Genomic DNA, 71339 nt, shown 5'->3' with positions numbered 1-71339 from the left:
TAATACATGTAGTGTATTTAAGAAAAAATATTAAATTATAAAATAGACATAGCTTTGTGATTCTGTTTAGGCCAGCAGAGAAGGCCTTGCAGGCCCTGACGGCCCACCACTGGTGTAAACAGAGGGTAAAGCTCTTAAAAAATTATTTTTTGAATTAATTTCAAATAGATGGACAAATTAAGGATCTCTGGCTTTTCAGGTGTAAATTAAGTGGTGGTGTTTCCAGGTATTCTTATTTCATTGAGTGGATAGACAGACATACTACAGAGAGTCAGAGAAACAGATAGATAGATGGATTGATTGATCGATAGATGTATGTATAGATAGATAGATGTATAGATAGATAGATGGATAGATAGATAGATAGATGTATATACAGATCGATAGATAGATGTATTGTATATACATCTATCTATTGATCGATAGATGTATAGATCGATAGATAGATAGATAGATATACAGATGTATAGATAGATGGATAGATAGATAGATGTATATACAGATAGATAGATAGTTAGATAGACCCATCTCTGTCACACATTTCACCTCATACACACATGCACCACACTGACACACACTCATGGACACAAATGTAATTTCATGCTGCTCAGGGTTTTGCATTTGTTACTTGGGCAGAAATGGAAACATCATCACTCATATCAATCAACACCTGTCACTCTCTGATTTGCCTATAGAACACACAGGCCAATTTACAGGCAGACATAGCCAAACCACTTATTTACATGACAATAATAAAAGGAATCTTTATTTATATAGAGGCAAGGATCAAAGCATAATTTAGAAATATAGAAAGTAAAGCATATCATTTTTTCACAGCAACAAGGTTTAAACCCGATTAGGGTCACATGTCTTACCATTTGGAATATGCATACTCTGTTTATGTTTTTGTGGGGTTTCTCCAGTTCTCCCATAACAAAAAAATGAATGTTGGACTGCAAGACGAAGTCAGGGGAGGTGAATGGAATTTCATTTGTGCGGCTCAATTCACTGAAAAACTTGCCCAGCAATTAATGTCCACAATGAGCTCTGGCAGACTTTACTGCAAGTTTTCACTGCAACTGCATTTTACTGAAGAAATAACAAAACTTATGTGAAAACATATGTTGATTGTCAACAGTGTTTCGCAAATTGTTTCTGATGAACCGAATCTCATCAGCTCAAACAAATTCCATTCATCACCATTTCTGCATACAAACCCAAACTATCTGCCTGCCTATACCACTAGTGGTAAGTAATCACTCCACTGATTCTACTCATGCATTTCAGTGTACTTGTCATCAGGAGTGCCACACAGCCTGTAAGGAAAACTGCTATCTAATAGTGTGTAGGGATGACATTTTTTTGTAGGCCAACCTAGAAGTTAGCATCCCATTGGTTCCCTTGTCTAAAAGCCAATGAGATTTTTCCATTGGATTTTAGATTAAAGTAGGAAATAAGCTTTGTGACAAGCAAATGTGTATGATACTTACACATTTGGTTCAGCAAGATAATCCTCACAAATGAACACCTCTATCATTATCAATTTTGAAGCGTGAAAACAATCGGCAGAAGTAAAAAGCTAACGCTAGGCTAACCTTGTGTTAACCACAGACATTATTCAGGCATCTAACCAAAAAAACATTGTTGACAACTTTTCTTCTTTGCTCTTTTTTGTCCCAGTGATATTTGAGACTTCACTTGCAAAAAATTGTGTTTCTGAATGATGCACAAGCGAATGAACATAAACAAGAGCAAGAGTTTCCATACCAGCATCCAAAGCCATGCACTGGATCATCTTGGTGTGTTCCAACCTTCTTCTCACTGCCCAGAAATATACATTACTCCTCTCTCTTCTTAAGTGTCGCTCTATCTCCTTACATCTGTCCGACCCGTCTTCCCTCGACTGTCCTCCTGCGCTTCACCATTCCGCTTCTGAATCAGCAGTCTGGTGTAACTGGAGACTCTGAAGCGGTGACTTGTAATTCCTACCATCCTGTAAAAGAGGGCTAACCCTGGATGCTGCCTGACCGACTGTCTGAAAGCAAATATTACAAACAGCTAAATAAAGTTCACAATGATAGGAATTTAAATGGAGTATGGTCAATGTGTTGTACATGTTGTGCTGTAATACAAAAGCTAATCCACATGACACAGCTTTACCGTGTTTGTTCTTTATACTGCAACGCAACATATTAGATTTGAAATGCTGTTAATGTAGATGCTTTTCATTTGTCAGTGAACTATTTCTTTAGGTATGCATTTCTGACAGTTTAGAGGGGTAATACAAATTCCTTACACTGCTTCAGTGTGTATGTGTGATACAGGGAGAAGGGGGTAATGTTGTTTGTGAAATGCCAGAGAGGGTGGAGGCAAAAAGAGAGGGAGCAAGGTCACTTCAAACGTGTCCTGGGCTGGCTGCACATGGAGCAGTGTTCAGCCACAAGAAGTGAAAGTTGAGTTTCTTTGTTGGGACTCTAGATGGTGGAAGCAGGCCTTTGAATGTGTCACATTTTGGATTTCTCCTGTCTTTTGCTCTTCAGTCTTTAATTTCAATTGAAAATCATTGGATCTTTGAGGGTGGTGATCCAGGTTCCCAGTGTGGTCTGGAGATGCAGAAGATCAGCAAGAAGAAGCGAGCTCAGTGGACCAACACTAACCTCACAAAAGCACCTCATCAGTGAGTAACAGGGTTAGGTGAGAGGGTCAAAGGTCAGTGACAGAAGATCCACTTCAGTTGAAAAGAAGCATTTATTTTATGTTGTGTCATTCATCAGCTTATTCTATAGATCAGTGTACAAATGTAATGATCAGTGATACCAATGCTCATCATATTCACCCTCTAATCCACTACCACTTTTGCATGTAGTTCTTTATGCATTTCTTATCGAACCCATTCCATGTTTTTTTGACTAATGAGGGAAGTTTTGAGAATCACAATTTAAAAACTTCAAGTTGCATTGATGAATATGATAGAAACTGATATGAACAGATCAAGTCCCCTTAATAAAAAGTGTGAAATCATAGAGTCAAAATGTTTCCAACTAAACTCAATACAACTAATGATACAATTGAGCCTTTAAAGTCACTGTATATCAGTGGTGGGCCGTGCATTTTATACCTGGGCCTTCACTGCTGTCCTGCAGCTGAAACACAACTACGGTTATTATTTGTTTCGTGTAAAAATGAAGCCAACACCTATAAATACACTAACTGCAGAGAATACGCCGAGTGTGTCTCCTCTCTGCTCTGACTGCTGCGCGAGGCTGCTGTGAGAGTACCCGCCTGTGAGTGCTTTGGGGCGGTGGAGAGGCTCGCAACAGCACCCGCTGCTCGTTCACGACAGTGCAGAACGGTACGTGCTTTCACGTCAGAGTCAAAACACCAGAAAATGTCGCTAGATTTGTCGCTAGTAGCTTTTGACAAAAAAAGTCGCCATGGGGGTTCGGGAAGTCGCCAGATTTAGCGAAAAAGTCACCAAGTTGGCAACACTGGCACCGGCTAAATATGTCCCCAGAGCAACATTGGACGTAACAATGGTTCCTATCACATATAAAACCAAACAAAAATCCATCTTCATAAAAACAAGTTGTACAAATAATAATATATAAACAAGCATATTAAAGCTACTGCAGATGTACAAACAAACGCATTTAACTTACCAGAGCTACTGTTCACTATTTAAAGACAAAGTGCATCCTTCTTTCTTTGTTAACAAAGAGTTTAATCTCACGGTTGTTCAGTACATCCGTGCATTTTAGTTCCAGTAAGAAGTACTTCTGGATTCATGGACGCCAGTGAAGACAGTCGAGCCTACCCAGTTGTATTTCTTGAAAACATTTTAATGCGTTTGAGGGCTGAAAATGTCTGCTCGGCAGAGGCAGCAAATATTGGGATTGTCACTGCCCAACATGTCAGGCTAGTCCACTGACCAATCACGTATGGCTAGGCCAGCTAGCAGGCTCTGACATGTCAAAGAATACGCCCAACATGTCAAACTAAAGATCTGATTGGTTGAAGACTATGACAATCAACAATATCATCTCCATTCACTTAAACTGCAAAGGGATTCACTTGAGAGTCTGCAGGCCTCGGGCCTCTCTTCTTACCTAGAGACACAGAGGTGAAATCTGATTGGATAAAAGCTCTACTTAAAACAAGCTGCACTGGAAGCAGAGCAACTGAGGAAGACAGTACCTGTGCAATGAGAGCATAAGTTATAAAATAAATAAATTATAATACATGTAGTGTATTTATGAAAAATTATTAAATTATAAAATAGCTATAACTTTGTGATTCTGTCTAGGCCAGCAGAGAAGGCCTTGCTAGCCCTGACACCCACCACTGCTGTATATAAATCAACACAATTTGGTACAGAATGTTGAATCAATAGCCTTGCCTAGTATTTCAGCTATTGTCAGTTTGTGTTTTTTATGCAGCTTCTGTAAGTGTAATTGGATGTGAATAGAAAAACTAGAAATAACTTGACAGTGACAGTTATTTTACATGTTGCAAACAAAAGATTGTGCTCCACTGTGTCGTTTCCATGTTCTTTCAGAGAGGAATTATTTTTCGTCTGGTGTGTAGACAGCTTTCATGTTTTACGCTTATCCCATGGGCCTCTGCTTGTCATCATGTTTTTACGTTCTCTCTCTCACGTACACACACACACACACACACACAAACACACACTTGCACCCCCACCATCCCCACCCCACACACGCACACACACACTGTTTGTCTGCAGCAGTTAAAAAGATGTATCACTTAAAGATGCTATGATGCTAATGTCACCTCTAATTTCGACCCAGTGTCAGATAATGCTTATTGTTGGGTGAATTTAACACAAGCTGTAAAATCGTTCCTGTACTTTAGTAACTCTCAAACCTTGAGTGTATCATAGTAATGGTCTGTACACAGAACTCGGGAGATTTGTCTGGTTACCTTGTTAATTAAAATTGCAGTCAAAATAGTACTACATACTACACAGATGTAAATGCAACAGCCTAACAATGTTTTTCTATTGGTCATCTTAGTCTGATTCAGCCAAGTGTAGTGATGATTTCCACTACAGCCTCACAGCAAGGGACAATTACATCTCATAGCTTTTACCTGAATTATTACCCCAATTTACACCAGATATTAACATTTGATCTGGTGTAATTGGCCAAAAAGTTGGCCAATTACACCAAAATTGGCCAAAAAGTGCTTCGGAGAAAAAGTGAGGCGGAGTCCTGTTCATTCCTATGAAATATGCTCGTATGCTCAGTGGTGAAGCAAAAGAAGTCTGACTTCCAAATACTCCGAAACTAACCTGAAGAATTAAGGACTGGAAAAAGTCAAGGCCTTAGAACTGTCTCACTGTGATGACAGATGAGAATACTAACAGGACCTAAGAAGACCTTGTGCATGTCCTTGGTCAGAGAAGTGCCAGCAGTCAAACCGTCTATAAATCTTGAAGACACAACTTGACAACTCATGCAGGGTCTTTGACAAAATTTGACCTTCTGAGGTGAACGAATCTAAAGTTGTCATTGTTTTGGCAACTGGTGCTCACGTGTTTCATACATTTGTTCCAGTCGTGATACTCTTTAAATAGTTATTCTAGACTGGCACAGCTCACCACCTGTCCCTATAAAAAAAAAAGCCAGCATTGCTGCTGCAGAGTGAGTGACGTCAACAATTCAAAGGAAATGAAATGGTTGATAAGTACATGGTTTGGCAGGTACACTGGCAAGAGTGTTTAGATCAATTGAGTTGTGATGAAAAAATCATGAATTTAAATATTTTCGCTGCCATATCGAATACTTCATTTATATCCCTTGTTTGAAAATGTACAATTTCAATTAACAAGTCACAGCCCTAATCTGAATGGACAGGGTGCTGAGCCAAACTATAGAGTGCTGCAGGAATGAGTCCCAAAACCTGGAAATGAGTCAGCATTTCTGCACCTCTGGTCCGCTAGTCTCAAAGTCAATGTGTTTTTTAAATGTGTTTCTGGTTAGATGCCTGAAATAAGGTCTGTGGTTAACAAAAGCTTAAGAGATTTTTATGTTTTGTTCGACGATATAAAAACCTTCCATAAATATCCCACTCTGAGACACCTAAACGTCCTCACTAGAACACTAGTCCTCCTTTAGCTTAGTGGTGAAGACATGAAGTCATGTTACCGTGGTGGAGTTAATTTACAGCTTAACGTTAGCTTTTTACTCCTGCTGATTGTATTCATGCTTCAAAAATCATAAAGGTGGTGTTCATTTGTGAAAATTATCTTGCTGAACAAAACATACAAGTATCATAAACCAATACGATGCTAACATTTTGATTGACTAGAAATGTCTGGTTCAAATGGTTGTAAATAGCTCCACCCTGTCGTGTCACGATAACAAATCAAGATGACTTAGTCCACAAACCAATAGGTGACATCATGGTGGCTACGTCCACTTCCTATACACAATCTATGGTCATACCACATGGCTCTCATGGAGCGACACCTTGTCCCGGCCTTCATTTGCTAGCCTTGGCAGTATGCTGATCCACTATCCACTAAGGCAACACATGATCTAGATGATCTAATTAAGTCATTCATATGACTCAACAGGAATGCTGCCAGGGTGTAAAAACAAGTATCAAGTGGGAACATGAGGACTAAACCACAGCGTGTGGTCCATCATGAACATGACTAGATATGTCCAATCAATGTCAATGGTTTAAGGCTAAAAATTTGACCAAAATGCTCCTAAATACTTCTAAATAAAGTATGTTTTAGTAATTGGACTCGAGGAAGTAAAAAGACAAAAAAGCTCTACTACGTTTTTAGGTTAAGATAGAAATGAAATCAAACACAGAAATTGCATCTGTCATCACCGTGTGTCCCTGGTGTGTGTGTGTCCATTATTGTTTGTGTGTCCATGTGTGAGAGACGTGGTCAGACAGAAACTCAAGCTGGGTCCCAGCTGACATGAAGTTATTTGTATGTCAGCATATGAATAATAACTCTGTCTATCTCTCCTTCACAAACACACAAACATATACACACATACACATGACTTTTGGAGACATTACATTGACTTACATTAATTTGCTGGAGACTTAGCCTTACCATAACTTAAAACAAGTCTTCACCTTAAAATGTAATGATTTATGTTATGTGGATTTAAGGATAAGGTGAGTCCCCACAATATGACTGTGTAAAAAGATGTATGTCCCCACAAGACAGGTAAAACACACACACACACACACACACACAGGGCAGTGGCTAGTTGCTAATAAAATTCAACCCCTGACATTCAGTTTAAGAGAGGCCAGCAGTGCGACCTCATTGCAGAAACAGATGACCACATTACAACCATTTAATTACATTCTGTCCTTGCATGCACATTATATAAATACACATTGGTACACTACAACGGTATGAACCCAAAATAAACATATTCTGCCATGATTTCATTGCAATAAACGGACAAAAAGGGATGCCGAAATAACTACATAATGATGCCGGTTTGTAAAAAGTCTGAATTCATGTTTTGTTAGTTCTCGCCGCAAGATGACAAGTAAATAACTTTTAAAATGCTTGTTTTCTCAATGGAGCTCGGATCGATTGGTGCTTTTATTGTTTGTACCACATGGTTTATACACATACATTTACACACTAGTTTCGTCCAGTCTCTACTAATATGAGGTATCGTAGAGCTCTGGGTGCCCATCTACGGCTACAATATTTTTTTCCTGATTCAACAACGGCAGGACGTCAGTGATGACAGGAGGAGAATCTCAATGCTGATAGGCTTTCGCATTTTCGCGTCGCGCCATTCGCGCCACCCGGCACAAATTCGTGTTTATTCGTCTATTCGCGTCTAGGCATTAGTCGGTCAATTTGTCATTCGAGATGAACTGCGCCTCGCCTGGAAATTAGATGAGGGCAGGCGGTAGCAGCAGGGGGCATTGACAAAAAACTGCGGCCAATTCGGATAGTTTTCAGTTACCTTCAAAGAATCAACAGGAAGTCACAGAAACAGTTACTTCCTGTTAGATCCGATCTGTAGGCTACGTGTAGTTTACAGACCTGGTTCGGATTTATTCATGTATTTGTAAACATATATTTACGTGGAAATGTGCGTGTATCTGCATTGTATGCTATCCTTTGTTCTTTTATGTCTGCCTGTGAAACTTTGATGCTCGTTGTAATATGTGTTTTATAAATAAGCTTTATTATTATCAATCACACAAGATATGTTTTTAGATTAAACCTTCGTTGTTCAACATGACACTAATAGCCAACAATCGAGCGTTAAGTATGACAATTACACAGACAATTTCGATTTTCTACGAAACGTGGTGTGTGTTCTAAGAGCCAATCAGCTCTTTGATTTGGCGACAACCAGGTGTTTCCCATCATGCATTGGGTCATGCAGTCTGGTGGAGAGCAACTGCGGCGCCTGGCTCTAAAAACTGCGGCTGCCTCGCTCTCTTGAGGTTATCGTTGACCACGTGTTCATGACGTCAGAGCAAGTCAGGATCAAGTCGGACACAAATCTAACCGGCATGCATTGTGAGGCGATCGCCGGTGATCGATTCTTCACAGGACTGACTCATCTAAAACAATTGACTTCTCAAATAGAAAGCTCAAATTTTGCGTTGATGTGGACATAGACACATAAAAACACAAACATTTACAAATTGGCCTTTATATTATACATAATATTACTATACATTTTGGTGTTTTAATGCATGTATGTCCACATCAAGGCAAAATTGAAGCTTTCATGTTGTACAAGATTTAGAAACGACCCTGTAATCCTGGTAACGCTCAATAACCGTGAACCCTAGCCAAATAGTTATCTCTGACTTGTATTTAATTAAAGAAAATATAATCACATCAGGTATTGTCAGTAAATTCAGGGGACCATGCAAGGTGCCAGGTGCTCGTCGGGATCTAGACTAATTCACATTCACACACCGATGGCACAGCCTTCTGGTGCAATTTAGTGTTCAGTGTCTCGCCCAAGGACACTTCGACATGCAGCTCATTCTGAATGGATTCTGCATGATATGGTTGTCATTCAAATGCATCATCTTCAATGGCAGTAACCCAGCAGCTGCTTTCTCAATCTGAACCAATTGGACCATACAAGATATTACTTACCATCGTGCATGTATCATCGTTGTCACATACCCCGACTGTTCGTCACATGCTCTGTCTCCCTCAGTCCATTCTCCGTTCCATTCACTCAGCAAGTTTTCTCTGTTTATTCCGGGCCAGCCCATCACGCGGAAGCAATGGAATATATTGCTTTGGACGGGGAGTTGAAGGAGTTCAATTTATGATTGACAAATGTTTCTCTCACCTCCTCCATCACATAACTCGTTGAAAGAGGAGAATGCTTTAACAGTGTTCGAGTGTGTGTGCGCGCAAGCATTACTGACAATACAATATCGCATTAGTGATATACTGGGCTTCAGTTCAACGCTCAATATTTTTTGCTGCACAAAAAAGACATTAAGTTTTAGGTCCGATATGCTTGTCTTCAGGTTCATACTTTTATTTTGGGTTATTTTTATGCTTTAATGTTACAAAACACAATATTTGTCTCATACCATTGCCTGTATTCACCTCCTGTCTGAAACGCTCCGTTTTAGCTCCTGTCTTTTCAAGGCCACTCAAAGTTTCCAGTCTTCTGCATCTGCTCCGCCGGAATCGTGTGAAGATCTCGTGAGATGGTTAAGGTTAGATATTGAACTTGAATAGTTAAAGTCCAGGTAAAGCAATATTAAATATGTGGTCTAAGTTTGCAACACCCCAGAAAAATATGTTATTGACTAGCCAGCCAAACTTGAATTTTTAAGAAAATCGTCAAGTATATAAATTTAGATTAAAAAATTGTAAAAAAAAAAAGCAGTATAAGTAGCTCTAAAATGCTGGGGGCCGTGTCCGCTGAATCGCGGATGAGGGGTGATTACATATTTGCAGTTAGAGTATATACCATGTGTTGTCCATCTCACTGCTGTACGCTACTCTGATGGATGGAGTAGGCTACAGTGTGCTCTCATGTGCACCCCGAAATGAAGGCAAACGGAGAGGGCCAGTAAGGAGACAGACTGTGTCGGAAAAACTTTATGGATTTTTTGACAATCCACTGGTCCACATGTATTCGGTGTTTAGAATCAAGATATTACTTAACCTGGACTTTAAAGTTAGTGTAGCGAGTTTTAGCATTTTTTGCAAATTGTGGGTTATCACAGAGACCTCTCTCCACCCATGGGCCTCTGCCGCCATCATTGCAGCCAGGGAACCACTGTAACCATGTTTAGCTGCACTTGTGGGACCACAATAACTGCTGCCAAACAAATATTTCACAATGAACATGTTCCAGTGAGTATTTAGTGCAATTCAGGGAGAAATGAACAACATCTGCTATATTCAACTAACCCCCATGTCACATGGAGATGCAAATTGAACCCGCTTTTTGGAAACACATATTTCCTGGATATATAGTATAAAATATAACAACATGCATTTTTCTCCTGCTCCATCCATCAGGAAATATATATTTTGAAGTATAATGTGTGTTGTTTTTGTTGAATAGTTGTTTGTCAGACGTGTTGAGGATTATGTTTTATTCTGAAAAACTGAGGGCGGAAGTGTATATCGTTGTCCACAATGTTGGAACACAGCCTGATTCTAAAGACAGCGGGCTGAAAAGGAATCAAGACTTTCCGGTAACAACAAAGACTCACGTCGACCATTGGTGAAAGGTATCCACTGAATGTGTTATGCACTCGGAAATGGCACGAGTGTTCATTAAATGTAACGGAACTATTGCTAGCTTTCCTCTTGGTAGCTAACGTTAGCCAGCTACGTCGTGAAAACACCCAAAATGGCCGGTATGTCTGGGTCTACGTACGATGGCCCTGTATTTACCGATTTAAATGATTTGTTATCTGATCAAATAAGGCATCGATTCTATCATAATATGATCAGTTGCATATATATGTATGCGAGTTATGGATTCGTTAGACTGTAGGTCTTCATGTGGCCGGTTTGAACGAGTTTTAATCCAAATGTTGCACTGAGGTTAGTGGTTCAGAAACAAGAACACGAAGACCCAACATGTAGGGGCTCTGGTGCAGCTGTGGACGCAGTAACGTTGCTTGAGTTATATTTCTCACCTTAAATGTGCAGCCAGTGACACAAAAGTGTGCAAATAATGCTCTGAATATACCTGTCTGCTTAGCCAGACCATTAATGCACGTCTGTTTGTTTAGTAGGTGCAGATGGGTGCTATAGTAGCATTAACACATGAGAAGTCGGTAACATTATTATTTTGTAGCAAGAATAACTGTAGATACTTGGATTGTGTTGCTGCAGCTGCTTTTTTTTCTGTTGAAATATACAATTGAGTGGAACTTTTCTGTTGTGGTCATTTTTAGAGACGCACCCATATTGATATTGGATGATGATCCGACAGGACTCAAATAGCTGTACCGTGTATCGGTGACAATAGGTCGATCTGGTATCAGATAGTGTTATTCTAAGAAAGGACTATCTATGTATTTATTTGGTACATTTCGTTTTATGACGTTAGGAAAACAATGTTTAAGTCAAGCTTGATGTTGCCTCACATACGAGATGGATCCCAGTCACTTCCACACAGTGAGGCATACAGCTCATTCATTTAACACTGGTATCACATACACACTTGGTATATCGGCAGACACACACAGCCCAACTCGGTGCATCACTAGTCGTTTCTCCAGGCCGCTGATGTTACTCTACTAAGATGTATGAGAATTAGCTGTGAAAGGCATTATAACCAGACTGCTATGACTATGGAGATCTGGTCAGGCATAACAATATGCCAGACATGTTTTTATATGTCAGACCTTTTTATAAACATGTGACTTTAAGGTCAGATCACAGAGGAAATGCTTGCATCATGTTATCAAATGGAAATATGTGAGCCTGCATGGGACATTTTAAGATAAATGCTGCTTTGCTTAACCTTGACTTAGCCTGTTAACCTTCTTAACCAATATCTGGCAACAAAATCACCCCTTTGTCTCTGATATAGTTTCCCTTTTTCTTAAAAGCTGATGTTTGGTCAAAGCTTGCTCGGCTTGGTCTCTTAAAAGCAAACCTGTCCTCAAAGACTTACCAAATTGATTGTGCACACACTTGTATATTTATGACATGACGGAACAAAATTACATGGTAGACTAATATATCACTGTTTGACATGAGTCAGACTATTGCTAAAACCAAATAAATGATTTAAAGGCAGTTTGGTCAGCCTTGTTAAAGGAAAACAAGTTGGGCTCAGGTACAATATATTGAAAATAAGAGAGGATGGATACCGATGCCAAAGATAAGCTTTATGTTTAGATCACATGGGCTGTCATGTCTGATGATAGGCTGTTACCTAAACGTTGTGCGAACACATACACCGATGATACAGCCCACAAGCCTCCTGTCATTTTGAAAAAGTAATGCCCGGGTAAAGCAAGTTAAGTATCCCTGACATACAGGTTAAGCCTATCTTCAGGAGACTTCTCTTTTAGGTCTTGTGAAACATATTTAGTATGTCAAACAGGCCTACATGTTGTTCAAAGTGTTTAGTTAGCGCTCACCATTTTATTATTTGAGTTTTACTGGCATTGTGCAAAGTTTTCTGCAGTTCACTGTGTGTTTATTTTGAATTCGTTCCAGGACACGGTAAGTGTGCTTTAGAATTTGTAGACATTGCAGTGATCTATGTAGCCTGCAGCAAATATTCAGAAAATAATTTGTTCTGCTGTGAACATTTTGGCAAAGAGGCCCAAGCCATGTTTGGACAAAGTCCACTGTGTCCTAATGTTGAACATGCATAGTAGGCTAGCAAGTGTTTCTCTGGAAGCAGGCTCATAGGTGTTATTCCTACAAGGCCCAGAGCTTTGGGCTTTGTGGTAGTGTCCCTGAAGGTTAAATCAATATTTTCTGTGTTTCATAATGTTGCTTTGCTTTCCCGTCCTAAAAGAAAAGCACTGTGACTACAAGAAAGAAATCTTGAGGTGATTTCTTAGTGCTTTCACAAATTTTAAAGGAAAGAAACCACAAACAAGATGACTGAGCCAACTTGTTATTAAAAAAGTGCGTGGTGAAAAGAACTTCATCTGAAAGCTACTTTTGAAATGAAAAACAAAAGCTTGTTCATCTGTAATAGTCTATTTCTGCTTTCCACCTCGCAGCCTCGCTGTGCACACCGACAGTAATTTGCACCTTGCGCCTACCCTTCGCTTGGAGCCCAGTGCAACATTCTCCAACAACACCAGAGGGACCCATTTCATATTTGGACCTGTGGCTGCAGTGACAGCTCTCCGGTTGGCTCAGATTGAGACTCGGGCGCAGATTGCTCTCCAGCAGCTTGCTACACTAGCGACCATAATTATTGGCAGCCAGTGTCACGACAACAACGGATTTCCAGTGGCATTACCGCCTCACCTGGCCCTCCTGAGTCTTCTTAATAGACAGCAGGTTTCATCTGTTGGGTTTAACGTGGACACAAACAGAAAGACTTACAGAAACACAAGTCTCTCTGCTGCCATGTACCACCACCACTCCCAGCAACAAGGGCCGCCGCCTTTCTCTAATGGGCCTAGGCCTCCTCATCATCAGCAACCTCCAAATCAGCATCAGAATCATCCTCCCTCTAATATGCTGTCGCAGGGGATGGGTTTCCAGTTTCCTCGTCCTACACAGCTTCCTGATGAGCTAGAGTCTGCCCTGGCTATCCGGGGTGCTAGAGACATGGATCACCGCCTCGTTGACCACATGAACCGACCGAACCAACTCCAGAACCAAGGCTCTGGTTCTGGGTTCAGTCAACATGGAAGCTACGGCTCTAACCCAATAACACTCACCTCCGATAATCAGCCTGGCCGCCAGCAAGGAGTAGACTGGTCAAGCTACCAACCTCCAACTAAATTGTTTGCCAGTCCTCCACCTAGTGCTAGCCAGCAGTCCCAACGACAACAGGGGCCCCAACAGCAGCCACAGAGCAGCCATGCTGGAACAAGCATCCCAAGCTGGACAGCCCCTGTAAATGACTCACCATCACCCCAAACACGGCACCCCCATGCTGGTGGAAGTGGTGGCAGCGGGGAAAGTCAGGCTTTGTACACACCAGAGAGTGCAGGAAGCATCTTGGCTAGCTTTGGACTTTCAAATGAGGATTTGGAAGTGCTGAGTCACTACCCTGATGATCAGCTAACCCCAGATACTTTACCATTCATACTCCGTGACATTCAGATCAACAAGTCGGGCAACCCGAAAACTGTGGCCTCCACTTCCTCATCCTCACTCTCACGCAGCATCCATGATATGCCGCTGCCTCCTTCCCAATCTTCACCATTGACACGTTCACACTCACCAGAAGTGCCCAGCCTTCTTACTGTTACACAGACCGCAGGTAAAGTCATTGACTATGGTCATGCCAGTCGGGCAAAAGACGAGACTAGTAACAGAGAGACTTTCAAAAGAGAGCGGCTCTCCAATGAAAGGACAGTTAAAATGTTCCCATCTTCATCGTCCTCATCAGCTCCAAAGTTAGAGAAAGCGGAAAGGCGGCAAGTCCGTTTGGAACACAGTGATTCAAGCAAGCACGGAGACCGGGACTATCGCAGGACGAGTAGCGACCATCGCAAGAGCAGTCGGTCACCTGGGAGAGAATTTCCACCACCATCCAAATCTCGTAATCTGGACCGGGACTACAGGCGTGACGGACCCAAACCTAGGCCCCCATCTGAAGCCAAGAGCGAAGCTTCCTCGAGACGGTCTCTCTCCTCTTCGTCTGGCTCAAGACCACACAGCAGCAGCAAGAAGTTACCGACCCCCACCATGATAAGTGATTTCTCAGCTGTGTCTCCAAAGGTGTATCCCCATACCTGCTCCCTGTGCCACACACTGTGTGATCAGGAAAAGGTGAGTGCCAACATGCCCTCGTACCAATGTCTGAAAGGAATACCTTCACATGTTAAATTCTAGTCTAGACCTTTCTTCACCAGGCAGTTGTTGAGATGAGAGTGCATTCTGATGTCATTCAAGTAGTGTTTTGCATGGTTAGTAATTTCTATTCAAACAAGTAGGCTTAGGTACAGTTGCTCTAAATCAGAGGTATTCAGAGTGGGAGGCGGGCCTCCCCAGGGGGGCTACAAACAATGTCAGGGGGTTCAAAAAATATCACATGTTTTTAAAGGAAATCCCTTTGAATCACCTTAATATGTATGTTTCGGTTAAGAGTTACAGTAGTTTTAAAGAAATTTACTGTTCCCAATTTACTAGTCAGGAACTAATAAATGTCCTAGGTAGCTTTCTTGCGAACTTACAGTAAGCAAGTAAGCACCTTCTACCACGCTTTGTCTGAGTCTCAGACTGTGACCCTGCTCTAAATGATCCAGCTCGCTTGTTGCCATCAAAACCCATTGTTTTGAGTATTAAATCCTAACTATGCCACCTTTCTCTAGTTTCCTGTGAAAGCATTATTTGTGTCCACCATGATGGCTGAAAGCTTTAGTCAGTGATGAAGTGACTTCCGATGCGACACTGCTAATTGCTGAGATGGCATATATTAATCACTTCATTTCACTTCTTCTCATGTCCTTAGTTGAACAATGGTTGCATTAAGAACATGTCTGATGTGTGCCGTGGTTTATTTGGTGGCCATGTGCTCATCCTACCACAGCTCCACTCAGGCATTGTCCTTTTTGCCCAGATTAGGATGTTCTGACTTCAGTAACTGTGGGTGATGTCACGGACACTACAGCCATGTTTTTCAAAAGACAACTGTCTGGTGAAGTAAAGTAAGACTTTAAAGTACAATGGCCTGAAGAGCCCCTCCTCCTTAGAACTTCCAAACACGTTTTGTAGCACTACGCTACCTTGACTGGTGAAGCCCAGGTGTTAAAAGATATTCATTTGGAACTTCCTTTTCAAATATTAGTTTCTCAACTAGAGGTTTCATGTGCAAGTCTATTGAACTTTTTCATAAAACCACAATAGAGGTATGTGCTAAGAAAAAAGTGCTACGGCTGTTTTGCTCATTCATTTATTGAGATTAAGCAAACCTAAATGATTCCAGCATTAATATGTTGTCATATTCATGCTGAACCAGACATGTCTACAGTTCCCAGGATATTTACAATGAAGAAAACATTGGATTTAATGTAAAAAAGTTTAAGGTAAAAAATTCCAACCACATCACAAATCTTTAAACAGTGCTGGTCCTTTACCCAGTTCATTGGATGTTTTCCTGTTCTGTTGGTTTCCTGCATTATAACCACCCCTTCAATTTATAGTTCAATCATGAAATACATCCAGTTGGCAGTGAGACGGTGTTTCACATTGAATGTTAAATGTGTAACGTTTAAGAATCCAGGTAATCTGTTATAAGTTCAAATGTTACTGTAAATATGAAGCTTTACACTCAAGCTGCATGTTTACATATCTATTAGTGGACAGGGAGAATGTCGACAAGATACAACTATCAATCAATTTTGTTTTAACAGCAAATTAAAAAAGTTGGTATAAACTGATCAAAGCATAATAGCAATGTTTGCTTTGCTCAACAGTAATAACTGTTGAGCAAACTCCTTGGTTCTCTGGGAAATCCAGAGCTCTGGTCTGTGGCTGTGGAGTGGAGTTTCTCATGTTCTCAGGTGGTGGTGGTGTTGACTATAAGGTTTTAAAGTGGCTTGTACTCATTGAGTGTGACTGTCTTCATTTTTCTTGGAAGTGTGGGATTTTTGAAGATCTGGTATATTTGGACAAAAGCAATTCAATTTCATTTCTTTTGGCTTACATCTTCTCAGGAAAAGATTCCTTTTGTCTCAATAAAGGTTGCCCCACATCTAAAAAAATGTCATTAATGGCAAAATAAGGGTTGTAGACTAATGACTATATAGTCAATAATCATCAATCAATTGCATGTAATGATAGCAGAATGTGAAGTGCTCTTTGTCAAAATGACTGCAAGCTTCTATAATGTTTTTAAGTTTCCAACTCTAAAGCTCTTGGTCTCTTTTAGTTAATGCAAACACGTTGAACATAGGGAATTTATTTAATTTAATCTTGAATGAAATTGTCATATGTCACAGGTTTTGTCAGGCATTGCATAGAGCACAGACAACAGATTGGCGGATGAGTAGATAGTGGTGTCATAAATGATTTGTCCTCTTCGAGCCTGGGGGCATTACTTATGTTAATTTGATAGTATTTGCAACAAGAAGACTTGTTTCTTTTGCCAATGGTACGTAGTGTGTTAATTAAGATGAAGATTGATAATCACAATGAAGATAATGAAAGGTAAAGTGGATACAGAATGTGAGCACCCAGCACACAAATGATCTGAAAGTCCAGATTAAACGTTTAGTATTTCTGCTAGTACTTGTAACATGATATGAATTGGGATCAAAGAACTGGGCCTCAACTGTTAGCTCAGGGTTTTCTCCATGTGACAAAATACGACCAGCAAACACAGATTCACATGAGCTTCTGTCTCAGGACTTGAGTTGTTCACTGTAGTTGTCTGATTGTGATTCTCCCGTTTGTCATTTTTCTTCAGGAGTGGGTTGACCATATTAACACCGTCAACCACACTGCTGCCTGCAGAGACCTGCGCAACAAGTGAGTTCTAGGGATGTTAGCCGTTAATCTGTTGACCACTGGGGACATTTTGGCCAGTGGTCTATATATGGTTCATTCAACATGTTACCGATTGAGCTGTTCAGACGGGACGCAGCGAGCTCTGCGGTGACGGGTACGTTGCCAGTGTGAAACAGCTGTTTTGCTCTCAGAGCAGATTAAAGGGCAGAACATGTGACCAGATTATAATGCAGCAATAAACTTCTGCAAAGCATTTATTAATTTATACATTAAAATTGCCTGCATGTAGCGCATCAATGCGACACCAATGGATTGCTGGAAAAAAGGGAAAGCGTTGTTTTCTTTCTTAAAAATGAACCAATTAGTTACGAGTTAACAGGTGTCAAGCATCCCTACTGAGGACATTTTAATTACCTGCTGAAGCCTTGCATCTCCAGTATATCTTCAGTATTATATCATAGTTACTTAGATAATATTCTGCATTTAGTTTTGATGAACAGTCAGAAAGTGGCAAACATGAGAACCAAATTTAAAGATGCATAAAGCAATTTTAGTGAAACTAACACAGCCCAGAGATTATTTTGGCCTCTGTGCTTATAGCTTATGTGTTGGCAAACAGTCACATACATCCCATAGACACAGACAAGCAGGATTGTTCCACTGAGGCTGTTGGATATTAACTTGCCTTCTTGCTCTGGTCCACCATATCCTGAGAGAAGTGTTCTTATCTTGTTAGATGCTCTTCATAAGCCTTACATTTACTCCGGCTACCTAACGCAGTTTACAATGGGCTTGTTTCCGTGGAAACAGCTGCCTGTTTGGTTTTATATTGGGGAATTGGCTTGAGCAGTGCGAGTCAACCACACAACTGATGTGCAGGCTGTAGAACCAAAAGGAGCAGAAAGGGGGTGAATCTAGGTACAGCTGAAGAGCAGCAACGTTACTCAGAGTGGGCCCGGTACTACAAGCAACCATTTGAGATTACACAGAATATTATCGGACGCAATGCAGATTTCAAATAGTACAGCTTTGTGTTGATGCATACAATTGCATTTGGTAAATCTTTTCAAATAGGAGTTTAGGAGTAGACCATGGTGAATGACATTCTAACAGGTGTTTGTGTGCGTCTCTGAAGGTACCCTGGCTGGAAACCAAATCGACCAAGGTCAGTTCCACTCTAGTTCTTATGTTTCCAATAATCTGTTTTTAGCTGTGACCAGCAGCCAGTGGGAGTCAGTCCTGTCATTTGGAGTGTCCCACACATTCAAAAGACTTGACTGCATGTTCAGCCAATCTGACACATATCTTACGGTTTTATATCAATTTGAAAGTGGTTCTATTCATTGTTTCACATATCTTGTATACAATTAAAACTACATGGAGTGTAAAAGTAGAAAATACAGTTGATGTGCGTGTTTTCAAACCTCAAATAACAAACTGATGTGAAGAACACTTACTCACTGCCTAGTAATCTGTACCTCTTAACCAGCCATGTTCCACAGTCGGCACAAAATGAAAAAGAACAAAAAACACAGATCCTTGCAAATGTAGAGCTTTGGACTACCACTTGTCACAATCCACTGTAACCTCACCGGTTACCTCTGCTAATGAATATTGTCTTTTATCCAGTCGGAGGCAGCGATATGGCAGCCGGGCTCTGTGGGATCCCAAGACTCACTCTCCATCCCACTCTGTGTCTCGATCCCTCTCTGGTTCTCCCACCCCAAGTCCTCCTCACAGCAAACTTAGAGTGGGCTCCCATCCCCATAGGCCATACACGGGGCCTTACTCTCCTCACAATCAAGCCCGCCACCAACACTACACAGGTAGACCACATGCTAGAGAGAAGTGGGGGAATGCCAATGATCTTAATACCACAACATGAATAATTTGAATTTGACTGTGTATTCTTATAACAGAGCTAATGGCTAATGTTATCAGAGGTTACATTGACTTGCATTACGATGCGTTCAAGCTCTATTCAGTAAAAAATTGTGTTGGGCCGGTTAAATGATAACACTATCATGATGTGTTCAAATATAATCTTGTAAATGTGTTTTTTGTCAAGAAACTTGAATAAGTGCAGTTGTTTGAGGGAGACTCTTTCACAGCAATTTAAAATAGATATTAGAGAGAAGATAGACTATAGATATGTTGGCATTTTAAGTTTGTTTGAGAGGTGCTAGTGTAGAGAAATGAAGCATTAGGAGAAAGGAGGGCATGTCCCTTGTTGGAATGGATGTTGTAGGAATGTGGAATGCAGGATTTTCAGTTTCCATTTATGGGATTGCAAATGTAATAAAACCTGTATAAGCCTTCATCCTGGATTTGAGGAACAAAAGGTCAATTGAAAGGTTCATATTGTACACCGGGGCTTGAAATGGCCAAACATTTGTTCCACATTTCTTTAATTGTATTTGTGAATATCTCTTCAACCATTTCTGTTTGCTCCCCTGTCCTCCGTATGATTCCTGGCATGTCTACAGGGGGTTCTTCTCGAAGTGGTGTGAAGCGTCGTCATGATGATTTCAACAAGTTCTCCACTGGAGCCGGCCGACATCCACCCTCCTCTAAGGCGGGTCATAGCTCCAAACATGGACCACTACAGTCCTCCACCAAAACGGTTAAGAGCGGGACAAAGCCTGGAACCAAGACGACGAAGACGGCAAGTGCCGAGGCTGCTGACGCAGCGTTGTACAAAGCTCAACACAGTAGAACTGTTTTGGACCAAACTTAGACGAAATGTCATAGCTAATTTCAGAAAGAATAATAAATGAGAAGAAAGGGTAGCTCATACAGATGTTTACGAGTGTGAGAATTCAGAACTTTCCTTTGTCCTGAGCAAGTTCCACAGTCTGTACTGTACCAATAGTAAACATGTTTATGTTCTATCTTAAGCACGTTTATTCCTAAATATGTGTCTGCTAAACACCGTAAAATGAACACAACCACAAAAGCCTCTGCCAGTGTATCTGAAGTCGACCATGTTCATAAAGTGGCTTAGTGGCAGTGAAATGACTGAATCAAATGTGTTGGTGAAAGTCGATTATTGACTGACTGACATATCAGTAAACTATCATTGGACAATTATTGATATGGTTATTGTTGAGTTCTTTGCTTTTGAGTATAGCCAGTTACAATGTGACATAATGTACCTGCTGAATGCTTGAAAGGAGTTCAGTAGACACTAGCTTTTACACCATTTCAGGTATTTGTTATTTATGTTATTGAAGCTTACGGATGCCCGAGGCTGATTTCAGGCACAATACTAGAGATCGTTCAGTTCTAGTGGCTTGACAAGTTGAGGTTGAATTATTCCAATTTTACAAAGTTAGCAAATGTTTTTTTTCAGCCACCTCAGTACATTTCTCAAACCCAACCAAAATGTTGTTGTGTATAAAGATTCACAGTTCAGTCCTTGATCAAAGTGTGAACATCTTGCTTTGGTTTGCTTCTGGTTGTCTCTAACTGGTGCTCTCCTAAAACTAACCTAAAAACCTCTGCTGTTGATTTCTAGTCTGCCAAGCTTCCACCAGCCAAGAAGAAGAAGAAACTCGTGACTCCCGCCTCCCAGGACTCGTCCGTTGCCGATCGTCTGGTTTATCTGACAGGCATCCCAAAGGATGCGTCTGAGCAGGAAGTTACCGACTTGGTGGGGTCCTTTGGCAAGATCAACAACGTGATCCTCATGCCATGCTCGGAGGAAGAGAGCCAGAAGGGTGAAGGACAAAAGGTGCTATCCGAGTGTAACATAGTGCTTATTGAGGAATTTTGCAAATATTTTGACTTTTGGGATTTTTTTCAGGTCTATTAGACAACAGTTTAAATGAAAACATGAAAGAGAAAAAATAACTATTTTGCCTGTTTAAAGGCGAGATAGATATCAGAAAAGAACAAAACCTACAGGCAGCCATGAAGGGATCCAACAACCCACTCAACCCATATATAGACTTTTGAATAATCACAATATGAAAGTTGTGTTGTTCACTCATTCATCACTTAAAGCTGATATTTTTCACTGTTGCAGTCTGTTCATTTAGTGAATATTACAGCTAACAGAAATAACATGCAGTCAAAGGGAATACGATTAGATTTGGCCATTTCCTTTTAAAAGATGATGTTTTTCTCTGTTTTGTCGTAGCAACATTAGCCACATCTACATATTCAATATAACTGCAGCTTACAAATAAGACCAGTCACTCCTAAGTCCTGACACCGGTAGCCGTGGATACGTGGCTATGAACATTTCCTGGCTCTGTGTTGTCCCACATTATAACGTGGTCACCCTCCCCTGTTGCAGGCGTCTGTGTGCATGGTGATGGCTGAATGCGCCCAGGCTTTGGCCAACTCCACAAATCTCTCCATCAGAGACCAACAAATCATGGCTTCAATCGCCAAGGTACCGTGTGGAGAACATGTACATGTGGCATTGATGGCGTACCCTGTTTAAACCCTTTGATACATAAAAACATGAAGCCTGAATGAGTGTAAAAAGCAGTTGAAAGTAGGTTGAAGAAGGGGCAGATGTTCATTCAGAAACTATTTGAAACACAAAAATCTCTTTTGACCACATGCGTATATTCTCTCCTCTACTTTCAGTAAACGCGCTTTCTTTATTTGTTTTAGAAACCTGAAGCAGGACAGTCTTCTGACGCTAACAACAGGTTTGTCACAGTTATCATCTGAAACCTTCCCTTTTAACCTCATGTGCTGCACACCCACCCTGCCAATTTCAAAACCGCTCTTGTTCACTCCACTCTTGATATTTCTGTTTCCACAGCAAACCTGCTCCAGCACAGGACAAAGATGCTGCTGGGGAAGACTCTGGTAGCAGAACGACAAACTGGGAGTCTGCAATACCCACCGATAAAATAAGTCAGTGCCAATATATCCAAATCTATCGTTGTCAAGAAATGCTTAGTATCCAAACAATGTATAGACTCATACAGAATAATCTCTGTCATCACATTTGACCCACTAGAAGTGTGTGGAGGTGTCTGCAGAGAGCCTGCCCTCTGCCTGGAGTTTGTCTTTTCTTCTTCTTTGGCTATGTTTGGGCGTTTCTGGGCGTGAGCAGAGAGCCTTTGGGCCCCATGTGGGGGCGTAAGCAGGATGTGCAGCCTGTTCAGGTTGTCGGGCCCCTCAGTGTCTGATACCATCGAAGCACAGGTCCCCTTTTAGCCTGTGTATGATGCAAAGCTGGTGTATTTGACGACTTGGGATGAGAACGGGTTGTTACATGGCTGTGTTTCCATGTGCTCCAGCCTTCCTCTGCTTCTCTCTCTCGCTCCTCTGCTGTGTGCTGCTATCGGTGAGCCACACACAGGGCGGACAGGATGAAGCCTGAGCTTCGGCTGCATTCAATTCACAATATGTTTAGGTTAGTTTATTTCTGCTTTAGAACGTAACCACTGTGAAAATATCTTCCTCAGATTCACTGCTTTGTTCTTGCTAACGCCACTCGCTCTCCTCACTTACTCTACTTTGACTGCATTATTTCAATCCGCAAAATGCAACATATTAGCTATACTTGATCAATTACATTTAAGCTGCCTGACACTCTGCCTCCCCGGCTGCACCTTGAGATCCTGTCCATGAATAGCACAAATACAATCGGTGACAAGGGACAACCCTGGTTGAAGGTCAATACTTACTGAAAACATGTTTGACTTGACTGAGAATGGGGACACAGCTCTCACAGACACTTCTGCAGTGCCCCCCACAGGACTCCCTGGGGGACGCACCATAAGCCTTCTCCAAGTCCACAAAAACATGTAGACTGGTTGGGTAAAGGCCTCCATAGGTCGCCACCAGGTCAAGCACCAAAAACCTTCTGACCGCACCTCTATAGCAGCCACCCCAACATGGCTCACTCTGATTCCATGTCTCCCCCCCCCCGGGAGGCACAATAAATTCTTCCGGTGGGGGAGTTGCCGGCCTAGAGGACGGGGACTGCAGCCAGATGTTCCCAGTTCACCCTCGCAACACATTTGGTTGGGTTTATCAGGTCTGTCTCTCCCTCTCCCCCCTATTTGGTACAGAAGCACAACAACAGTCAGACTCATCAACAGGCTGTGGCATAGAGCATAGACGCTCACCTTCCCCATGCGTGGAGGTGAGCCCAACTACATCTAGTTGATGCCGCTCCTCCTCTCGCACGAGCACAGGTTCCTTTTCTGACAGACGGGTGACGTTCTAAGTCCCAAGCCAGCCTGCGGTGCCGGGGGTCGGCACACCGTGGCCCCTGGCTCACAATGCACCCGACCCCAAATGCCTATCCCTGCGAGTGGTGGGCCCACAGGGTGACTGCTCCATGTGCCAGTCTTGTAGCTAAGGCCCATGTAGACGGGTTGGTGATGTCATGGCGTGTGGTTGTGGTGTTGAAAACATACTAATTGTAGCTCTGTTTGCACTTCCTCCTCCAACTCCCCACTGCAGGAGGCGAGGCTGACCAGAAGGCTTTTGATGAGGTACATGATGCACACATACCCTGTCAAATATAACATCAATATATATATAACTATAACAGCATTGTGAAAAGGGCTGGTGAGTGTTGTCATCCAAATCCAGAGGGTCCTGTGTGATTATTTGGACATATTCTGCTTTATTGTACCAAACTTTCAATTTGGGTAAAATCCATCACTTGTAATAAAATATTAGTGTTCAGTTATTTTGCATTGTATTACATCCCAATACAATGTCTCCTACAGAGGGGCATGGTGTTGATCACAGGACTTCCTGAGAGCGGCTGGTCGGAGAGTGACATCTTGAATCTGGTCCAGCCCTTCGGACCCCCCTCTGACGTCATCACGGCAACACAAATCGGAAAGGTTGGTATTAACTCAGTCTTAAGCTGTGACTGCTAATGCAAGTCCTAAGTTCCTTGACGTTTTTTCAAGATGCTGCCGTTCTCTGTTAGTTTAGGCTCCAAAGCAGCTGTTGAGTAAATGAGCATGAATAGCACAAAACAAAATACAGCGTACGCTATGTCTACAGAATTCATCTGTCTGTACATAATATTTTTCAATGCATTTTATTAAAGGAGTTTATTACTTATATTATGAATAGGTTATATACTGATATTCTATTATTATGTAAAATACTGATTGACAGTGAAAAGAATGCTCTGGAGCTCGTTTTCAGGGCAGCTATGGTCTTTCCTATGAACGGACATAAAGTTGATGTGCCTACAACACAAGATTACAAACACTCTTGTTGTATGTTAGGTACTTGTGTCAGTGCCAGACATGGAGATTGCTCAAGAGATAGTGAAGGTCCACGCCTTCATCCCTGCAAAGATTGAAGACTCTGAGCTGAAGATGATCCATCTCAAACAGCGTATTGGTCTCAGCACACCGGTAGGACTCTCATCACTTATCCAGTTTTGCTCTCCAGCATGTTGATCGTCTATTATCTTCTGTAGCCGTCTAGGGTTCTTTGTTCATCATCTCACTTCTGAGAGGTCGGGTCTTTGACATTGTACTGTGTAAAACAATGAGCGTTGAGCAATAACTGAGATTCATACTAAATCATTCTTTACACAGGTGGCTCTCTACAATCTTCTGATGGGATCAGTGGACCCATTAGTGAGTATTTCTACCAGTATACTTCTCTGTCTCAACTTATTTTACTTAATGGTTTCTTGATGTCACAGGGACAGTGCACATTAAATAGACTTTGCTGTAACTGCTCCAGAGTTGGAGGGAGATTTCATCGGTACTCCCTCCACAGTGGTCAGGTTATTGATCATTCGACATAGTGTGTGCGTGTTTGGAAATCCAAAGGTGGATTACCACAAAGCTCCCATCACACTGACCAACCTAGATTAAGCTACCTCACAGTGAATGCATGACAACACATCCTACAAACTGGAAAGGGTTTGTTTGAGGCTCTGACCTCAGACAAAAAGTGAATTAACAAACAAAGCAATATCTTATGTGGTTCCCATATGTTTGGTTTCAAGGGGCTGTGAAACCATCGTTTATTGACATAATGTATTTGTCAGACTAACTTATTTGTATACTTTGAAGTGATTGCTACATTGCTGAACTGGTAATGATTTTGCTTCCTGCAGGAGAGTTCTTTTCCAGTTGGCTGGAGCTGCCTGTTGGTGATCAGTAATGTTCCCAACACGCCGTCCGGCCCCTCTGAGGTCCAGAAATTGGTGCGACGCTTTGGCACCGTCATCAAGACCCTAGTGCTTAACGATACGGTGAGGGCTGTTCGTCTGTGCAGCTGCGAACATGCTAATCCATTATCCCCTGAACCTTACTGGTTGTATCTAAAAGCTCTTTTGCAGTACGAGTGCACTCAGTCACAGCTATGGCCTGGGTTGAGAATGTGTTCTCTCCACATATCTGTCATGTCTCACCTCTTTATTTGTCAGGCAAAGACATCCCATATGCTGCTGACCTGATTATATGTCTCTTCCTGCTCAGGTCATTTGTGAGATGGCAACTGCAGCTATGGCCTTGTCTGTGTACAAACGCTTCCAGATGTTTCCGTGCATCATCCATAACAACCCGCTGTTCTTCTCCCGCAAGCCTGACCCCAAAGCCAACATACAGACCAAAGTCATCACTGCATACCTTGAATCATCTGAGGTTGGTAACTTTGATCATTGATTTGCAATGGTCATAAATTATGGAACATCCTTTTGTCTACTGCTGCCATACATTCCTGCAGCTTAAACTCGTATCAAACACCTGAATGCATGGGTTTGATGTGACACGATCAATACCTCCCTGTCTCTGATCGTAGGATACACCTGCAACGGGCAAAGACAGCCAAGCAGCAGCTGCAGACAAAGAGGAGACAGCTCAAAAAGAGAATTCTGAGTCTCTATTGGAGGAAATTGAAAAATATGGCGATTACCAGGATGAGAAAATGAAGAGCACCGACGAGACAGTTGGTGAAGACGAAGCTTTGGGAGAAAACAGGAGCCAAGATGACGACGTCGAAAAAGACGTGCCTACTGCTGCTGTTTCTGACTCTTTGAATGCACCAGAAGCAGACCTGGAGACACACATGAGTGAAAGATCAGATGTTGAAACTGTCATGGAGACAGCAGAAGAGAACAGAGCTGTCAATGCATCCACAGCAGGCAATGACGGGACTCCTGCTGGTGAACAGACAAAGACATCTAGCTCTGATGGCGAAGCAGCTCCCCAGGAGGCGGCCATGCCAGAGCTCCCTAAGGTAAAATATCCTCCTGTTGTTGGAACCAGATTGTGTAGCAAAGTTCAGAAACCTCCAAGATATGAATTGATATTTGTGAGTTTTGACGTCTTTCTGATCCCTGTTTTATCAGGTTACTCAGGAGATGGTTAACGCACTGCTTGTGGAGTGCCGAACAAGAACCGTCAGCCATCCCATCAACACAGCAGCTCCCACCAACACACAAATAGAGACAGAGCAGGGGGATAAAGCAACAAAGGAGACAAAAGAGCTAGCCAGCAATCCCACAGAGGAGGAGGTGAAAAAGCAGGAGAGGGAGCTAAAAGAGAGGGAGGCAGGAAAGGAGGCGAGGGAGAGAGAGAGGAGGGAGAAGGAGAGGAGGGACTGGGAGAAGGAGAGGACCAAGCGGGAGAGGGAGCGTCATGAAAGGGCCAGGAGGGAGAGGGAGGAGAGGAGGGTGGAGGAGAGGAGGGTGGAGGAGAGGAGGGTGGAGGAGAGGCGGGAAAGGGAGAGGCGGGAGAGGAAGAGAGCATACAGTGAAGGTTTGTCAGGGTGGAGGTCGTCCTCCAGGTCAGAGGGATACAAGCAGAGCTCCTGGAGGGACGAACGGTACAACAACTTTGAAGCAGAGACAGAAATGGTGAGAAGGCCTCGCCGGGTCACAAAGTGTTCTCTCTCCTCTTTATTCATATCCTCACTTCTATGCTTTTGTCCTGTCGTGGAATCAGGTGGAGGAGTGTGTTGACTTCCCATTCAACTTGAGTGACTTTGTGACGGTAGATGAAGTTGGAGATGTGAATGACCTTCCTTCCTCTCCTTCCCCCTCTGTTCCCATGGAAACCACGGAGGGAGGGGAGGATGCTCCCACATCTGTCCAACAGGAAACTCCAGGGGTACATGTGAGACGTCTTCTCTGCATGTTTATTAGAGGTTCTGATTTAAATCTCCACAATTTAATGACGTCACGGTCCTCTTCCTGTTTCCTGTTTGTAGGACACGCCCATGGAGGTTCCCACGGAAATAACAGTGTCAGACGCCCCAGCGACCCTGGTGAAGTGTGATGAGCACGTATCAGAGTCTGAACCTGTGACTGTGTCCACAGCGGAGACTTCAGATGTTTTAGAGTCATCAGATGTAACACTCGTCGATGCAGCTTCCCCAGCGACTTCACAAGCTGATTCCTCACCCGGCCAAACGCACGCGCCAACATGTGGACCAGAAGCACCCACTGAGACAGGTACTATCTCTCACTCCATCAATCCTCATAGAGATGCAATGAGTGCAATTTTCTTAGCCGATTATGATTTAAAAAAATAATAATAATAATCTGTAAAACCTATAATTTTTTCCCCACTGTCACAAAGTCAAAAATTCTATATTTTATCCTTTAACTTTTTGATTGTCATCTAAAGTTTGCAGAAAAACACCCACCTTGGCATTAGTAGTTTTAAATATAGATTTGAAGCTGCTGTTAGGGAGTTAAACAGGTAATAGTCTCTCTAATATTGCTGTGTGCAGGACATATGAGAGTGATCGGCTGATCAGTGCAGCTCTAGTAATGAATTAAAGGAAACATCTGTATTGTTCTTGAATTTGAAGTTTTTTTTTCCTTCACTTTTTAAGACGTTTTTGTCATTCTATAGAAGCCACACTGACAGACACTCTGGAATCCACCACTGAAGTTGAACCGCTTCCCACACCTGCAGCTTCAGCCACTCCAGCTGGAGCCTCCCCAAACAGCCCAGCAACAGGAGTAGTGACTTCAGAGAGGGAGAATGAGAAGAATGCACTCAATCACAGTCAGGCTAAGGAGGAGGAGATGGTGTCTGACAAAACAGAGGAAGAGGAGAAGAAGCAGGATGAAAAGGACAAAGAGCCGGAAGCTCCTTCTGTGGAGACAGGTATAGTTTACTTGATTTGTGTGGCAGCAGTACCTTAGTGGGTAGAGAATCAGCAGGCGAGTTACCAGCACGTCTTTACTTGGATCCTTGAATTGGTTGAGAAAATGTGGACGTGAGAAATGACAATTGTATGGCTGACACTTGAATGCTTCGTGTCCTAATTGACTTCTTCTTCAACATGGCGCCTCATCCTTGTGGTTTGGAGCTGCTAGAATAGATGCAGGTGTTTAGTAATGACGACACCAAGATGAAACACCATGATTACGAGCTTATCTGGATACGCTTGCTGAGTAAAACCACGACCAGGGCTTTTTAGTCCCTGTTCCAGATTTTAAACCGGTATTTGTCTCTCACAGGAAAGCATGAGAGGTCTGAAGATCAAGCAAACGGCGAAGAGGAGAGTGTGAAGAAGAAGTTAAAGACAGACACTCCCACTGACTACTCCCTCCCTCCTTTTGACCCCAGCTGCCCAGTTGGTAAGACACTTGTCTATATTTACTCGTCATGTCAGCCATTACACTTTCACTATCGTGTTCATCTGTTTCTTACATGCATGTTCACAATGTCTGACTATCTGACAGTGGTCATCAGTTGATAGAGTTCACTCCATGTTTGTGTGTTTTTCCACAGGTATAGAGTTCTTGGTCCCAAAGACGGGTTTCTTCTGTAAAGTGTGTAATAGGTTCTTCAATGGAGCCAAAGAGGCCGAGAAAAACCACTGCAAGACCCTCAAACACTATGAGAACCTACAGGTAGGCTCACACACATCACGCAATCCACTAAATGGAAGACTCATGGCTGTCGCAGTTGTACAGAGTGAAGCTTCTCTTACCACCAGCCATCAAGTCACACTAAGTAGTGTCGCTAAGTCACAGCTGATGTGACCTACCACTGGTGACGTTCGCCATTTGAACCCGTGAAAGCAACAGTAATAGTTTCTTTAATGAAATATCATCCTCTGGAGAAATCCTTAGCTTTTCATTTCTTTTAGCTTCCTCTAAAAAGATAGTTTGGCCATTTAAAACGATATGTGCACTTCAAACATGCTCGTCAGATGCTTTCATTGTGTTTGAGCCTTTAAGATGGAATTTACCATCACTAGGCCTGACTACTATCCAGCTGTGCTCCATATGTTTCTAAAACGTACATCAGCACATGATGATCTAACGTTAGCACTTCTATGCTATGCTAGCTACTGAAGGTATACTCAATGTGTTTTAAGGATTGTAACAGTGAAAGACCTACCCGTCTTTAAAGGATCACTGTTCTGTTATTTCTTTGTCTTCTGTCTGGATCTCCAGGTCATGTGCTGGTTCACTTTTACACTTTAGCTTCTATCTTTTAACCTGTTTTTTGCTGAATCACTTTTTAGATAATATGAAGATAATATCTCTTCAGTGAGTACAGTGACAGTGTGGGCTCCATGGTAACGTAGCTCTGACAGCTTGATGGAGTAGTAGAGGGGGGCGGGGCTTAGCCAAGGGTCAACTGTCTCCATCTTTCTCCTCTTCTCTATAACAACAGGCACATCACAGGTTGTGAGTGTGTCTAGAAATAAATGAAACAGATCAGCGATCATTTCTTCCCAAAACCCTGCTGTGGCTCTACGTGGCCGTTCGGCTTTATGGTTTTAAATTGTAGTCAACGGTGATCTCTGATCAGAACATCCTCTCTGCTCCTGAGCTTCTTGTACAAGTCAATTTGTGACATTCCACCCATACAGGAAATTCAAGGAATATTTTTATTTCAGCATAAGTATTGAGTGACCAAAGCTGTGACACTGGAGAAATACACTTCTCTGGACACTTATTGTAATACAGCTTTCAATGTCGTCAGACATGTTTGGTCTCAAAGAGGCCAGAATATTCCGGTCTAATCCAGTTTCCTGTTCATTCTCTTCTAGAAATACTTGAGGACCACGAACCCAGCGACTGTGTCTTCTCAAACCTGACTCCACCTGGATGCGCCTATGAAAATCTTGACTGAATTCACCATTCCCCTCCTGTTGTATTGTCTCTTCATTTCTCACCAAGGGTCCAGATTCTCATATTGATGTAGATTAGTCTCATGTCCTTGAATATGTGGTATAGATTTTTCATGTACAGTTAAGAGAAATTAGTAGAAAGTGGGAAGAGTGGAAGATGGCTCGCTGTAAGGACTGTGCAGTCAATAAACACTTTGACTAAATGGTCTGTTTCCACTCATTCAGTGTTTGTGGTGTATGCTCAGAGCTTTGACGGGAAAACAACATGGAGAGGCTTTAAAGCAGTTTTGACCACACTGATCATAAAACTCACGGGTCGGATCAGCACAATAGAAAAAAGGGAGCAAATAGAACTTTTAGAAATCCACGACATTTTTTTTCCCGCAGATCATTAATGATCTATATTGGCAGATACAGATCCCTTTATTATTATGATTATAGCCGCTGGTCTACAAGGATCCAGACTATTTTTGTCACCGTCCCAAAAATCATTTCAACGCTCTGAAGTCTGTTAAACCATCAGAAACTCTAAATGTTATTCTTTTACTTTGTTATAGTCATCTATAATAGGAGTTTTCGTCATGAAATTCAACTGATGCAGAAATAAAAGATTGCATTTTTATTGACTAATACAAATGTCATTATTTTTAATATATTATAATGTGCTTAGAGCTTGTGTTATGAAGTTAAACGGCTCATAATTCATCTCTAATATTTATTTTATATTCATGTGAAAACCTCTCCTTCAAACTACTGGATTTATTCAAGTTTATCACTAAAACTACATTTTACAGATTATATGTGAACACATCATGGTAATGTTATAATTTACTTCAGCCCAATATGAATTTTCACTGAGCAGAGCCTGAAGGCATCGTAATGTAATTGAAGTGAACCTCTGTTGGTTAGCCGTTGGTTCACAATGTAGCATTATCAGAGATCAGAGACTAGGAACACAGCAATGATGTCCTGATCACATATTTTACTGAATATTGGAGGATAACGATGTCAGTAAAACTTTATTTCACACCGATGACCGGAGGGGGATCTGTACGGATCACGGTCCGTTTCACCACTAACACAGTGCTGGATTTCCCCTTTCTTCACAATAACTTTAACCTATATGCTATAGAGTTCATTTCAAGAGGAGTTCATTTGCCTTTTCCAGAGAAAACCCAGCGCTGTCCTCCAGATCTCACCAACATTTGAGAAAATTATCACTTCAACTCCCGCAGAAGAGCTGGACTGGCCAATGGGTGATCGACCTCTGATATCTCCCCTTAATCACTGATGTTTTGGAACCATGTTGTGATGTTTACAAGTACATGTTTTCAATAAGAGTATGGCACATTGTGGGGATTAGAGAAGCGGGAGTCAGTCAGTCCTCCTCACTCACGTGACACATTCTGTTGTGTAGCACCTCCACAGTGGAGCCAACAACTCTCTTACATTCACTGTCGGACATGTTTTTTTGTTGCCATTTATTTTAAATAACTCGTTACAATACCATAAATATTGTGATGACATTTTCATTTATTGTCTTAATATTTATACCTATATTATTATTGAATGGTACAACACACTCCTAGATAGATGGATCGTTCAGGGGGAAATTAGTTTGTAGCAGCAGCAATTTACAGAGTAATGTGCAATATTACGTATGGAAATGCACAATATATATACAGTCCAATAAAATAAGAGCAGATATTGAATTTGAAGAAATGGAATAATAAAAAATAAGATCATTTTTTTGAAGGATCCAAGTTTCCTCAAGAAAAAGAGTCGACTCATCCCCTTCTTGTACACAGCATTGATGTTGGTCTTCCAGTTCAGTCTGCTGTCGATGGAGACACCCAGGAACTTGTACTCCTCCAGCATGTCCACATCCTCTCCCAGAACTCTCAGCGGTTGTGGAGCCGTCGTCTTCCTCCTGAAGTCGACCACCATCTCTCTGGTCTTGGCCACGTTCAGACGCAGGTGATTTCTACCGGCCCACTCCACAAAGTCATCCACTACTGCCCTGTACTCCTCCCGTCCATCCCTTATACACCTGACCACTGCAGAGTCATCAGAGAACTTCTGCAGATGGCATGACCCCGAATTGTACTGGAAGTCAGTGGTGAACAAGGTGAACAGGAAGGGAGACAGAACTGTTCACTGTGGAGGTCTAGTACCACTGACCACCGTATCAGACAGCACACGGCCCAGTCGGACAAACTGTGGTCTGCCCGTGAGGTAGTCAGTGATCCAGGAGATGGTGGATGTGTCTACCCCCACCACCCGCAGCTTCTCACTCAGCAGCAGTGGTTGGATAGTGTTGAATGCACTGGAGAAGTCAAAGAAAGTGATTCTGACAGAGCCACCGGTTCTATCCAGGTGCGACTGAGCTCATTGCAGCAGGTAGATGATGGCGTCGTCCACTCCCACATGACGCTGGTATGCAAACTGCAGAGGGTCCAGTGAGGATTTCACCTGCGGTCGGAGATGGGCCAAGACCAGCCTCTCCAGCACCTTCATCACATGTGATGTGAGGGCAACTGGTCGGTAGTCGTTGAGGCTAGATGGTGTCATCTTCTAGTTCTATGTCTTTGTTTTTTCTGCAAAGTCAGCAGATCTAAAATAAGTCGCTGCAGTACAGCAGACCGACTAACAGAGCGTCCTCCTTCTCTTACCACTCTTCGTCGGCAGTAACCTCGGCTGAGTTTAGCCATCCATGTTCAAAATCTTTATTTGGCCCGTTTCACATGTAAGTAATGAAGTAATGAAAAAAGGCCTTCAGTGCTGTCCTACTACAGTTGAACCACCTCCTAATGACCTCATTATGACGCCACAGCTACGGGTTATTATTTGTTTTGTGTAAAAACCTCATATTCACATGACACTGCAACATTTGCCAAGTGAAATAAAATGTTACCTGAAGCTCAACACGTAAGAGGGCTACAAATACACTAACTGCAGAGTGCAGAGACATGAATACGCGCATGACGGGATGCTTTGTCATTAACGGACAATGCATATAGTCAAAATCAATGTAATTAACACAATGACAAGAGGAAACTCACAAGAAATAGTCACATATATTTATATGACAACAAAGCAGGTAGAATAATATACAGTAAAACCCAAATAACACGATTCAACAGGCCTCTGCACATTCCAGCAACACTGCGGCGCTAAAACATGCATTCCGCCACCCACTCAAGAACACCATTAAAATATTATTCACATCAGAAGGAACAATATTAACCATATCATAAAAACAATACCATAGAAAAATGAACACAGTTAACGCTACTGCTAATGTAAAAAAACAAAAGCACTTCACTTACCAAAGCTGCTGTTCACTTCAAGACAAAGTCCATGCTCCTTTCTTTGATTACAAAGAGTTTAATGACACGGTTGTACAGTAACGTTACATCGGTGCGGTTCAGTTTCAGCCAGAGGTCCTTCTCGATTCATGGACGCCAGTGATGACAGTTGTAATTCTTAAATATGTTTTAATGTGTTTGAAGGCTGAAAATGTCCGCTCGACAGAAGCGGTAGATATTGGGATTGTCACCGCCAAATATGCCAAAATGCTAAAAATGTAATGTCACGTAAAATCTTCTTGCATATCTTTAAACTTGCTAACTCTTACTACTACAAAGTTCTGCTAGCTCGCTTCACAACAGCCACGCTAGCCCACTGACCAATCAAGCCGCACGTTAATGCTGACATACTTGCAGGCCAGCTAGCAGGCTCTGACACGTCAAAGAATACGCCCAACGTGTCAAACTAAAGATCTGATTGGTTGAAGACTATGACAATCAACAATAAAAGTCCCCATTTACTTAAACTGCAAAGGGATTCACTTGTAACTCTGAAGGCCTCGGGCAGATTTCTTTACTTAGAGACAGCATAGGGCCGGAATCTGATTGGATAAAAGCTCTACTTAAAACAAGCTGCACTGGAAGTGCAACTAAGGAAGACAGTAGCTATGCAATGAGATAATAAGCTAATGGGAAAAAATATTTAAAATACATGTAGTGTATTTATGAAAAATGATAAAATAGCTATAACTTTGTGATTCTGTCTCGGCCAGCAGAGAAGGCCTTGCTGGCCCTGACGGCCCACCACTGAAGTAATGCATCAGTTATGTCATTCTGTCCTTGTCTAGAAAGTAAAAGAGCAGAGAGGAGTCAGTGTGCTGCAGAGGTATGGGCAGAGAGAGAATTTAAAAAGGCATACCTTTAACTGCTGCACCTGTCGAGCAGGTTGGATTGGATAAAGTTTGAGGGGGGAGGGGTCAACAGCACAATGACAGAAAGAAGGAAGTCAAAAGGAAATGAATGTGACAACTGGTGAGCAGACACTCACAGACACAATATAAGGAGAAAAGACTGTAGAGAAGGAGAAAGACTGAGAAAGTCTTGGAAATATGCTGCATCTGTTTACCACTGACATCTCCTCCTGAATCCCTTCAGTCCTTACAGAAGGTAAGGCCTGTCTAACTACGTCAGAAGCACTGTGGAACCTGTATGTCTCACATGTCTCTTATATTATGAAGTTCTCTTTTTTAATGTCTGGATATCATCAAGTCCAAGCTAATGGACTAAACAGAATCTGTGGTACATTTGCATAACTCCAAAACATTGTCTGTTGTCTCAAAGTAACTCCTGTATGTGAGATAACAGGAGTTACTTTGTAGGTATATAGTATTTGTGTACTGGTACTCAAAGCTCCAACATTAACACATGGACAACATGTTAAAAGATGTTAAAATGTTCAAGCTAACCACAGTGTTTGTTATGTGTCCAGCTAAAAGCCATTTTTTTGTGTTAGATCATTGCTCTATTGTTAGAAGTATGTGATTGTGAGTGTGTGAAAGAATGTGATAAGGTGGATAAGTGGAGACTGAAACTACTTCTTGTTCCTACGGAGGCTGAACACACTGTAGCTTTACAGTTTCACCATGCAGAACTCAACCCATGACTGACATCTCAATATGCAACAATGCACCGAGTGCTACTGTTGACAGGCGATGTAGAGCTGCGTTGTATAACCTCAAATTGTACCTGACACATGAGATCAAAGAGAAGCAAGTTTAAATACGTGTCTTAGATATGACAAGCCCTGGAGCAGCACCTCACATCTCTGATCACCAACTTCCATTCAGATCCAATTGAGTAAGTTCACAAAGGACAGGGAGTTGTGAAAATCATTCACCGTGAAGGTGTATAAGTAACCACACTTTTGAATGAAATGCTATATTCACTGTGTAAAGTTGAGCTGTAGATGTGTGGGGTGTTCAGTTTGGATAAAACTCTGCTAGAAGGGTCCCCCTGCATTCAGACGGACAGAGAGAAAATGTATACGTCCTCATCGGACCCTGTAAAACTGCTTGCAGGTATTCCTTAAAATGTTTGATTGTTACTTTAAAAATGTTAAATGTGCAACTTTTCCATAGAATCCAAACACATTTAAATTCAGAGCCTTTCAGAGTTCTGGACCAAGGTTGAACCTAACCTGATAATAAGACTTCCTTTCACTGAACTCTGTTCATGTTAGCCTGTTTGTGGTAGGTTTGATTGTTTTCATTATTTTGTTATGTATGCGTCATTTTTAGTCAACATGGGAGCTGTGGTAGAAAATGTGATTTGAGAGTTGTACAACTTATACAGCCACTCTGATCTCATTCACACTTGTGGCCATTTGACTCTCGCTATTTGTCATGAACGTAGCTAGGTGGCTATGTAGGCACCTGACGCCCAAAAAAATGGTAAATGGACTACCATGCGAGATGCCATCTGCCCATCAGGACTAAACTAGTTCACATTCACATCCATTCATACAGTTTGCAGGTTAAGTGTCATGCCCAAGGATACATCGACATAGACTGGAGGATCGAACTCCCAATCTTCCAATTGGACCCGCTCTACCATGAGCTAGATGTGTCTCACTCTAAACTCTAAATACTGGCACTATGTGTACTACAGCTGCTTGTGTGTGTGTGTGTGTGTGTGTGTATTCTAGTCCTCAGTAATAGAATGCTAAATGTTGGATCCCTTCTTCAGATCCGTACAGGCTTAGTTGTGAGTTAAATTAGGATTCATTTTGGGAGCAGATTAGTGTAAGGGTAGAAGTTAGGGGACAGATACAATAACAGGTAGCAGTACAAAGGTGTGTGTGTGTGTGTGTGTGTGTGTGTGTGTGTGTGTGTGTGTGTGTGTGTGTGTGTGTGTGTGTGTGTGTGTGTGTGTGTGTGTGTGCTTTCTACAGACACTGAGAGAGACAGACACAAAATTAAACTAACTTCTTACCAAGTGTATCCATGACTCAGCATTTATCTACTAAATAAACAGCTGGTTATGCAGACACTGCAGCTGACACCAACATGGCAAATAACAGGTGTTCCATAAGTCATTAAATCTTCCAAATCATTGCAAAGTTCAGTAGTAAAATGGTTGTGTAAAATAGTATAATAGTGACCGATTATGAAAGAATACTAAATAACCACTAAAATTAACAATTAAAGGGGTACTCATAGTGATTTAGTATGTCGAGCAAAATTATCTCAATGATATGTAAAATCAGGATGTAGGACGTAAGTTTCTCATTACTTTCTTCTTCCAACAACTGGAGAAAGTTGAATCATATTAACACCTGAAACCAGCTCGAGGTTTAGTATAGAACACTGATAACGACGCTACGTTAGAGCCATGTGGCTGTCTGAGGAAGATATAAACCCTCCTGCCAATCAGAATCAAGTACTCGCTCTTTGCCTGTGGTGAAGTAACATTTTGCTTTTATTTCAAAATGTTAGCAAAATATCTGAAAAACATTTATAACTTAATGGACAAATTGTTCCTGGACAACTGACTTTTGCTCTCAGCAGAGTTTCCTCTGCAGTTCTCCCCTCCAAAGTAGTTACAATTTAGTAACTGATGGTGTCCTTGAAAAAAGTATGACTGTGATGCTTCAGTCTTGGAAAAAAGAGACATAGTGGCATGTTATCTGTTGTGCGTTTATCCAGCCAATAATAAAGAATAAGGCTGACATTGTTCTGTATTTGTCTTATTGTCATGGCACTCAGACATAAGTCGAATTGTTCATACTAAAGATGTAAATCTTTAAAAATGGCTCACTAGTTTGTAGTTTAAATTATTTTAAAGGTCCAGTATTTTCCTAGAACAACTGGTCACTGTAGTTTTAAACAAATGGTATTCAAACAGGACAAAATAGTGCATTAGTGTGTGTGTTCATGGTAAAGAAAGAACATGTCAGCCAATGTAACAGTGAGGTTCACTGATGTGTTTTTAATATGGCTCACAGGAAGAAGAGATTTATCCGGCTTTAATCTACACACAGTACAGTGTTGGTTTTGGTCTGTTGTTGTCTGTAAGAAAAATATAGAATATCACCAGATTTATCTTCTAAGGAAGCAGTCTGGTACCTAATATTTCAAACAAAGAGAAGAGGAAGTGTGAATGACTTGCAGCTGTTTGTTGCCATGATGACCTCATGGTCAGCAGGCAGAGTCTAACTGGTCCAACCAAACCTGAATTTCCTGATCTTGCGAAACTACTCAATAGTATTGTTTGAATGTGTATGTGAGCATGGGTGTGTTTAAGTGCAGGAGGCACACACTCGTTCAGATAGACTGACGTTCTACCAGAGAGGAGTACAATGCTTCTAACAGTGCTGCTTCATGTGTTATTACACTCACTCCAACAATTGAAGCTGTTTATGGGTCAGGTTACAAGTAAAATTTGTTTTGGGTGAGGCCAAGGGTTCAAGTTAAGGATTAGCATTAAGTTAAATTCATCATCAAATTCCAATCACAGCATTGTAACTAAACCACCTCACTGTCTGATAATAGATCACTGTTTAGCCCACAGTGTGTTGAGTAACCATGCATTGATGGCTTGTAATATTCTGACGGTAAGAAAGAAGAACATTTAGCAGCTCCAAGGCTGGATGATATTCTAAACTTTCCTGAGCTGTATTTGCTCAAATAGAAAGTAAACAAACAACTAATGTTTTTCCACTGTTGATTCATAGTGGATTTAATGATATGATATGTATTTACTCCTACCCTTTGCATAGAGAGTATCATGGATAATAACTAATTAGCATGTCAGATTCCACTGGAGCTGAGAGAGGAAAGTCATTTGAGTGAACTGACTTTCCTTAATTTGATGAATCGTCCTCGAGCTGGGCTGTCAGACTAAACGGAGCGTGTGTTTGCTAAAAGGTCCAAGTGAGAAAGATGAAATATAAGCCTGTAAGTCCACATTGAGGGCTCATTTAGATGCAGGGACACTACACAGCAGTTTATACTGGTTTGACGCTGGATTGAAAAACTCTGCAAAGTTCCTCTGATGATGCATCACTGAATGATAATGCATCAGGATGTAGAGAAAGTAAGCAATTAAGAAAAAATATATTTTCTGCACTGAAATTAATGTGTTTTTTCCTGAAATATTCTGTAGTGGTGGTACTGTCAGTGATCGATTGTGTAATCAGCTGTTGCCTTAAATGTAAATAAGCAGATTGTGAGTCTAGACAGAAAGCCAGGCCTCTTCATGTGAGTACATCTGATTCCACTGTATTTCACATTACCATAGGAACCTGATTGAGTTGTTTTTTACAATGCCTGCAAGTAAAGAACATTTTCCTTTAATGCATCAGGTTTCATGATCACAACAATGAGCAGATGAAGATTGTATGTCTGTCATTAGGGTTTTAAATATCCTGAATTACGTATTTCTTTCGTATTTCTTTCATATTTCTTTCGTTTCTTTCATATTTCTTTCGTATTTCTTTCTATCACTCATACAGCTTCACATTGGATGACTATGGCGCTGCCTGCGGCCTTTCTTTCTGAAGACCAGTTCACCTGCTCGATCTGTCTTGAGGTGTTCAACAACCCAGTCTCAACACCATGCGGCCACAGCTTCTGCCAGGCCTGCATCTCCTACTACTGGGATGGAGGAGGAGGCGCCAAATTCTACCAGTGTCCCCTCTGCAAGGAGTCCTTCCGCAAGCGGCCAGAGCTCCATATCAACCGAACTCTGAAGGAAATCACTGAACAGTTCAAGGAGATGGCCAATGCTGGAGAGCCAATGGATGGAAGAGAAGGAGGAGTGGAGGATCCAAATTCACATCATCACCACCTGGCCCTGTCTCCACCCCAGAGGCCAGGAGAGATGCCAGAGACCATCTTTACTGAAATGATGACTCTTTTTCAGCAGCTGCCGACTCCTGGGTTTCCTCCCTCCTACCCCAATGACCCTCAACCCCAAAGCCCCAACAGTGAGCCCCTCGACCCGCCTCCACCCTACTCACCTCCCCACAGGTGACAAACTACATTCCTTAGACTACATTGAAATGGGTTTGACTTGTCTTTAACGCTCCACAGAAAAGGCTATTACTACAATAGTAATGGTTGGTGAGTAATTGTCGTATAATAGTGCCACAAATTAACCTCGCTTTGTTTTAAAAAACCTGACATATTGATGGTATGTTGTTGGGTGTGCTAAATTAACAGGAAACATGCTGAGACAAAGAAAAGTGTAATCTGGGAGCAAGACTTGCTAGGGGACCTTTAAGGCAGTATTCAAGGATTCAAAGATAATTTATTGTCATTCACACGCAAGGACCACACCATGAAATAGAAGCGTGTAACAGATTTATTGAAGGTAAACGTGATTGAGATGCGAGGCTTGAACTTCGTGTAGCTCATCCGGTTAGCCGAATGAGTTGTGGGGAGCTTCGATAGGGAATCCGCCGTAGCACCCGGGCACGCCGAACCCCCTCAGGACCCTACGTAGAGGAGAGGAGGAGAGAGAAAGAGAGAGGAGGAGAGAAAACAGAGAGGGAGGGAGGGATACCGAATACAAGAGCGGACCAGGAGGAGCGGGTTAGGCGGGTATTTATGGATATGCAGGAAGTGGTAGGGTTGAGGAGTAGTCCTGCTCCCGAAATTCCTGGAGTCAGGTGGTGCTAGAGGTCCTAGGATCATAAAATGTGTAGAAGTAGAAGGTCAAGGAGTAAACAACAGAGTTTGAAGGCTCACTATCCCTGGCAGAGGTCTCTGAGGTAATCTTCAGCGGCAAGGCGACGGGTGTGGATGACATTTTCCCATAATAGTATAATAGGGCTGCAACTGACAATTATTTGCATTATTGATAAATCCGAAAATGAATTTGATTTAATTTAATCCCCCTTTCAGGGGAGCAGTGTGGCAGCAGGCGTGACCTCTGTGAGAGGTCTCCTATCTAAACGAATCTCCCAGAGATTGTCAGGCTTGTGATAACAGCAGGTTTATTTCACATCTGCATCTATGACAAAGTCTAAAAGAGCACATGGTCATCCCTTGTGGACAAACAGCACATGTTCTGTCTGGAAAGACGGCATCATGTTAATATTAGCTTGCTATGCTGGCAATAACACACATGAAACAAATGGTTTCTTGAACCTATTATTTAATCTAAGATAAATGATATCCAACCATATCAATCTAGTGCCATTGTTATGTGTATTTTTCAGAGAGACTACCAAGTAGCAAATCTTCCATCGCTTTCATCCTCCATAATTCTTTCCTATTGCTACTCAGGTACAAATTTACAACAGCAGATGGCATAGTTGTCCCATTTCTCAACTTACACAGGTACATAGACCCAGCACAGTAGGGGTATTAAGAATTAGTCCAACCCGATTTGTCAAGTCTTGCCTATATCATTAATCCCCCTAAAGCTTTAGGTATCTATAGAAGAAAATAAAAACAACAGTATTATTGAACAAGATTTTACCGAGATATACCTTACCATCCCTTAGCTGTTGTTTAAGAATAATGGACAACTCTGTTTCATTAAAGGCACTGTTTCATCCTTTCATTGCTTTTCATTGTTGTAAATAGAACTTTGGGTCGAGTGTTGTCCACAGACAGAAGAGAGACGGCAGGCCGGCGAATGGACAGTCAATCGGAGAGAGAGATCCAAGCTACAAACGGCTGTTATTCTTTGATTTTGAAATAGCCATGTTGTTAATTATGAATGATACTCTGTTTTATGATCACATTCTCCCATCATTGTGACTATTTGACTGTGAGATTGGCAGTTGAATCAGGTTCCTTAATTGAATCGTAAAATCGTCGACTGTGGGGGGGTCACTCCTAGAACAGTACACTGGCAGCTTAAATACACCGCCATGATTAAAAGGGTGTGTGGGAAATGAGTTGCACTGAGATGTGATGTGATGTGCCCGATAGCGATGTGCTTCACTACGATGCGACAAGATGTTATATCTTTCTCATTTAGCGAATGGATAGTTAGCTATCTAATGTTAGCTTGCTAATTACACCACGTTTTCATGCTAACATTACACTGGTTACAGAAAATGAGCAGAACATTTTTGCATTTTTTTAAATTATGAAATTATGGTTGGACTTCATCTCAGACATGGAGGTGAAGTTATGCTTAAACAGTAAAATTATCCAATTAGGTACTGATTCAATTTCCACGTCTTTGGCTGAATGTTAAGACGTAGGTACACTCTGAGCGGTCCCGGTGACTCCTCCCCCAATGTGCCTCTGTGTCCCATCCACCCGAGAGGTCTCGAGTTCTTCTGTCGTACTGATAACACCTGCGTCTGCTGCAACTGTGTGGAGACAGGAGACCACCGAGGACACAACGTCATCCCTGCCAAGAGAGAGTGGCACAACAAGAAGGTATTGGTTTCAGTTAGGGAGCGTTGTCTAACTGGGGACAAAAATGATGTTTTTACAGTAATTGCATTATGGGAAGAGTGATTGACCGTTATTTTCAAGATTGTTCTAAAAGATTGTTTTATTGAGGTTGTATTAAAGATTAAAACCTTTGTGACTTTGGCAACATCTAATACAATCCAAAAACAGTTTACAGCCATTGTAAGTCTAATTTCTAGAAGTTTGTGCATCCCACTCACTTGTGTTAGGGTACGGTGCATCTGGCATAGAACATGTGACCGGCCTGGGACAAGACTGGTGATTAGTCATAGACAGTAATGCTATACTCCTGAGTAAAGGTGTGCTTGCTCTCTTCTCCAGTCCCAGGTAGGTATTGTAGAGCTGGAGCTGAAGAATCTCATCTGTGTGAGAGAGAGCAAAGTGGAGGAGATACACAACTCCTTACGAGAAATACAGGTGAGTTTTTAAGAAATAGCAGAATTGGCACCAGACTGTCCGTCCTGACAACTGGAGAGGAGCTCACTCATTCAGAGCAGATGTATTTAAAGAAACAGATCAAGTTTAAGTCCAGATTTATCATGGAGTGTGAGAGGTGTACAGGTGCTGCCTGATCAGACTACCATAATGCATTAAATATAGCAATGTGGGCCTACTTTATGTTTCTGTTAAAACCTTTTGAAAGTTTAAACCGAACAAACTATCACTTTTTACCAACTTGCATCTATTTAGGATATTTATCTACAGATATTTCTCATTTTCTCAAAGAGAGATGTTAAATGATTGAAATAAAGTGTCAGATTGGGACCTACAGATCTTTACCAGTATGCGACATGTGCTGTAATTAATATTGAGCAAACTGGCAGAGGTGGAGCTATACAATTCGGGATCCTAATAACAGTTCACTCACCCCCCCCCCCCCCCCCCCCCCCCCCCAAGCACTCTTTATCAGCGGTTTCCAGTCAATATCCTCCCCACAGTTTGCTCATGGGCTTAAAGAAGTAGCTGATTTGACAAACTCCCAATGAGTGTCTTTAAACAACTCACATCTATTGCTCTTCATCGTTTATAGGCTGCTGCTGAGAGAGAGACGGATGGAACTGTTTGCATGTTTTCCAAGCTGATTTCCAGTTTGAAGCGCTGCCAAGCTGAAGTCTTGGAGGTAAATAACACCGATATAGAGAGAATCTCTGGACAAAAACTCAACGTCTTTTCTGTTTTCACTGAAATAAAAGTAGGCAAGTCCTCTGCTTATTAACGGAGGAGGAGCATTATGCGGTATAAGCTGCTAAGCTCCATGGCATCTGTTACCCCCAGGTGGTAGAGATGACTCGGCGTGCGGTTGAGCACAGAGCTCAGGGCCTGCTGAGGGAGCTGGAGGAGGAGATCGCTGAGCTAAAGAAGAGGAGTACATCACTGAGCCAGCTGGCTCTGTCTGAAGACTACGTACTGTTTCTCAGGGTACCAAGATAACACAAAAAATGCATTAATAAATAAGCAGGTGTCAACTAGTTATGCATTCAATAATTAATCCACTAGTTCATTTTAGATGTAGTCATTAAATCCAGAAATGTCTTGGCAGCAGTGGTTATGGGAGTGTGAAGAATCTGAGGTACCTTTTCCACTGAAGGAACTTTTCCAAGAACCCGGGACCTTCTGTTGAAACTCCCATCCTGTTAATAAGCTCTTGGAGGTGGTCAGACTGCTACAATATGGTACCAACAACCATAACACCGTAACTAGCATAAACACCACTGGAATATTTTTACGTAGCATTATGTCTCAAGTGTAAGAGCCTCAACAACATTATGTAAGAATTGTAAAGTCAACATTGACTTTTGGTCTCACACGGGACACAAACAGGAGTCCCCTGGGTGAAAGTCCTGTGTTTTTTTGACGCATCCCTCCCATTTGCACTGAGGGGACTTCCCCTCTTGGTATACCCATCATTATCACATTTCATTTTCATGCCACGTAACTTTCAATAACGGTCACTTGATAAACTACATTACTTGCTCTGACCCAATGCAAAAACGTTGACGTTCAGCTTATCCGTGGTTTGCAGAAACATAACATTTCCTGGCAACTGGGCTGCTAAAATATTTCTGTTTCTATTATTTGTTCGTATTGTTTTCAGTTTTATAGACCTTCCACACTGAGGTGTGTTATCTTTCTGTAATAGGGTCTCTCGGAACCCTGTATCCTCTGCTAGGGTTTTTATTAGACCACTTTAAGTTTGCCAAGACAAAATATCCATGGTTCACTCTTACTCTCTGTTATCAGGTCTCAACAAATGCCTGTCTACTGGCTCCCAATAGTATGTGTTACACTGTTAACATGGAGGACCCAGTGAATGATCCACCAGCTGATAGAGGGATTTTGAGATAATGTTAACCGATGCGGATGTATTTCTATAAGCCTGTGGAAGCCACATGTGTTGTTGACATTTCTTCTACCTGCAGAGGTTCCCTGCCCTGTCCACCCCTCCACAAGCTAAGGACTGGTCCAGTGTCTCTGTAGGGTCTCAGCTGACCTCAGGGGTGATTCTCAGGACTGTCAATCAAATGATGGAGCGCTTTGGAGAAGAGATGCAGAAACTGCCCAAAGCCTGTAAGTCTTCATTCAGACCAAGAGTAGTCAAGTAAAGATGTTGAATTTAAGGGAAACATTTGATTAAAAAAGACCAAGACCATGGGTGGATTCTCCTTCATTTTTTACTGCGGAGCTTAGAACCAAATGGACCAACTGTACCGTAGCAGTACCTTCATGTTTCCCACTGTGGTAAAAGACAACAAATATCCTATATATTTTTGTTTTAATATGTCTCATTCGGATTCGGAGCTTAGATCATATTAATTTAAGGCTGAACTGGACAAGATCCAAACAGTAGTGCAAAATAAATGTTCTTTTCCCTAATCTACAGGCCAGCAATCCTTGTTGGACCAGTCCGTACCCAGGCCCAACCCAAGTAAGATTCTGATGAGCTAACAGCACAACATGTTATTTAGTTCAACCTTTTTCTGATGCTTTTAAATTCAACAAATCAATGAGAAAGTGTCAAAATAAATAATACAATGATTTATGAATATATTCTCTTTTCTTTGCAGAGATTAGGAGGGTACAAGAATATGCAGGTCAGGGTTAAAAAATCATTTCTGCTTTTATGTCATTTTCACTCATGGAGTGTTATTTTCATTGGTAGTTTAATCATCAACCATCTCTCTCAATCTGTCAGACGATATCACTTTAGACGCCAACACAGCCCACCAACGTCTCATCATCTCAGCAGATGGGAGGCAGGTGCACTGTGGAGATCGCAATCAGTCGGTGCCCGACAACCCGGAGCGCTTTGACCGGGTGGTGTGTGTGCTCGCCCGCCAGGGCTTCAACTCAGGACGGCATTACTGGGAGGTAGGTGGGACACAATGTGAAGCTGTGTACGTGTCCATGGCGGTCGTCCACAAAGGACCCATGTGCGGCACCTCACCAACCACAAAGCTTAATTTTGAGTCAGCAAGCTATTTTACATATATACATATTGCTAAAAAAAGCATTTGTTGTGTGCATACGGGCACATGCACACATTAATCCAAAAATGCTTAGTGAAAATAGTTGTGTTTGGAGAGTACTTGATCCAATTTATATAGTTTTTTGTGAACTATTCCTTTAATGAATTATTAACACATGTATGGAATGCGTAAATTAATTAGTTTTTACTTAAGACCTTAAGTATTAAATGTATTATCAATCGGAGGCGGTACTTTGAACTCCTGCTTTATACAACTTATTCCTGTTTACATCCAGCCTGGTAGGACACACCTATCCATTACCACAATGTTAGTCGGTCATCTGCACTGGTCCAGTCCAGCAGATGACGACAACGTGACGAAAATTAGTGGTCAACAGCAAGATGGCTAAACTGTAGGCTGTAAACATTTCACATTGCACTAACTATCACAGAAGCTTTATGCCTCAGTAAGCAGAATATGACACCATCAGTGTTTTTATGAAAACCAGGAATGAGTTAACTTTCAGCATTTACTTTTTATGGAGTGAAACTGAATAATTGAGCATGTACAGTGCTCCTTCACATTTGATTGGACTGCTAAAAGTGGGCGGGCTTAGCATGTAGCATGATAAGGAGCTACAGAGGACTGTGGCTCCACACACTCCTTTGTTATTGGTTGAAATTGGTTGGTACCAGCTTACATAAGCACACGTCATATTTTGTTTTACAGGAAGAAAAGCTGATTCAAATTTTGATTTAAAAATACGAAGAAATTGATTTTTTGTAATTTATTTTGCATATATTGTTAAATAGGTGCACAATATAACGGAGAATGTGATTTTAAAGGGTGAAAATTCCATCTCAACTTTAAGGAACCCATTTTCTATCATTTAGAAAACTGACGACCTCTTACTAAGTGACATATGTTATGGATATTTAATATTATATTCAATGCATGAAAATAAGAGTATAGAACAACTGTTAAAATGTACAAATAATGATGTATTTTGAGCTGATAACTAGGAAAACAGAAATGAGTGAACTTTCAGCATTTATATTGAATTCAAATGTTATAATTGAAATAAACAATAAACAATAAACAGAATTTTTCTGCTTAGTGAGAAAAGAGACAGTTAGATGAAGCAGCTGAGCTGATGGAGAGAGTGTTTGCTAACTGTCTTCTGTAGTTGGAGTCTAAGCTTAGTGCACCAAGCTGGACGACAACACAACTTGAGTGTAAACAGAAGCCCTCAGTGCCTGTAGTCCCACCTAGATAACTAACCATGCTGGTGAGTTCCTCTGCAAGTGTTACGATGACACAGCTAGGGTTCTCTGAGTTCTTCCCCATCGAGGCTTAAAAAATCATACCAAAACCTTTGGGAAATTTTCGAGCACATGCTCATCCTCATCTATTGGGTTGGTAAATCAGAAGGGAAGGCCAGGTTCACAATGTGAACGTGTTCTCATCTACTGTCGGACTGAGACTGAGGAAATGCCATCCTTCCATCTGATGTCCAGATTTAAAGTAATTATAAAAGCAAGGAATCTCTGTCTGTCTGTCTGTGTGTCTGTCTGTGTGTCTGTGTGCGTATCTGTCTGTCTATGTGTCTGTCTGTCTGTGTGTCTGTCTGTCTGTGTGTCTGTCTGTGTGTCTGTGTGTCTGTCCTTCGCATATCCACAACCGCTCATCTGATCCACTTCATACTTGATGGGTGTATTCTTGGGGACCCCGTGTAGTGCTTTGGCAAATCTAGTGCAATTTTGACACATGACACGTTTAATATGACAACACTTTGAATAAACAAGCACTCAGCGCTCTGTGTGGCAGTGGGGGCGGAGCTTCAGGGCTCTGCAGGATCTACAGCAATTAGACAGCAGCTCATTGACTGCAGTTCACTTTTGCTGTTGGATGCTTGATGTACTTGCTGAACTCCCTGAAATCAACAAGCACAAGCAGATAGCCTACACTAACAGAGCCACTCCAACTAAAGTAGTGTAAATGTTTGCCGTACTAACATTTACCGCCAGCCAAATACCTCCACTCATTAAATTCATGCTCTACTTTATAACCACGGTGGTTATGTCAAAGCAAGGGACTATTTGGACATTGAGTTTATTTCACCGGTGGTTCTGAGTAGCCTCGACTTTAACACAACTAGGTCATGGCAGGTGTATTGCCGAGGACACACGGAAGCACAGTGTTGAGTGTGAAGTTGTTTGTATGAGAAGTGCTCCAGAAAGCTGTCAGCAGTAACACCACAGGCCAAACATTCAGTTCTGACCATGCATGTTTTGAACGGGCACTGCACTAGTTTCATTGCAATTTAACATTGAACTCACACTGGTGGAAAGTCTGCACTCCACCAGTAAGCTGTACCTCACTGTCCTCTTCTAGGTGGAGGTGGGAGCAAAGACTGACTGGGACCTGGGAGTGGCAAGTCGGTCCGTCAATCGGAAGGGCAAAGTCAAGGTAAGCCCCGCCCATGGCTACTGGTTCCTCAGCCTGCGGGATCGTACTGAGTACGCCTTCCGAACAGAATCCTCAACCAACCTGACAGTCAGCCTCAGACCCTCCCGGATTGGAATCTATGTGGATTATGATAAAGGACTGGTGTCCTTCTACAACGTGGAGGCCAGATTGCTCATTTATACATTCACAGATCATTTTTCTGACACCATCCATGCGTTCTTCAGCCCCTGTACCAATAAATCAGGACGGAACGAGGCTCCACTGATCATTTGTCCTGTTGCAAAGACAGAATGAAATGAGCCAACAAGTTAAGGACATCTTCACTAATGAGCCTCCACATGCGTCTGTGTATGTTGGAAGAAGACTAAGATGCACAAGCATACCTCTGGAACAGATGTGATCACATCTGCATTCATTCCTTCATTGCAATAGAGCAGTGGTTCCCAACCTTTTTTCTGTAAAGTCCCAGTGAAACAGAATATTTGAGCTATGTACAGTTACAAGAGGCATTGAAATAGAATCTTTCACATGTGATTGGACTGCTACAAAGTGGGCAGGCTTAGCATGTAGCATGATAAGGAGCTACAGAGGACTGTGGCTCCACACACACCTCCTTCGTCACTAAAGTTGCAGATTGATTGATGGATGTCATGATGTTATTGGTTGAAATTGGTTGGTACCAGCTTACATAATCACACGACATATTTTGTTTTTGGAAGAAAAGCTGATTCAAATTTTGATTTAAAAATATGAAGAAATTGATTTTTTTGCATATATTTTTAAATAGGTGCACAATATGATGGGGAACGTGATCTAAAAGGGTGAAAATTTCATTTCTACTTTCAGGGACCCCTTTTCTTTCATTGATTAAACTAACCCCTGACTAAGTGACATTTTTTATTGATATTTAATATGATATTTAATACAATAAGAGTATAGCACAGTATACTTTACAATTAAGGATGAATTTTGAGCACATCATTTCCTGTGAATGTTGCATCAAAGATGAGTTTTCATTTGTATTAGCTGAAGTCTGCAGATAGGCAATATTTCTGTTCCAACCTTCAGATTCTTCAGGTTTGGCCCTATTTAGTCCGGAGAAAGAATTCAGACACACTGGAGTAGAGACTCTCTGCTGAAACCCAGGGCAACAGGAAAATGCTTTCAGGCTGAGTGAAAGCATGCGCTGTGAGGCTCCAAATCTTATGACACACTAGAAATCAAAAACATTTGATGAAGGTTCAAAGCTACTAGTCGCATGTTCACAGCATATCATACATGGCCACAGATAGCATGTTTACACCATGGATGTTTTTTGAAAACAGAATAGAATTAAAGATGGAACCCATTTATCCAAATTAACACGTACGCCAAAAATGTTTTCAGGCTTCCTCTGGCGTCCATGTTTTTGGGCCCATAGAGCACAGGTACTAGAATCCCTCTACGGCCCAGCTGGAAGTTACATTGCACATGAATTTGATGCATTAATTTCATCTAAATAAGTTGCTGAGTAATATTATGCAAGTGAAACACTTTCGGTGGTAAGCTAAATATATAGTTTATAAACCAGACAAGAATCAAATCCGTCCAAATACGATTCCCTCATTGTAAGCAATTATGAGAAAAGGGATGTTAAAGCTAAGAGTTAATCAGGTTTCCTGTGCTAACATTGGGGCAGTGATGTTGGTTGTACCACTGCTCTGGTCTAACATGGATATTACACAGTAAACTATGCATCATGACTTTATACTTTTTATAATATTTCTGTCCAAGTTGGTATTCGATTAAAAAACATTTAAGGCAGTGAATGTGTATCTATTTTTACATATCTGACGTCAGAAAAATTGTTGAGACCACAAGAAGCATCAGAAGATATAAGAGGCACCTATGGCAGATACATTTACTAAATGAAACAGAAAAGGGCATGAGCTTGTACAGTACACATGTGAGAGGATACTTTATTGACATCAAGTGAACAAGCGGTATTGTCTTGATGGGCACAAGTGCAAAATGACACAAACATATGGTGACAGGTCACAGTCAGAGCACCACATACAGCAGCACTTCCACCATCAACAATGTCTAAACAAACAGGAAATGTCTTCGCACTTGTCATGTTTGGTCGTTAATGTGTCTTTAGATCAGAAGCATTGGAGCTCCATTCTAACACTTCCAGTAAACATTCATGTTGAGTAACAGGCCACTGGTGTTACTATGAAGCTACTAGCCTTAGCTAAGCTTTGCTAAACGGCCACTTGGGTTGAACAATTTGAGGGAAAAAATATTGTGATTTAAATTGCAATTATTGTCAATAAAAACTTCAACTTCTCGGGCCAAATAAACTAGTGACATAAACAAAAACTGATCTTACCTTTAGTAATTATGATGTAGTAGTACACTGCTAATGTGGTACTGGTATAATTGACTTATTTTTTTAATATAATCGTCAATGTTCAAAGGTGATGTCATATTCATTGATAACTTAGTTATCTACCTTAGTCCAAGAGCAATCAGACCAAGGACCCTAATGATACTATTGACAGCTCTGTTCTCTCTCTGCTTGAGCTAACGTCGCTGTTAGATTTGTAGACTGACGGGTCAAACTACTAAACAGACATAAATCCTGGAGGTTTAGACTCAGAGCTTTAATGGTGAACAGCTTTTAAGTACATCATAGTTTGGAGCTGAGCAGCCTCTGACTAGTACAATCAGCCGCTAATGGGCTAGCTGCTAACTGCTCATCTGAAAACTATGTGATGCAATTAGCTACATTTTGTGGGGACAGTTGTCATTGTAGGTTGCTAAGGTATATTTAGTAGGTTCCATATTTATTAGGTCATGTCTTCTAGTCTAAATAAATGTCACTACTTGTGATTAAAAAATACACTCTTTCCAGTTAAAACAGGAAATGACTCAACATGTTTGCACCTCCAGTTCCCTCGTCCTCCTTTAGCTTAGTGGTGGAGACGTGAAGTCATGTGACCGTGTTGTAGTTCCTTTATAGCCTAACGTTAGCTTTTTATGTCTGCTGATTGTATTCATGCTTCAAAAATCATAAAAGTGGTGCACATTTATGAAAATTATCCTGCTGAACAAAACCTGTAAGTATCGTAAACACTTTTTCAGAACTTCGTTATTTGGTCGGGGCAGTTGAATTGGTTACACTTTGTGACATACAGTATTAATCATGCAAATAAAGGGGAAAACTGCAATCTTGTTTACTGTTACAGCATTAATAGTATATTTAAAACACCTCAAACATGATATATTATTGTAATATTTGATGTAAGCTGTCATAATACACATGAAGAAGGCTATGCTGATGTCAACAGAAAAGATGCTTAAGGCAAATAAATGTTTTTTGACTGAACAGAAAATGTAAAGTACTCTTAGGTATAAAATATAATATAATAATAAAATATACCAGTAATGGCATTTCCTGCCCAGAGATAAACTGTTTGTCTTTTCTGTTCTACAACACAATCAGTCAAGTCTTTGGATAATACTTTCTGCTTATTAAGCTGACTCATTCTACTAGTATCGTGCTGTTTAACGTTATACTATACATATTATATTTTACATGTTACATTTCCAGCCACAGTTAAAATACATACAACAGACAGTGTAGTTCTATGGAAATCTTTTCATCTATGGCTACTTAGAAGTACAGGAATAACATACCATCATGTCACCTGATAGCACAGGGTGGACTGGTTATCAAGGAAGCTGCTGAACAGTCAAGTGCCTCTTATTGCAAACAGTGCCATGTTGCCACAGTGCACTTGAACAAGTGTCGTCACCAAAGTCGAATCAATTCTCCTTCTACAATGACATTAGTATTTGTGCAATAATGAGGTGCAGTAAGAGGTGGACGCCATGGGAAACAGAGTGTCATCCTGCACAAACCCTGCTAACTACATCTTGTAGATTTGAGCTAACTCTATATTGAGATTTGACTTATTATGCATTTCATGCTTACTGGCTGCAGGTAGTCAACATAAGAGAATACCTCAGACATGTGAGTGACTCCAGGCCAGCTGGCTCTTTGAAGCCTTCAAGTCTCTAACAGAGAAATGACTGCCTTTGATCAGCAACACTCGTGAAACCACCACTGACATTTTGATGAACGGGGACATTATGAGAACATCTGAGTTTTTCTTGGTTGGGCTGCTTTTCTTTTCAGTTACTTTACAGTCTATTGCCGTATGTGTGGCTCTGATCATTACTTTTACTTTTCCAAGCTGTGGCTTGATGTGTGTGTGTGTGTGTGTGTGTGTGTGTGTGTGTGTGTGTGTGTGTGCGCTGGCTCCTGTTGAGTGCTGGTCGCTGTACCTCCACCAACAGAGGCTCCTGGCTATCTGAACTGATAAAGGCCCATCCAGAGCTGCAGACTGGTATTCAACCTGTTTTTGTGGAAGAGCCTCATCATCAAGCACATATTTTATGTGACACTGTTTTTGACAGGTTCTCATTTTCTGACAAATATTTAGAAATGCCACAATAGCAAAACATAGCATCACAGACCCATTATTTCTTATAAAGTCCAATGAAGTGGTTTCAAATTTGGTGTTGGGCCCTGACCCAGACTCTGAATAACGCTGTGGTAGACACATGTACATTATGTGTGTGTATCATTTTTATCATATCCTCTCACGGTCGCTGCTGTCCTTTCTGTGGGTGTGTTTCTGAGCATCCAGACACCTCACCCCCTCCAGCAGCATGGGAGTCCCGTGATGTGGGTCTGTACAGAGGGAGAGAAAGGGATGAGGGCAATGGGAGAGTTTGTGTTCACTCCTGGTATTACAGTCTTTGTCCGTTTCTTTCTGTATCAGGACACTACTGGGTGCATTATGGAGCTTAGAGCATGGCCACTTACCAGAGAAAACATTTCAATCTTAGTTTTTTTGGGATGTCAGGTCTCACTTAACTTACTGATGTCTCTGTTCCATTAGTGTCCTAGTAAACCATGACAGTGTGACAGTGAGCCAGCATGCACAACACCAGGACCCTGAAACTGAAGCAGCTAAACTGAATTCAGTCATCATTCATTTTATTTTTGACACCTGTGCTTTTCGTACTGTAACATGTCAAAATGTCCTCTGTGAAACGGACCTATCACTCTGCTCCCTCCAGCACATCAACCTCCTCCTTATGTGTTGGACTCAGTGTTCGTATATGTGTGTATTAGTTCCTAAATCCTCAACAGAAACTTCTCAGAAAATCAAACTCAGTGTGTGTGTGTGCGTGTGTGTGTGTGTGCGTGTGTGTGCGCGTGCTAGCACATACCGATGACCTTGGCCTGGAATCTGACCTTCAGACTGCTGCCTTTTCTCCCTCTGGTTACCAGAGTGATCTCCTCCTGCAGCACCCCCTCCTGGTGAGTCCTGTACTCACACGTTACCTTTACTCCTCCTTTAATAAGAGAGGGAGAGGATTCATCACCATATACATTTACTTACACTGTTCAGTTGCGTCCCATCAAGGAAAGACATAAGGGTAGGATGAGAGACGCACGTTGTATTTTCTACTGGTGCTTCAGATGCACTTTGAAACCGTATTTATCTGTGCAGGATATTGCTCCCTCAGCTCTGCATCAAAACAGTTTCTTCTGAACTGCATGGTACATATTTGATGCACAGACTTCATTGAGTCTCTTAGGCATCTTCAGATATAATTAAATATATATATATATATATATATATATATATATATATTCTACATTCGACACATATTGAACAACTACAGTCTCTTGATGTGTTGACAGTGTGCCAGTGGCTCAGACTCATTGGATATGTTTTTGCTGATGAAAGAAGTCCATATGAAGACAGCCAGATTTAAGGCCTTTACACAGTGCAGGCCTGACGAATAAACCACACAAATAACACAAAATACTTGGCTGCAAAAAAGTCTGCCTTGAAAGGAGTACTAAAGTGTGCCGGACTACAGAGTCTGCCTGTTGTTGTACACTATGGTGTGTTTTGAATACGTCCATTTCACAAAACGTGATTGGTTGATGCCTTTACTTGCAGTGCGAAAGCTCCCAAAAAAATTCCAAAGCTTTTTTCAGTGCGTATATAGAGTATACTACATATATATATAAAGCATGATGATGGTAACAATAGTTTGAAAATTGATATTGACGTGGGAAATAATGGCACAAAAAACCACACTCAGTGTGTGAAGACTATTCACACACTTACTAGTGGAGCAGTCGGGCTCGGCAAGGGTGCAGGATTTCAGCTGTCTATAGCACCTCCTGAGGATGCTTGCTGGAGGGAGCAGTAGGTACCTTACAGTGTCCTATAAACCCACAATGCATCTGGACCACACCCTCAGCTGAATAGTAAATGGACTGTACTTGTATAGCGCCGACGACTCAAAGAGCTTTGAGAGAATTGTAGTTCACCCATTCACACTCATTCATACACTGATGACCGATGACAGGAGCTACCATGCCACCTGCCTACAGCTACGTGAGCAAACCTCATATTTTTCCAAGATTAAGGCCGTCATTATTCACGTGGTCATGTATTCTTTCTTGTTATAATTCAAATTTGTAGAATATGTTTGAAGACAGTTGTTTCCCACAATGCACTGTAATATCTAGTGAATATTGATACTCGTACCGATACTGTGTAGTGAAATACCAATGAGGGAAAAGTAGTTAATTCAAGAGTCTACAGCCATGTGAGCAGCTCTGTACATGGACACAGCGGTGCTTTGAGCTAAATGCTACTGTAAGCATGCCAACATGCTCACAATAAGAAATCAGCTTGTCAACATTCTCTGGTCTCTATGTACAAATATTTTATATGATCTCAGTTATCTCAAACCTAGTTTGCCCCATCTGTATCGGCTGACATACAGCGATACAGCTGTATCTGCAATAAGCTAAGCTAGATCAGCCTCAGCAGTTTATCTATCACCAAAGTCAGCAGGCTTCATCCTCCTCTTCCTCCTCCTCTGTATACTCTACCCATCTGATAGTTGTTGAGATATTTCAGTTTGGACAAAAGTGTTGGACTCACTGGCCGACACTGCCACAAAGGGACTACAAAGATCCTGGGTAAAAGAGAGGCATGTGTCAGAGCATCTTTGCTAAACTGACAGCAGTGCTGCACTTTCACACTAAGCCACCAGCTCCACCCAGGCTCCATATTTTTGCTTAGCTCTGCATTTTCTGTCTCCAGTAACTGATAAGCTGGTTGTGAGCCATCCGAAATCATTGGCCTAATTAGAATACAGGCAACCATTGATCACGTCAGTAATCTAACTGTAAACCTGCATGTGTTTCTAAAGAGAAAGGCGAGTCTGGAACCCCAGAGGTCAGCTCTAACTCCCCTATGTGTTTGTGGATCTGAGTGTGTTGTAATTAGAACCGCTACTAATGCACAGGCTCTTGGTTACTGCCTGATGACGACAGAGTTTTAACGTCTGAATAATCCTGAAGAGAGGCAGGAAGATAGACAGCACAATGAGCCAATCAGCACGCTGCACACAGCCAGTCTGGCAAGCCATCATGACCAAAGGCAGAAAACCAAACTGGTGTAGACTTCCACACCACAACCAACCATTCACTCATCCATTCATGCATGGTCTCGAAGATCACAACCGTCACACATTGAGACTCTCTGATCTTCACAGATTCTGTCTCCTTAAGAAAGGCGGTACACTGTTCTGTATGCCTGGACTTACCCTCCACTGTGGAGTTAATACGATGGACCCGCAGGTTGGGGAACCTCCGAGTTGGAGAGGAGGAAGGGAGACAAGAGAGCTCTTTGCCCAGAGTGGGGACATCTGGGACGGTGAAGACAACCTCATAGCAGTGGTGGCACTTCAGGAAACCAGCCTGGAGAGAGAAACGACGGAGTAGAGTAAAGAGTAAAATAGAATGTTTAAAGGGCTAACATGCTGGAAACAGCTGTCTGCTGTGGATGAAAACAACACTCTGAGAGCGCCGACAGTGACCCAACAGTGAAGTTGCAGCCGGAAAGCTACACAATGAGCTGAAGCTACAAAAGCTGTGTAAAGCGGCCCCTCTCACACTGTCACATTACTTTGACGTGCCTTGAAACAGCCCCTCTGGTTCCATGTTCTCACACCCTCACACATGGACACACCTTGACCAAGTAGCTGCCATCCTTCTCTAGGATAGCAACGAGAGTGCAGAGGTTTGACTCGTCGTCTCTCCGTGTTGGAGAGCCGGGGGGCTCGTTGTCGTCAGGGAAACGCACCCCACAGGCCTTGGAGGTGGAGCCTGGTGATGGGGTGGAAATACAGGGTTTAAATCGTCTAGCAACCAAGGCAGGAAGAATTATGATGATGTGATTAAGAATAATGGCTAAATACGAGGACCTATCTGCAAGAAAGCAAAAACAGCATTGTGTATTTAAAAAAAACTGAAGATGCAAACAGAGATGAAGGAGAGTAGATTTGAGTCAACAGAAACATCTCAATAAATGAATCTTTGAATTATCTCCCCCACTCACATTATAAGTGATCTGAGAAAGTGTTGCTCTGTAGTATGCTACTATAAGGAGCTGCACAGTAAACTGTTGCCCCGTGTTGTAAGTCTAATAAAGGGAGGCTAGAGGGTGTGTTACATCATCAAACACACAGATGCAATGCTTTGAGGACAAAGTGATCAACCTGTGACTTCTGACTCTGTTGTGGTGGTGCAGTCTGGTCGTACTCTGGACAACAATCTACACAAAGTCTAAAGTAATGACAAAGTGAAACAGAAATGAAGGAAGGGAGCCATCATTCTACAGCTCCGCTGCTTATTTCTGTGTATTATCACTGACATAACCTTTTTCCACTGTTTCCTGTGGATCCCTGCATACGATGTCTCAAGTACACCAGCTAGGCTTCCAGATGTCAAATAACTGTATGAAGGCCAAACTACAGCCAGTCAACTGTAGCATTCACACACACACACACACACACACACACACACACACACACACACACACAGTGTCAAACCTACCTTTTCTTCCTGTTGCCATGGTAATGCGGTTAGGAATTGGGAAGTGTCAGACAATGCCTGAGAGATGTCATCACTGACCTCCAGAGTATGAGGACAGACAAAGACAAGAGAGGACAACAGAGAGAGAGACGGTGCCATGCCTGTGAGGTCTGACAGTTCACAGTAAAAACTCATGTTTACAATGTTTACTGAGGTAATAAATCCAGAGAGAAGTAGAGTCATTTTCTCATAGACTTCTATACAACCAGAGGAGTCGCCCCCTGATGGACAGTAGAGAGAATGCAGCTTTAGGACAAGAAGCATCGGCTTCATTTTACAGAATCGGAGGTCAGGAAAGTGAAAGAGCATCACTTGCTCATTGCCGCACTGAAGGTGTCCTAAAGCAAGTCCTAACTGCTCATTGGTCAACAGATCAGACTATGGTTGTTTTTGACAAGTTTTTTAAATCAAAAATCAAATGATGTCTTTATGAGGTGAAATCTTTAAAGTTGCAATGCAGTAGTGCAGCTTTAAGCTTCTAGTCCGTGGGTGACTAAGATAGTGAGGAACTGTAATAAGAAAGACAGACATCTTATTTTGTGAATAGCATATGGGATGAAATGCCATTTAGATCCTGCAATAATGCATTCTTTATCAAGTTTAAATTGTTTTCATATAATGGTACTTCTCGCTCCAAAAGGTATTTGTGAACATTTTATGTCAATACAAATCACTAACAGCTTTTCTTAGCCAGAACAAGTCTCTTTGTAATCAGATGTTTCTCTCTCATCATGTGGCTTTAAAGTATACAGTGTCTCTATACATAGTACCGACTGCAGCTACTGAGAAGAAAACAAACTAATATGTTCTCCTTACATTTGTGATTGTTTTAACCATTATGAAAAGAAATGACGTGAACACTCCTGATTCACTTGGACCAAAGTAAGGGGCCTGGGCCTCAAACATAGTCCCTTCACAGTCTACAGTGAAGCGAGGAGGACGTCTCCTTCATGGCTACACCTCTGCTCACAACGCACGAGCATCCCTCCTTCTCAACTGTACGTGACGTGTTTGAGCACATCGTACTTAAGGCGTGGTCGCATAATGTTAGAATGAGCCATACTGCACGCACTGGCAACAATATGAAAGTGTCTCGACCGGTCAAAGCACAGACACACGAGCATCTCTCAAAGGCGCAGTGAAATGAGATCAATCATATGACCAATACGTACCGCTGAGTTCGATGTGCCGGACGTTGGAGGAGCCTCTCTACATGAATACATTCATCTATTCATAAAACCATGGGGACACGCTGTCTGTCCCCTCACAGCACCGACATCTGTCCCGCTGAAGCGCTGCCACAATGAAGGCTACTGCGTTGACCAGACAGAGAGAGGCTCACACGTCTTTCATTTGCGCGGGCGTGTGCTTTCTCGGCGGACACGCGCATGGCATCCGTGTCTAGAGTGAAATCCTTTTATTTGTACCACAGCTTTTGACCAACATTATATATTTGACCTCTGTTCAAACATTCATTGCAGGAGTTAAGTGTGACAAATAAATCAATGAGGTAGGTAAATTATGCTTAGTGTTTAAAAAGAATAAGCCAAACATCTCTTTATTGTTCAATTGTCATTATTTATTGCCTCATGATCAACACATGCTCACTCTTCCATGTAGGAATGTTTGGTTCTAAAATTACAGAGAAATAACAAGTAAATACATGATGTACAAAACTAGGTTCCAAATTAACCATCAACATCAAGTATCAGGTAAAATGAACAGCATTAAATACATCTGCATTAATAACCTAGATAATTAACAAAGACACAGAACTAAATCTGTGGTTTAAATACACGTATACTGCCATCTACTGGTAGAAAGGGTGAACACGTTTACGCTGCGTCTCCTTATACAGTCTGCATTATAATAAAACATAAAACGAATAAACATGGTATTTCTGTATCTTCGATTAAACAATAAAGCAATCTATTAAAACGTACATAAACCACAATCAGCATATGTTCAGTTTTCATGAAATCAGAATTATCATCAATTTCCTAGCTCCCACTGAGCCGCAGAGATGGTTTGTGATCTTCCAACGCGTCAGGCTATAGTTGATGGGGTTCATTGAAAGACAGATTCATACCAGGACAGTATAGCGTCACATGAATGCAATAATAGGAGTAAAAAATATAGAATATAAATGTCTCCCTTTTGTTTTCAGTTCTTATCTCTAAGGAGAACACAGGGAAGGTGATTTCCAGAGCAACTTTAAAACACACAAATATGTATGTGTGTGTGTAAAGAACTTTTTCATATCTGTGTCAAAGTTTAGATGAAGACTTGTGACCTTTGAACTCTTGGTAGAACAGTTAATCATGACTTTGAAAAAGGTCTGGTCTTAATATCACATGTTTATTACCACTTTAGCATATGAACACTTACAGCTTTACATAACTTGTGAAAAGAATGCTTTGTCTTACTCCAGTTTTGATATGATATTTTAAATGTTAATGATATGCATACATTTAATATTATGAAAAGTTAACTTATACACTGAATACCTCCTAAGACCACATTTAAAAAAATCATATTGAGTTAGCCTGACTACCAATAGACTCTAGCTCTACTTAGATACATAACATTAGCTTCATTATCATTCATTCTGATAATTAAAAAAGGGAAATGTAGATTATAGTTCTGTGGATGAAATAATTTTTTGTTTCATATATTCCTGTATGTGTTAACTTCTGGAGGGTTACTCTGTAGTTTAACTGCTTGAGAAATCAAGATGTGAGCCAGCTCCAAGCTTTTTTGATTCCGTCAACTACGACATCAACAAATAAATTACTCTCCTCAGCTTTCTTTCTGGCCTCTTTTTCATGCTTTTCCTGCAACTTTTCTCTTTCTTCTCTCAGTTTTCTGTCACGCTCTTCCTTCATTTTATTCTTAACTTCTTCTATCTCCTTTTCTTTCTCCTCTCTATCTCTCTTTCTCTCTGCTTCTCTTTCTGCTTCTCTCTCTTTCCTCTCCCTCTCTCTCTCCACATTCATCTGCTGCCTCTCCCTCTTCATTTCCTCCTCTCTCTCTTTCTTCTCCCTCTCTCTCTCAGCCTGGAGTCGGTCATTCATTTTCTTGATCTCTTTTTCATAATTTTCCTGTATTTTCCTCTCCAGTTTCTCTTGCTCTTTGTGTATTTGCTCTTCTTTCTCTTTCAGGATGCGTTGTTGCTCCTCTTCGACTGCCCTCTCTGCCTGTTGGAACATCTCGTTGGTGTAGTGGCTTCCTCCGTTCTTCCGGGCTACCTTTCTGATCTTCTGGAGCAGCTCAGTGACCTGAGAGTGATCCTTCAGCTTATTATTGAAGACATGGTACTGGCCATTACATCTGTCCACAAGTTCCTGCAGGTCTGAGCTACCCTCCAAGAAGTCCTCAATAGATGAGTCTTCAAGGTTGTCACCATAAGTAAAGAGCACCATGCTGTATCTATCTGCAGTCTGGCCAAAGATTTCTTGAATTCTCTGCACTGTCTGCTTTTCCTCTCCAGTGTATCTGCCCACCCCGATGACCACCAGGAACACATGGGGTCCAGGAGCAGCATAAGAGATGCACAGGCGGAGATCTTTAGATGTTTTCTCCTCGTCAAACCTGGTGTCAAAGAGGCCCGGGGTGTCGATAACAGCAACCTGTTGTCCATCCACCACAGCTTCGCCCTTGGAACAGTCTACAGTCATAGACGTGGCACTGCATTTTGATTTAAAGCACTTTTGTCCCAGAATGGTGTTTCCAGTGGCACTCTTCCCAATTCCAGTCTTCCCCACCATCACTATCCTCAGCACCTCATCATTTTTTCTGCTGCTACCTGTGTAGAAGAATGAGTGACATTGAATAAGAATCTACATCAGGTTGTACACACGTTGTACTCAATGCAACTTGTACAGATATAGGAGAACAGAAACATCCATTCCGCTGCTTTGACAGAGTCAATAAAGGAGTTTGTTGGAGGTTCCAATTTACAACATTTGTTGCAGACTTTCATTTGAGAAAAATAAATGCTCTCATCTTGCTTTCTCTCCATCATCTCACATGGCTTCCATATACTGTTCAGTTCACCACTTACAGGAAAAGGCAGCAGGTCCTTTAAACTACCCCCTCTGTCAGCTGAAAGTGGAACTGCAAGGTGGAAACATGTCCACCTATCCAGACTGACACATTTCTTTGAGGGTGTCTCAGATTTAAAAAATAAAAAATATTCTTGATAAAATAAAAAACTGTTAATAACAATACAATAACAAAAACAGAACACATTTTTGACTCAGATTCTTAAGAACAAAAACTGCATTCATTATCTATGGATAATTACTTTTTTTAAAATTCTCTAGTGATGAAAAACTCATGATTTTAAGGTAAAAGAAGTATTCCAGAATGTATATAAGGTACTAAAGTCAGAAAAACTAAATGTATTTACAGTTATATCCAGTAAGTCTAATACAGTATTAGGTCATAGGAGGTATAGGAACATTTCATAAAATTAGATTCAGCAGTGAGCACTGCTATCAACATACAATAATTTACTTTAAAACATAGATACAGTTTCCGACTTACCTATGATTCTGGCCATGTTTGTGTTAAAGAGTGGAGTAGATGCAGCTGAAGTTCAGACAGTTCAGAGAGTGTCTCCTGCAGCTCTGTTAGAACAACCTTATATGTACTAAACCACACCCACAAATAGAAAGGGAAACTAAAGCTTTTTATTGAGGTTTCGGTTATGGAATGATTTTCAATAGATAAGAATATATGCTAAATACAATATAGTCTTTAATCATTTTGGATAAGTTTACGTAGTCTTGTCTTAACAAAGAAAGCAAGAGACAGTTATTCTAGATGAATTAATCAAGATATCATTACTATTAGCTTAAACAATCTCACAAGCTTTGTCACATAACACATTCAGTTATTACCAGAGCTTTAGTGTAGTATACATTTTAAAGAGTACTTTCAAATGTTTTAAACCTTGGTCCCTTTGCAAAGCATCCAGGAATATTGAGAAAAAAGACAATAATTTAACTATGCATACAGTCATGATAATGACTTAGTATATCCCAGATAAATATGGAATTTGTGTGGAGAAAAGTGTTTCTCAGTGACCACATGCTGGCTTATTTGTCACAGCGTTTCCTATAACTTAACTTTCCTTTGCAAGTTCCTGCTGTTATTTGACTTGTATTTTCTGTTTGAATTCAGCCTTTCAAAAGAAGGTTTATTCAGTCTGACAGTTTGTCCTGTTTATCTGGCTTCTGTATCAGGCCCTGCTGGACTTTCAGGAAACTCCCTGCATTACACCTTAAGGATTGGTCTCCCCTTCCTGAGCATTTACAATAAATGGCAGCACTTCTTTAAAGCAGCACAAAGCTCCCCCTCCCCTTCAGTATTTACATGAAAAGGAAGCAGTTCTCTTAAATTCCACAGGATATTTTGGACATTAACTTGTTCATCGACCTATGTAATACATTATACAACGATTAACAAGAATGACATGATTCATAGGGTAGGGCTGCAAGACATTGTGAGGCAAGTTTATTTTAATATGACATATTATACATAAAGACAATTCAAAGTACCTTTCAAAATGTATTAACCACATTAACCAGAAAGTGCATCAATAGAAATGAATAGAAATTACTGTTCAAATTTGACAGTAGATCTTTAGGTTCTTTACTGCTTGAGTGCTTAAGGTTTAGTCGATTCAACATATTCACACGGAGGACATGTTGCTCTGACATCGTGCTCAGGGGAGGGAACCGCCCTGAAACTGTCAAACTGCTGTATGACGAAGTGGAGCAAACATTTGTAGCATCCGGGGTGTCGATAACAGCAACCTGTTGTCCATCCACCACAGCTTCGCCCTTGGAACAGTCTACAGTCATAGATGTTCTACTGAACTTTGATTTAAAGCACTTTTGTCCCAGAATGGTATTTCCAATGGCACCAATTCCAGTCTTCCCCATCGGCACTATCCTCAGCTCCTCATCATTTAGTTCTGTGTGGAAGAATAAACAAATGAATGAATTATAATTTTCATACCACCCGTTTTAACTGTGTAATTAATGCTCTAGATACTCATAAGCTTTTGTAAAGTACATCATCATCAGTCAAGCTTTTACCGTCTTTAGCCGGACCAGAACTCTAGTATTCGGTCCATATTTCAACATGAGACCATTATGGAGCTTTTTTCATTTCTTTCATTTAAAGCTTACAGATATTAAAGATGCTCTCATCAGCTTTTTAGGGCTGGTACTTTTACTTAGAGCCTCATTTAGATAAACAGACCTTGAAAAAGCACATTGCACTTCAGCCTCAAATATATCCTGTAGACACATGTACCTATTTGTCATTTCAAAAGGGATTCCGTTTTCCCAGCAGTAAGTGACTGCATATAGATATGCACAGAAGGTCATACCCTCAAAGACTGGCTCCTCTCATAGAAATAATATTTGTCCCAAACTGGCTCAGGAGTGTTTAAATTAGCGATATCGACAACGCAAGCTGGATGTGTGGTATAAGTGCTCTGGAGGTGTTGAAGGTGCAAAACCAAAAGACAAGCATATATAAAACAACTTCCTTTGAATCCCAGCCTCTTAAATATATATAAATATATCAATATCAATATATATATATACTGTATATATATATATATATACTGTATATATATATATATATATATATATATATATATATATACATATATGTGTGTATTTATATATACTGTATGTACAGTATCTACAGTATGTACACATCATATGGAATCTGCGTGATTATGTAACCTGATGCTCAGTCCTGAAGCTCCTGTTTGAGGTGTTCCTGGACCACTGTGACCTGAGAGTCCCATTAGAGTTTATCTAAAAGTTATGACTTTGCTGCTTTGTTGATGTATACCCAATTTATATTTCCTTTTCATTGACTATGAATAAAGAGCTTTCTTATATGTTTTGGTCATTTTTAAATGTATAAAGGCTCCTGTGGTGTTAGAGAAATATAACATGTTCCTTCAAAAAGGCTTTATGTAATTACACAGTTAAAACAGGTGATATGAAAAACATAATTGATTGTGTGTAGGAGGGTAAAAAAAAACTGATCCTTCCATAGAAATGAGCTGGGATACATCTCAGCAAAAATAAATGTATTAATTAAAAGTGTGCAAAGCATCCTGCTTTGTGATAACATGGGCCACACCGCCCACCTCTACCCAACGGCTCGCCCCCTCATCTGCTCGCATTGCCGTGTGAGACTCATGTCTTGAAGTCTTGTAACATGTGCACATCTGCATAGTATGTCGTTCTTTACTTTAAACATTTTTGAAATTGTTATCCCCATTTTTACCAAATGTATTGGTAATCTGATTACGTTTTTTTCCTGTTACTGTAACAGAATACAGCTAGCTTTTTTGTATCCTATCATGTAATGCCGTTCCATATTATTCGGTACTCCCCAAGCCCAGCAACAACTGACAAGTCCAAACTTTAAGTGAAAAGATCTAAATTACTCTGTGAAACATGGACTAAGTACAGTCGCTGCTGACACGCAAGTTACTGAGCAGTATTTTCAACTTTGTCAGTAAGTTACTTTGTAAGATCAGTAATTCCACTTTCAGTTATGTTGACATACATGAATGATGAGATGAGAAGCAGGATAACACATGGGGACAGTAGTCACTTTACTATACTTTGATTACATTTGTATGTTTGTTTCTTTTCCACAAAGAATTACTTGACTAATATTTCACATCTCCTATTGTTCCATATTGTACCTTCCACCCCCAAAAACCTGATAGTTACTGTAAGTGTTAACATGTCATCTACTCTGCTACATGCTAACACGTTACCTCTGTGTCCCTAAACAACAATGTTTTCTTCTTCATGGGCTCTGTAGGCCCTTTCTCACAAATCTGTCCTTGGAACATTCAAGCATGTTGTAGTTGACCCAAACATAAGTGTAAGTACCTGAAAATGACAGTAGTAGTATCATGGTAGTAATTGTAGGCCATGTTTCGGTTACAGAGTGCAGGCGGTTCAGTTCAGAGTCTGTCTGCTGCTTATCTTTGGCATGGCTCCATTCAGCAAACCACACCTACTAAATATTTATACAGTGGACATCACAGTGAGACTGAAACTTTAGTTAAAGCGGGGGGGGGGGGCTAAATGGGAATGTACGGATGTTGAGATTGGTGGGACAGACTTTGGAACAGGGTCTTTGGACAATATTAGAGACACAGTAAAAACGATATAAATGATGAATATATTTTTCCATGAGCAGAATTACATTTTAATAACCAGAACGACTTCTTTAACATGTCATATAATCTTGCAACTAAAAATAGAAATATTGCAACACCACTGTACTGAGATGTTTAAGGAATCCGCTATCAAAACAGCAATTCATTTTTTGTTTGTTGCTAAATATCTTGTTTTCTATGTTGGATTTGTAAACCTTGAGACAAATTTCAAATTGTTATGTGTACAGCTGTCATGTTGTGTACTGACTTAAAAACTCCCAAGGTCACACTAGCAAATTAGAATAAGTTATTTGGAAGTCTACCATTTTAATACGTCTTGATTTTCCTATACATAATATCAAAATACATAGTCCAAGTGTCTTGGAATTTACAAGGAAATTATAAAAATGAAACACCTGTAAAACAAAGCATAAGTGATACATTTCTGAAAGATTGAATTCATTAAATAATTCAGTTACTTGTATGAAAATAAGCCAGGCATAATCCTCCATATGCCAGCTCAAGAGTCTGCTGTTTATCAGACTTGAGCTGCTATATTCCCTCCCCCTGCATAACTCCACACTTCACCTCCCTCCACCATTTACAAGAAATGGCAGCAAACTGCAGGAAATAGTGCACAGCAGTTCCCTCTATGGATTGAACATGGAAACAAACAGAACATACTGTTAACAGTGTTGTATCCGACTCAGAGCTGCTGAGTGTGACCAACTTTTATTGTTGTCTGTGAGGATGACGTGTCAGGAATGTACTCTGAACCCGAGTGGGGCTCACCTTAACTCCTGAAGTCTCGAGGTTTATGAGGGCAGGACTTCTACATTGGAGGCATTGTGTTGGCTCATACATGTGTGAGTTGCAGCACAGGAAGAAATAGGTCTTTGTGGTATCTGCTTCTGTGACAGTAAACGTGGCTGCAGAGCTGCTGGCGGCTTTGAATGAGGGTAGAAAAGTTCACAAGTCACATCTTAGAAAGAGGTCTTAGTGGTATCAGCTCCTGTGACGGTAGAAATGACAGTTGCTACAGAGCTAATGATCGCTAGGAATGACGGTAGACTATGTGTAGAGTAAAGTGGCTGGTTGGAGCACACATTTTGTCACCGCTTCTGTTAAGCTTTGATTGTCTAAAGCATGGCATGTAGGGCCTACTCTATGTTTCCAAAAGAAACTCAACTATTCCTGTACTTTATCATTTGGAAAACGCTGCAGTGATTCAGTCATTTTTTATCACAGATTTATTTTGCCATGTTGATGTTAACATTCCCTAGCTTGCTACAACATAGAGTTGCTTGGAACTCACAAAACAGCTAATCTTTTAAACTTACTGATTAATGATAAACCGTTTCGGGTAACATGTGTTGATGTTTTTTCGATAAATTGTAAATACTTTAATGGCCATAGGAATGGCCAAAGGGGGAATTGTTGTGGAAATTTATCATATGGTTCTTTTAGTTATAACTTGTATCGCTTAAACCTGCATATACCACCCTAACCCTCTTCCCACGAAAAGGCTGGGAACCTGGCCTTGGTGGGTGCAGCGGCCGACAACATCTGCGAGGGGGAGGGTGAAGGGAGAGGAGACGAGATAACGCGCATATATACTCTGTTTTGTCTATTCATTGTTGTTAGACCTCCGAACCATCCGTGGGGAAAGAGCTCTATCCATTCAGCTGAATTTTGATTGAAGTGTCTGTTCATTAAATATGTTTTTAATACTTTAAGAAGTTCCATCGTGATTATTTCTCACAGAGAGGTGAAAAAGATTTTTTTCCACCACAGTGTGTTGTTTGATGAAAAGAAAAAAAAGAAAAAAAAATTATATATATAACTTCAATGAGTATTTTTTCATGCTAATACCTGAAACTGATCAAGAACATCTTTTATTCACACATGTATCCAGCTTGTGAGTTACAGTTCAGGTGTATGTTGTGGTTATTGGTAGATATGTGGCATGGATGAATAAAATACAAACAGCACAGAAGATTGTGCACAACCATATTTGTTTATTACCAGATTATTGCTCGCAGGTTCCTCGCTGTATTGAAGAACTTAACATAGAAATGAAGCAAGAATTGGTTTAACATCAGAAATGATGGGATGAAAAAGTTATCCTGCAAGTATCTGTCACTCTACCCTTCGTTCAAAAGCACATACACACACAGTGTGTGGAATGATCTGTACAATAAATATGCATACCTGCTTCACATACCACCTTTAAGTTACATCTGTGTCATCAAAATGCACATGTAAACACACAAGATACATGTGAAGGGGAGTGGATGTCAAAGGATGAAAGGTGTGTAGTTTGTTGGGCCAGAAGCACACACACACACACACACACACACACATTACAAACACCAGTAGCACATATTTAAATAAAGCAATGTTAAGTAAAAGCAAAGTGCTGCAAACTGAAGTGAAAAAATAAAGAATTTACATGACAACAGTTTCTTCCTTTAAATCCCCCAAAGCAACAGATATCGGCTTCTCTCTCTCTCTCTCTCTCTCTCTCTCTCTCTCTCACACACACACACACACACACACACACATGCAGGTCAACTGCTATAAAAATGTAGGAAGTAAATCATCTTTATTAATTGTATAATAAATATTGTCCCTGTAGGTATTGTTAGTCAATTAAATATATTCAAAAACAGTGTTGTTACATGTGTTAATGGCCCTGCAGCCACACGGTACTTAACTGTTCTCTCCACATAGAACCAGTGCAGTGTGTCCGTCAGTAGTGGGCCTTTTCATTTCTCCTAAACTTCCTCCATAAAGGGAGGAACAATGAATTCCAAAATGTTCTTCCCCCACTGCCGTTTACAAAAAGTACTCTACATATTAAAGGATATTTCATATTTCGTAGTTTGGGCCATCATTCATATCTATACTTACTAAAATAAATGCTGAGAACTGGGAACACAGTCTCAATATAATCTGACAGGGAACAAGCATGAGCAGTCAGACCACCACTTTACAGAAAAACCAAAAGTGACGTGTGTCCATTGCAAACATCCACCACAGTCCACAGACAGCGGGGGGGTCATTATTTTACTGTCTTCTAAACCAGTTTGACTAACCTCAGGGTTGCTTCTTTTTAATCATGTCATGTGTTCACAGATCTCAGCGATTAGCTTGGACAGTACATTGTTATTATTACTGATAGAAATGACGGCCATAACTACATAAATAAGATCCAAGTTGTAATAAACTGCAAGTTTACTTGTTAAATGAGTCGCACACTTTCTTTCCCCATGAGAGCCTCCAGAAGTGAAGCCAGCACAGTAGAATGCAGACTGTGTTCGGTTATATTTGGTTCAGTAGAGAATGGGGCGAGCATCACTGTTTGGACCAGCAGTGATGAGTGTAGTAGACCTTGACTGTTCAGTGTTCAGTTTACAGCTCTGCTCAGCCCGTTTTGTTAGAACCCTGTCAGGTTCAGCGGTATTGTGCCTGCTTTAGCCACGTCTTACGTCACACCACCACGTTCTTCACTGTCATGGTGACTCGTTGTGCCTACCAGGTGGCCCTCTAATCACCAATGGTACTGTTTGCTGTGACTGCACAGAGTTAACAACACATCTCAGATGCTGGGGTCAGTATTGGGTTCTCAGTGTTAGCACAGGAACAGTTAGCGTTGCTAACCTTGAACGCTAGCATTTAGTGCTGGTGCGTGTCACAAGTTCAAAACCAAATCCCCCTTCAGCAGGCTTAAAGAGACATAGCACAATTAAGTCCCGCCCCCACCGGAGGAGAAAACAATTGATGGCTCTCCAATCGACTTTGTATTGTGTATTTTGACAGTTTGGGACTTATGTTATTGTGGAATGTGAATACATCAGAAAGCTCGGCCGTTTTATGTTTGCCTTAGCTAGCTACAGCAACTTGCTAACACAAAGTTAACATTAGCTCGCTGATAGCTAACTTGTCCATTTTAGTTATCAGCTACACCCCTGGTAAACATAAGGTAATAAAATAATCCTCTGATATGCTGACATCTATCGTTTTAGCTAGCTACTGGCATTTCGTTAGCCTTTCAGCCCTTGGTTGCATAATGTGTCGGAGATTGTTTTCCCCTCCGGTGGGCGTGGTTTTCACTATATGACGCGTTGCATTCTGGCTCTATGTCTGGGCCTCCGGCAGGGACCGGCCGGGTTCACGTGGCACCGAGGGCCCACTTACTGCTAGTCCATTTGTGCTGCGACACAGTAGAGCTTTGGTTGCTGTGGAGGCCGTTGTTGACGAGGAAACGCTGCCACCAGTTATGGTACCATTGAGGTTACGGTAGGGCCGCTGCCGTGGTAACGAAGCCCTTCGGCGGGGGGCAGGCACAGCAGCTGAACCACGGAGGCACACAGAGGGGAAACTCAGACCTACCAGACAGCAGCCTGGACAGGAAATGACCTCATCCTGCTCAGCATGGCCACGAGGGTCAGAGGACTGGACCTGGGCTTCGCTGTAACCATTAGCACGACTTCCTCCACCCCACTGCACCTGCTGGCCAATTACAAGGGCCGAGCCGTTGTTGTTGTCCAGTTGTGGCAGAGCAGGCAAGGAGGGCGGTCCGTTGGAGATGGGGAGTCGCCAGCCATTTGTCTGTAAAGAGGAGGAACAAGTGGAGGTGAGCAGGGGTCTTCTAGGTGTGGAGTCCATGACTCCATCTGCTGGCTCTGGAGACTTGGTACAGTCCATGGGTTCTGTTAGACATACACCCTCCTCTTCCTCCACCTCCTCTAGTCGCTCCAGAGACACCATCTCCAGCTCCACAGGAAGCCCTGAAGCCTCTCCCATCTCATCCTCCTCCGTTAACAACTCTCTCTTCTCAGTTATCTCCATTTGCTCGACCTGCAACCTTTCACCTGTCTTCTCTGACACCCCTGTCTCCTTCCTCATATCGACCTCCACATCCTCCACTGTTCCTCTTCTAAGCGCCGCTCTGACGTCCTCCTCTTTTTCCTCCTCCTTCCCCTCAGTGTCTCGTGGCAAGGCTACAGTCCGGCTGAGCTCTGGAGTACAGGGGAGCGACTGACATCTCCTCGGCAGAGCTCGCTTCCCCGGAATCCCTCTGAGAAGCTGGGGGGAGGAACACGGGTCGCGAAGTGCCGGGAGGGTAAAGGTCAGGGAGATGACGGACTTGCTAGGTGTGTCTAAAAGTTTACAACGCCCCCCATTCAGGTCCTGCCTGAGAGAGAAGGGGTTGACCCGCGGGGGAGTCCCGAGGAGAGGAGGGGTCAGGGTTGCCGGGGGTAACATGTCCGACTGGCTCCTCTCCAAGCCTTGTCTTTTCTGGCTTCGGTCACCGGGGTGACAGGGAGAGCTGCGGCGCCGATCCTTGCTGACTTCTACCGATACTGGCTCTGAGCAAGGGAGGGAGGGAGACATGTCAGTGAACAAGTCACAGAATGTCACAGAGAAATGTAGAAAATACAGATGACACGGGGAAGAATTGTGTGATGTATGATATGGTACTATTTTCTAGAACAATTCCCTTTGAATGTAAACTACTAACCAAACTATCCTCTTGTTCATCATATGCTCTTAGCAGTTTTAATCATGGACATCATGGAAATATCAGGATCTCATTTCCCAGGATTCAACACTAGTCTGTATGTGAGTCGGCCTTCAAGTAAGCTAACTCTCCAAGGGAGAACCGGAGGGGAAACCCATCTCTGGCACAAGCTGGGCAACTACTTCCATTTAAGTTT

At 41.5% G+C, this 71339-nt stretch overlaps 5 protein-coding genes across 10 annotated transcripts in view; 2 read left to right on the top strand and 3 right to left on the bottom strand.

Annotated features, from left to right (window-relative positions):
* The first annotated feature begins 10631 nt into the window (after window positions 1-10631).
* Window positions 10632-30897, top strand: LOC116394218 (zinc finger protein 638-like). Of its 5 annotated transcripts, none has more exons than XM_031867151.1 (24): window positions 10632-10716; window positions 13222-14953; window positions 17592-17653; window positions 18768-18797; window positions 19262-19458; window positions 20119-20297; window positions 21150-21365; window positions 21933-22031; window positions 22259-22296; window positions 22413-22507; window positions 24071-24102; window positions 24343-24462; window positions 24859-24990; window positions 25177-25218; window positions 25707-25844; window positions 26071-26235; window positions 26393-26830; window positions 26943-27449; window positions 27538-27708; window positions 27803-28046; window positions 28453-28710; window positions 29067-29186; window positions 29341-29462; window positions 30614-30897. In XM_031867151.1, the coding sequence occupies exons 2-24, from the start codon at window positions 13577-13579 to the stop codon at window positions 30659-30661; spliced, it is 4830 nt and encodes a 1609-aa protein (XP_031723011.1). In that variant the 5' UTR covers window positions 10632-10716; window positions 13222-13576; the 3' UTR covers window positions 30662-30897. The 5 variants fall into 5 exon arrangements, with proteins under 5 accessions (XP_031723011.1, XP_031723010.1, XP_031723008.1 ...); XM_031867150.1 differs by having other exon boundaries at window positions 10639-10752; XM_031867148.1 differs by having other exon boundaries at window positions 10639-11071.
* A 4133-nt stretch (window positions 30898-35030) lies between these two features.
* Window positions 35031-48974, top strand: LOC116394211 (E3 ubiquitin-protein ligase TRIM21-like). The gene is made up of 11 exons (XM_031867129.1): window positions 35031-35169; window positions 39515-40031; window positions 42218-42404; window positions 42762-42857; window positions 43471-43560; window positions 43716-43859; window positions 44861-45008; window positions 45322-45366; window positions 45506-45532; window positions 45634-45809; window positions 48302-48974. Exons 2-11 carry the CDS (start codon window positions 39526-39528, stop codon window positions 48668-48670), a joined length of 1788 nt encoding a protein of 595 aa, XP_031722989.1. The 5' UTR covers window positions 35031-35169; window positions 39515-39525; the 3' UTR covers window positions 48671-48974.
* Window positions 48975-50301: 1327 nt separating this feature from the next.
* adisspa (adipose secreted signaling protein a) lies at window positions 50302-58763 on the bottom strand. Of its 2 annotated transcripts, XM_031867133.1 has the most exons (6): window positions 58574-58763; window positions 57363-57435; window positions 56497-56633; window positions 56072-56225; window positions 53663-53788; window positions 50302-53117 (listed from the first exon to the last, which is right to left on the bottom strand). In XM_031867133.1, the coding sequence occupies exons 2-6, from the start codon at window positions 57379-57381 to the stop codon at window positions 53017-53019; spliced, it is 537 nt and encodes a 178-aa protein (XP_031722993.1). In that variant the 5' UTR covers window positions 57382-57435; window positions 58574-58763; the 3' UTR covers window positions 50302-53016. The 2 variants fall into 2 exon arrangements, with proteins under 2 accessions (XP_031722993.1, XP_031722992.1); XM_031867132.1 differs by lacking the exon at window positions 58574-58763 and having other exon boundaries at window positions 57363-58567.
* A 1637-nt stretch (window positions 58764-60400) lies between these two features.
* On the bottom strand, window positions 60401-62001 carry LOC116394245 (GTPase IMAP family member 4-like; the record flags this gene model as incomplete). Its single annotated transcript, XM_031867206.1, has 2 exons — window positions 61950-62001; window positions 60401-61206 (listed from the first exon to the last, which is right to left on the bottom strand). Coding segments are annotated over exons 1-2 (822 nt in total), but the record flags the coding sequence as incomplete, so codon positions are not given.
* Window positions 62002-67614: 5613 nt separating this feature from the next.
* tesk1a (testis associated actin remodelling kinase 1a) overlaps window positions 67615-71339 on the bottom strand; it is a 15121-nt gene continuing 11396 nt past the window's right edge. The window contains exon 11 of the mRNA XM_031867208.1: window positions 67615-70991. Within this exon, the coding sequence (XP_031723068.1) occupies window positions 69757-70991 (1235 nt within the window). The 3' untranslated portion in view covers window positions 67615-69756. The remainder of the gene's footprint in view (window positions 70992-71339) is intronic.

Source organism: Anarrhichthys ocellatus, unplaced genomic scaffold (genome assembly GCF_004355925.1).
Source record: "Anarrhichthys ocellatus isolate YVR2014 unplaced genomic scaffold, GSC_Weel_1.0 scaffold38, whole genome shotgun sequence".
Taxonomy (NCBI): Eukaryota; Metazoa; Chordata; class Actinopteri; order Perciformes; family Anarhichadidae; genus Anarrhichthys; species Anarrhichthys ocellatus.
The sequence above is the reverse complement of the archived record's forward strand: the minus strand, read 5'-3'. Positions and strand labels throughout refer to the sequence as shown.

Coding starts and splice junctions, on each gene's coding strand:
- LOC116394218 (XM_031867151.1), top strand. CDS start 13,577: ATGTACCACCACCACTCCCAGCAACAAGGGCCGCCGCCTTTCTCTAAT. Junction 24,463..24,858: donor CGGCAACACAAATCGGAAAG/GTTGGTATTAAC, acceptor GTTGTATGTTAG/GTACTTGTGTCAGTGCCAGA. Junction 27,709..27,802: donor AGGAAACTCCAGGGGTACAT/GTGAGACGTCTT, acceptor TCCTGTTTGTAG/GACACGCCCATGGAGGTTCC.
- LOC116394211 (XM_031867129.1), top strand. CDS start 39,526: ATGACTATGGCGCTGCCTGCGGCCTTTCTTTCTGAAGACCAGTTCACC. Junction 42,405..42,761: donor GAGAGTGGCACAACAAGAAG/GTATTGGTTTCA, acceptor TCTCTTCTCCAG/TCCCAGGTAGGTATTGTAGA. Junction 45,533..45,633: donor GAGGGTACAAGAATATGCAG/GTCAGGGTTAAA, acceptor TCAATCTGTCAG/ACGATATCACTTTAGACGCC.
- adisspa (XM_031867133.1), bottom strand. Junction 56,226..56,496: donor ATGGCAGCTACTTGGTCAAG/GTGTGTCCATGT, acceptor TTCTCTCTCCAG/GCTGGTTTCCTGAAGTGCCA. Junction 53,789..56,071: donor TATTAACTCCACAGTGGAGG/GTAAGTCCAGGC, acceptor CTCTTATTAAAG/GAGGAGTAAAGGTAACGTGT.